The 71,583-nt window shown below is 34.7% G+C and overlaps 2 protein-coding genes across 3 annotated transcripts; both read left to right on the forward strand.

Annotated features, from left to right (window-relative positions):
- Positions 1-21,454: 21,454 nt before the first annotated feature.
- Positions 21,455-55,959, forward strand: LOC111061660. Of its 2 annotated transcripts, XM_039439386.1 has the most exons (5): positions 21,455-21,571; positions 21,953-22,023; positions 29,024-29,169; positions 49,860-49,932; positions 54,756-55,959. In XM_039439386.1, exons 3-5 carry the CDS (start codon positions 29,031-29,033, stop codon positions 54,859-54,861), a joined length of 318 nt encoding a protein of 105 aa, XP_039295320.1. In that variant the 5' UTR covers positions 21,455-21,571; positions 21,953-22,023; positions 29,024-29,030; the 3' UTR covers positions 54,862-55,959. The 2 variants fall into 2 exon arrangements, with proteins under 2 accessions (XP_039295320.1, XP_039295322.1); XM_039439388.1 differs by lacking the exons at positions 21,455-21,571; positions 21,953-22,023 and adding an exon at positions 42,424-42,564 and having other exon boundaries at positions 29,033-29,169.
- A 433-nt stretch (positions 55,960-56,392) lies between these two features.
- Positions 56,393-60,051, forward strand: LOC120353768 (jerky protein-like). The gene is made up of 2 exons (XM_039438570.1): positions 56,393-57,629; positions 60,047-60,051. The coding sequence occupies exons 1-2, from the start codon at positions 56,393-56,395 to the stop codon at positions 60,049-60,051; spliced, it is 1,242 nt and encodes a 413-aa protein (XP_039294504.1).
- Positions 60,052-71,583: the final 11,532 nt, after the last annotated feature.

Consider the following 71,583-nt stretch of genomic DNA (forward strand, 5'->3'; position numbering starts at 1 on the left):
TGTTTTTTCTAAAAATGTCAAACCTTTAAGAGCGGATATCTTGAAAACTAGAGGGAATAGAATAAAAGTTGAGGGGATGAATATTGTAGGAAATTATGAGAGCTTTGATTTGTTATATGACAGTCAAGTCCTTAGGATACACAGTTTTTAAGTTTTATGCGAGAAACCAGATAATGGTACCTTTCAACCACCCCCACCCCCTTAGCACAGGGAGTAGGGGTGGGGACTTTTGATATGTTTACCTCCTTACTACCCTAAACAGATCTGCGGGGTGAGAAATTGTCTTCCAAACATTTCCCTCTATACCCTTTTTTGAGCATTCATTGCCTGGACTGACAGAGTATTTTTCAAGTAGTATAGAAAAATTAATTACATTTTCTTCATTTATAAAAAATAATTAACAATACTTGAACAATATCGATTCATAAATCAAATCAAATCAAAATCAAAATTGTTTATTGTAATTACAAAACAAATTGTATAACAAGGTCAGGTACATTTACAATTCATAACATTCTTCATTCATCAATACATGAATAAGTATGGTAACGTTTTGTAACACTAACAATAATAATAGTAATAACAAATCAACAATATAAAAACAGGACAACAACAATAATATTCTATATCTAATATTAAATAAAGAACATAGGCTATTTGACGTTAAATGTACATCAAATTGCAGTTCAATAGATTCAAGTTTTATCAATAAATATCAGACACTTGAATTATTGTTAAAATTTGTTGAATGAGAATCGATATTGTGGATTTTTTCATAAATGAAAAACACAGTTTTATTCAGTCACATCCACATTTATTAGACATTGATACAGAACTGCAGTTTCATGTTGAAACCAACACATCTTCCTCTACACACTTGAATTATCTTATATACGAGTATTGGCTGTTTAGAATTGAGCATTGACAATAGTGTCATACAAGGTTCAATGAAATAATATTTTAAAATCTTAACCTTGAACAAACTATTCAATTGTTAATAATAATATAAATTTTAACAGTATTCAATTAATATGGGAATTACAACATTTTCGTTTTAGAATAATTAAATACTCAATACTTCGAGGAGGTACAGACTATCTTTAAATATTAAAATCATAGTCAATCTATTTCGGACTTTTAGAATGTTATCTAAATTAGGGAGAGAAATAGTACAAGGAGTATCCTTAGTTTTACTCTCCCAATCAGTACTTCTTTGTGAAAAATATAAATTTATATTATTCAAATAATACTCCCAAGTTTATTCACCTATATAAACCTTACAATTTTCAAAATATGTACCGTATATAGTATATAGGACACAATTAATCTCAAGTAGACAACCCTTCCAATCCCTGGCATTACACTGTTAAAAACAACTAATTTTTCAACAAAAACTTGAAACCATTGAAGCTCTGTTGATTTGAAGAACAATCACACACTCATCAAAGATCACATGGAATTGATAAATTGCCTAATATAATCACTGTCAGAAACAACTCATTTATTCTGTCAATGATTCATTTATTTACTGTCAAAAACAACTCATTTTTCACTCACCCTTGTCAAACAGCATCCTGTTGATCCCAACATTACAGAATGTATCACAATTGATACATCAGTTGTGCATCATGTATCAGAGTGATACATTAGTAATCCCTGTGTTGGAAGGGTTTATGGTTATTGTTTCATTGTGAATGCTTGAGGGGAACGCGGAATCGAGTGAGGCTTCAAATTTGGGAAGGGTTCACCCAAAAAGTGTTATTGGGGGAGGTATTGTGCCCCAAAAAACGCCATTTGGGGGGCGAAGTGGGGGTGTTTTGGGGCTTTGTAGGGTGGCGATGAGTGATGACCACAAGCGTCTATAAAAGTGAGAATTTGTCGTGGAATTTACAGCGGCGCACCCAACGTTATTAATCACTCAGTCGTCCGAATAACGTACGATAACCTACGATAAATTCCGGGTGAGGATATGAATGCTATATGGTGCATTTCACTTTAGATTGTCAGCATTCCCTGTAACCAAACATGCATGCTTCCTACCCATACAATGCTGACATTTGCTGTGTGCTGCAAATGCTGTATGGGATTGTGGGATGGGGAGGTGTAAGCTTCTTGCACACCGAACCGCTCCTCAGGGTACAGAAGCTGATCATGAGGGTCATCAACCAGAAGCCTCCACGCTATTCATCAGACCAGCTATTCAATGAGTTTGACGTGATGGATCCAAGACAGCTTTACTCCAAGGAGATACTATGCAGATTACACAAGAACCCAACAACATTTCAAACCAGAAACCACAACCACAACACCACATACAGGAATCTTCTCATCACCAGTGTTGCAAGGAATGCACTATACCAGAGACATTTCAATCATTTAGCACCAAAATTATATAATCTACTTCCTGCAAACTTCAAACAGATTAATCATCCTAGAAAGTTCAAAACAATAGTACACAATTGGTTGATGAGCAAAGGAAGACAGAACATAGAAAACATTATTTCAAATAACAACTAACCGCCTAATGACTTACCAAACACTAACTAATACGCACACAAAAAACTAGCAAAACCTACTCTAGAACATATGGTACGCCATAGTGGAGTAGGTCAATTTCCACACAGAAAACTGAACAAGTAGAGGACACATTATAAAAATTTTTTTGTAACTAACTATTGTATGTAATATTGTAATTTATCTAATATTTTGTGTAATTGATGTTGTAGTTTTAGTTTTTTTGGGAAATAAACATTTTATTTATTTATTATCTATCTATTTATTATTTAATGAGCGGTAACAGTAATTTGATAATGATCTTGTTTAGTCTTGGAAACACAATGTTAAACACATTAGTTTGGTATCCAACTAAGATGTAAATCATAACTCTTTTTCATATAGTGAGGTCCTTGTTATAATGGCAGTGGAGAAAGATAGGAGAACAACGTTGCTGAACCTCTGTCTTGTCAATGCCTTCTATAGACGTTAGCTGATACAGGTTCATTTATGTGATATTAACTGTTCATTCTCGTTTAAAATAATCAATTATATTTTATTAAGCAAAAATTATATTTTTCAATAATTGAATAATGAATTTTCATAATATAAAGTTGAAATATTTTGTTAATCAATTAATAATTCTACATTGTTAAAAGACGATCTAGCAACAGAGCAAAGCGAGAAAGAGATAGCGCTATCTGCTTTGTTGAATGATAGACAAGGATAGCAATACCATTGCTAATCAAACACTGTAATATTAACAGCTGTTCATTCTCGTTTAAAATAATCAACTATATTTTATTAAGCAAGAAATATTATATATTTCAATAATTGAATAATGAATTTTCATAATATAAAGTTGAAATATTTTGTTAATCAATTAATTCTACATTATTAAAAGACGATCCAGCAACAGAGCAAAGCGAGAAAGAGATAGCGCTAACCGCTTTGTTGAATGATAGACAAGGATAGCAATGCCATTGCTAATCAAACACTGCCATTATAACGTGGACCTCACTATAGAATTTCTAGTACCATTTATTTATTTTTTGTAATAAAGTAACTTGAAACTAGTTGTGTTAAAATAAGAAAAATTGAGAGAGTAGGCCTACTAGTAGCTTTCTATAATAATTTGATTTCTTTCCAAAACATACATGAAGAAGTCAAAAACTAAAAACTAACTTAAATCTAAAGAGAAATAGTGACTGTATAGAATTCATTCATTCATTCATTTCTCAAAACACAACCGGTTTCGGCCAATTATGAAGTTATCAAGTGTTAAAATAAAATCATTATCAGGCTCTCAAGAAGCCCTGTGGTGATGGATGAAAAAATATATCATAACTCATATATTTTAATTCATAGAATCTCATGAATTAACTAGTAGGCCTATCCTCTCCAATATTGTTGAAGACAGTAATAAGTTACATGTTTCAATCAAGTGTTCAGATAAATGAATAGACTTAGAACGTTGTCAAAAATCCACTTTAATTAAATAAAAATTGATATTTTGCAGGAGCATGCTTTCGTGTGTGCTCACACATCATCAGCTGTAAGTTACAGAAGAGTTACAGGAAGTAGAAAGATTCCAACTTAACAAAAACAAATCATAAATTAAAAATAGGAATGATAATTAGTCAGAATGATCAAGTAGCTCTTGCTTTTGTTTTTGTTAAGTTGGAATCTTTCTACTTCCTGTAACTCTACTGTAACTTACAGCTGATGATGTGTGAGCACACACGAAAGCATGCTCCTGCAAAATATTAATTTTTATTTTATTAAAGTGGATTTTTGACAACGTTCTAAGTCCATTCAATTATGGAAAAGTTCCACAACATCAACATGCATAAATATTATTATCAGGCTTTCAAGAAGCTCTGTAGTGATGAATTTGAAAATATATCATAACATACATGTTTGTATTCATAGAATCTCATGAACTAACTACTATATCCTCTCCAAATATTGTTAATGAAAGTAATAAGTAGCATGTTTCAATCAAGTGTTCAAATAAATTATTATCAGGCTTCCATAAGCTCTGTAGTGATGAATGAAAAAATATATCCCAACTCATATAATTTTTTCCATAAAATCTCATGAACTTAACAAGTATCGTCTCCAATATTGTTCATGACAGTAATAAGCTACATGTTTCAACTCATCAAGTCTAAGTGCCGGTTGCACAACAGCCGGTTAAATTTTAACCGTGATTAATTCCACGAGAACCAATCAGAGATGCTGTCTTTTCAAAAACGCATGTCTGATTGGTTCTCGTGAAATTAATCACGGTTAAAATTTAACCGGCTGTTGTGCAACCGGGCCTAAGGCTACTATTTTTGGTAAGATATTATAGTGATTTTTCTATTTATTCGTATAGCATTTATTGACAGAAATAGATCCTTTAGGATCATGTTCGGTCTTGCCGTATAAGCCAATGTTTATGGTGATATTTATCCATAGTAAAACACTGGAATATTGTCTAAAAATAACACAAATTTATTAGAGAGTTACAAGTTTCAACACCTATGGTGTCATGTTCACTGTGAGAATTGAAAATTCAGTGTGTTGAATTGTCACACTAGAGATGATACCATAAATTAATGTTGAAACATTTTTGTAACTTTTTAATGGATTCGTGATATTTTTAGACAATATCCTAGTGTTTATCATTAGGTCATCTTGAAGTATGAATATACCGGTAACTGTTGAATCATTTTATAATTAATAATAATAATCAATACATATATTCTTATTTGGAAGTGGCCCAATGATATAACCATTCTTCAATGTTGTTTTCCATCACGAACTGCTTATTATTAAATCACTTTTTGCTATTAGAAAAAACGACTAGCAGTCAGATATTTTACAATAAATGAATTAATCACTCACTGTGACAACGACATCTTTCGGCAGGTTCGCCATCTTCTTGGTTGTGCCAACCAAGCTTGCCGAAAGATTTCGTTGTCACAGTGAGTGATTAATTCATTTATTGTAAAATATCTGACTGCTAGTCGTTTTTTCTAATAGCAAAAAGTGATATAACCATGTTGTAAGGAAGAGAATGAATGAGGTATGCCAGTAAATATTCATTTAAAAGTGTTGAGTATTTCTGAAAAACATCACTATCAAGTTATGTATAATGTTATATTTTAAAGATAGTCGTGATAATAATATTCTATAGCAGTCCATCAAACAAAAAGTGTAATATTTGACATTACATTGAGATTGACAATAATAACTAATATATATGATGATGAACTTGTTTACTCTTGTTTTATTCTCAGCTTTATGTTTATTTTAAATCTAATTTTTTGAATGAAGAATGTTGTAATGTTTCAAGGAGACATATAAGGGTTTAACCTGTTGTCTCCATGTATGTATTTATGTAAATAAATAAATAAATGAATATACTCCATGTAAATGTTGTATTATAAATAACATGTTTGTAGGTCTTAAGTTATAAACCTGCACATTTTTTTATAAAAATAAATAACATATTAGCCTATATTCAAATTACATAATCAGCTATATTTTGTAGAAGGAAGTGGCAAGGCAGAGAATAGACAACGCACCTCTACTATCTTCCTAATATAGTAGCCTATATTAATATAACAGCAAGAAATAGTTTATTATTTTATTTGTTAATAAATTCAATAATAGCAATAAATGCAACATGGGCGCATATACCAAACATTTCATCAAGACTGCTTCATATCCTGATTCAAATAGATAAAAATCTAGCAAATACTGGTAAGTTAATATTAAAAACATAGTGAAAAAAATTATACAAAGCCAATAGTCATCATACAGATATTATATACAGCATTAGTTTCGATTTTTTGGATCTATAACTTACTCGACTTTATGAATATCTCGAGTTTTGTTGTTGGTTGATTTCTAGTGATGAAAATCCAACAATTAATTAATTAGAGAAGGATATCGTTCAGTACTCAATAGGAATAATGAGCTTTAGGACTAGAAAAGGTTACCATGCCATATACCTAGGCTACTTATATTTTATTTCCACTTTTTGTGTAGTTGAGAATTTGATATTGTGGCACAAGGGAAGATAGGCTTCATAATGTTGATATGAGAAGCGAGCTCGACATAATCTCCATATGGCAGAAGATTGAAGAAAATCGGCAAAACTGGAGGGAGCATGTTGAAAGGATAGAGAGCGACAGGATTCCCAGGGCAGTCATGTTGTATAACCCGGTTGGAGGAGAAGTGTGGGCAGACCCCGTGAAGATGGATGTGATGGTGAGTTTGAAGTCGGAACAGGCAAATTGCCTAATCCTTGTAGGAAGACGACGACGACGATATTGTGGTAATTATTCATATTGGATAAAAAGACTAAGAAATTGTAAAAAAACACAGATTTTATTGAAACTCTATCAGAGTTTGACAATGGTGTAACAACTGAACCGGTCTTTCCAACTTTTGATAAAATCTGTGGGTTTTGACAATTTCTTACTCTTTTTATTTAATATATTTTTCTTTTACAATGAAGCACAGATCGGGGAAGAAAAACTAAGGTCACCTTGTACTATTTCTCTCTGAAATTTGGTAAATCAAATCAAATCAAATTTTATTTTCCATTTTCAAGAAAAAAATACAATTGAATAATAACATACTATTATCTTTATCATACTATTATCTTTATCATACTTTATCATACTAGTATCTTTAAAATATAACATTATACATAATAGTTATGTTTTTCAGAAACCCTTGATACTTTAAATAAGTTTACTGGCATACCTCGTTCATTCTCATCCTTATAACATGGTTATATCATTGGGCCACTTCAAAATAAGAATATATGTATTGATTATATTATTCATTATAATGAGTTATAAATAAGAAATGCAATATTGTATACAAAATAATACAATACAGAAAAAAACCTGCTATGGCATAAGCCTGAGCGCAGGTAAGTTGCAAATAAACTTTTCTAGTGCATCTTAATAATAGGAATATTTTATATTTGTAATTATGATAAAACTCAATGAAGATAATGGAATGGAATGCTCAAAAAAAGAAATAATGAGATAGAATGACCAAAAAAGAGAAAAAATAAAAAGGAATGAAATGAAATAAAAAAAACAAACGTTAACATTAAAAAGTCCAAAAAATAGTTATGTCTTCTAGGATTTTACTTTAACAAAATGTTCAGTCCAAGAATATTCATACAAATCAAACTCATACACAGGAATAGCAGCTCTAAGCTAGGAATTCCACTGAACCTGGGTTTTACTGAGTATGGGAGAACCATAGAAAACGTCGTATAAGGCATGTTATATCGGAGAGTGAGAGAAACAAACCGGAAAAACGGCAGATAGAAAGAGAGAGAAACTGATAAGAATATTTGTGAAAAAGGTGTCTTAATATCATGTCTTATCGTACTCTCAACATACAGCTCTTATCAGGTATAAGAGTCTGAGTTCACGGCTTCCTTTCATTCACTTCTCTCACCCAAGGATCTTTTTCTTCTTCTTCTTCTTCTTCTTCTTCTTCTTCTTCTTCTTCTTCTTCTTCTTCTCCTGCCTCTCAACCACCACTTCATCTTCTTCCTTATAATCTTCTTCTTCTTTTTTTCCTCCTTTCTTCATAATAGACATCATTTTGTCGTTTTCTGATAAGCCCCTTATTTTCCATTCCATCAGAAATTTTGTCCCCATAAAATAACACTATTTTTCTCTCTCTTCTTCTTCCTCTTTTATTTCTACTACTGATGCCTCTTCTCTTTGTTGATTTTCCTTTTTCTAAAAACATAGAGCGAAAAATTGTGATTGTGTTTATACACTATCTCTATATATAAAAATGAATGTCTGTTCGTGTGTTTGTTTGTTCTCTATAGACTCGAAAACACCTTGACAGAACGGCATGAAACTTTGGGAATATGTTGTGTGAATATTGGGGATGGTTTCTGACAAGAAATTTTAATAGGGGATCCAATAATAATTATTTATTAATCCATTTTACAGACCTATGTTTTGAAATTTTCGGCCTAGTGGCTACTTATAATTTAGCATCTAAAGTTACCAGCTGTATAATAAACACGTCACCCTGTGATCAATTGTGTACGGTACTGGTATTAAAACGGTGGTTTGGAGTTGACGTTAGTGTACCGTAGTTGATTGGTACCAGCTGTAGATAATCGTTCCTTAGAAGACCTATACAAATAATATTATTATCACTCCCCTATCATTGAGAAACTGGAAAATGTTGGAAAAAATCTATTCACCTCATAAAAGAGAGTTGTTCATATTGCAATCATTAATTACTGAAGAATGACAGACTGAATTGAATTTTTCTTTGAATTCAGCTTAGCTTATTCATCCTAAAATTGAAGATGGAAAGAATATGGAATTCTGTGTAATTCATCGTACATCGCATATTTCCTGGACCATCTATTGACAATCAACAACTATGAAAACATTAAATTCATCTTTGAAACACTGATCTAACCTACCGGTACCTATTTTTTAATTCAACACTTTACTGATAGATATTACTATAGGTACCAATTGATTGAGAATAAGTTGCAATATCGGAATAATAAATGCTGCATGACTAAGCACATAGGAAGTCCATATTGAGATGTAAATTAAAATATTGATTGTCAGATTCACCAATATTTCATGATTCACCAAATAAAGTCAAGTGTGACATGAGATAAATTGACTTTTTGGCGGTATGAAGTTCGCCGGGTAAGCTAGTTCACAATACAATAGAACTTGGTTACTGTAATTTGGTTTTAAGCTATCTAAATCCAAAATTTCTCGATTTTAAGTATTTAGACTGAAAATTTGATTCAAATTCAAAAGTGAATGAAACATAGCCTACCTTCTAGACTAGTGTATGAATCAAAATTTGGGAAAGGAACAGTTGTGGGCTTGTGGTCCTTCTCCAATCATTGTGTTCTGTGTATTATCATTGAATAAATAATCAAATCGAATCATTTTATTGCAGAAGGCTCTTGAGATCGTCAAGAGTATTACAGTAGTCACAATTTAACAACATTAAATAGTTAAAAAATCACAGACAGTTAATAAATATAAATCAAAATGGACTAGATTAAATTGTCATAGCACTAACATTTTCATAAAATTCTTTTATCTCATAATAAGGATTCAACAACAAAAAGTTTTTTATTGTTTTCAAAAATAAATGTAGGTAGTAATAATTGACCGAGCGAAGTGAGGTCTAAGATTCAAGTCGACGGTTTGGCATTTCTCTTAATGTTTAAATGTTTGAATGTCTATATATGTTGCGCATTTACGGCGAAACGCGGTAATAGATTTCCATGAAATTTGACAGGTATGTTCCTTTTTAAATTGCGCGTCGACATATTTACAAGGTTTTTGGAAATTTTGCATTCCAAGGATAATATAAAAGGAAAAAGGAGCCTCCTTCATACGCCAATATTAGAGTAAAAATCAGACTATAGAATTATTCATCATAAATCAGCTGTCGAGTTGATTATAAATTGCATGCCATGACGCATGCAATTCAATATCTCAATGTAACTTGGTAAAAAATCATTTGCTGTATAGACTATAAATTGCATGCCTAATTGAATGCAATTTTTATGCACTATTAAATGAACTATTGATTGCTTGCAATAACGCATGCAATTAATAACTAAAATAGCATAGTATTATCTCTCAAACTTTCTCTGCTTTGAACTCGGCCTATCCTGTTGCCAGTATGTCTTGAAGGAGAATAGCTTTTGATGTTAGCATTTTTGATAGACCAACCCCAACAGCCATAAGCCGTTTTCACACCGATATCTCGCCGACACGACATAAGGAAAGGATTTACTCTGATGGACAGTATAAGAGGAGGATGCGGTTTATAACTGCGCGAGGTCTACTGTTCACAGAACTACTATAGTGTGGTCCACGTTATAATGACAGTATTTGATAAACTTTGATGTTGCTATCCTTGTCTATAATTCGACAAAGCAGGTAGTACTATTCTTTACTAGCTCCGCAACAATGTCAAATCTGTTATTGACAATTTAGAAATATAATTAATTAAGGCAGATAACAGGCAACGCTGTTCTTCTATCTTTATCCACTGCCATTATAACGTGGACCTCACTATAGTAATATCTCTGGTCGAAAGTACAACACGACCAGAGGAGTTTATTCAAAATATAGACATGATTACAAAAAGCATATAAGCTACAATCATTTACTAAGTATTAATACAATTGGTCGATTATTTGCTGATCTAAGAAAATGTGGCCCCTACCTAATATATATGAATATGTGTCGGGATGCCACTAATTTTGCTATTGTTTAAGATTTTATGCCAAAAGTAAAAAATTCTAATAAAGATACATCTTGCAAGTCATTAGATGTTCATGAAAACCACATTTATCATAGTGTAGTGGCAAATGTCTAATTCTCTTCAGCTACAGCATTGAATAGTTTTATAGAGGTATAATATAATCTAATATATATAAAAGCGAAATGGCACTCACTCACTGACTGACTGACTGACTGACTCACTCACTCACTCACTCACTCGCATAACTAAAAATCTACCGGGCCAAAAACGTTCAAATTTGGTAGGTATGTTCAGTTGGCCCTTTAGAGGCGCACTAAGAAATCTTTTGGCAATATTTTAACTCTAAGGGTTGTTTTTAAGGGTTTGAAGTTCGTCTTTTAGCATGTATATTCTTCTTCTCCCAATCTCTTATTATAATTGAAATTTCCATATCATATGTTACTATAGAACTATAATCTAGATAGAGTACCTCTTCGAAACAGTTGTTTACTGGCAACTAAATTAATAATTTTGTCAGGTTGGCATTAAGTTGAGTTGACTTTGTTAGGTTGGCACCAAGTTGAAGATTTAAATGCATTTATCGCGGAAAAATTGATTGGGCACTGCTACTTCAATCCTGGAAATATTATATTACTAGCCGTCAGGCTCGCTTCGCTCGCCATATCCGTTTAGCCAGACGTTTAGTCTGGACCCCCGACTGGATTGTCCTAACATGATAAAAATGCAGGCGAGCGAAGCGAGCCTGCTAATCTCATTCTTGGACGATCCAGTCGGGGGTCCAGGGGGCGGAGCCCCCTGGCTAGACAGATATGGCGAGCGAAGCGAGCCTGACGGCTAGTATAATATAATATAATATAATGTTTTTTTTGTGAATTTGCAAAGCTACAGAACCTTACCACTAAATAATTTCTCCTCTGGTATTGTAATTGTGATTCATACCCTGTTGCATATATCTACTGTAATTTTCCTTGACATTATGCCAAACTTTGATATACATAAATTGAGGGTAGTGTCATGATAAGTTTTGATTTGAACCTCTCCTTACAATGACCTCTTTAAAAGAAGGCCACATATTAATCGCACAGCTTTCTTTTGTAACATAAATAATTTGATTGCATAGCTCTGAGAGCCCAATTCAAATTCCCATTATAGATGACTATATGAATATGAGCATAATATCATAGAGAAACGATAGTATAAATAGATATCCCATGATATAGGGCGTTTATGTCGCAACTTCTACTGTTATCTTCTACTTCTACTGTCCCGCAACTTCTACGACTGTAAGTCGCAACTGTTACCGGTACTGTTCCCAGGCCGATAGTTCACGTAGTTCTTTCCTATGCAGCCGTGTGACCCTGGTAGTCTCTCAAATTGTGCCGTTCATACACTCTCACCCCAACAAAATTGTAAAGTTCGACAATAATAAACAGTAATCGGCTTGAGATAACAGTAAAAGTTGCGACATAAATTCCCTATACCATGGGATATCTACTTACGCTATTGTTTCTCTATGATAATATACTGTAAGTAGAACCTCTAAACTAACTACTTTTCTCAACTTTCTTAACATGAAAATATACCCTTACTTGAATTATTTGTCATATCATCATTATGACTATTCCACCAGCTCAATTTCATGTCCATATTAAACCAATAAAATTAACAATGTTAATAGATGTTAAATTAAAATGTTAAGGATTTACATATCAGCAGTATTTCATTTATTAGGTCAAAAACACTACAGTATTGAAAAGAAAAAATGAGCGCTAAAGTCTTCAATACTAGTTTAAAGATATATTTATTAGTTTTTCAATAAAATATGAACTAGTACCCTTCTTGCAGTTCTCTCTAGGACATACACAGCCTCAAATAAAAGTTTCTCTATTCATATATTAGGTAAAAAATGTTACAGTATTTGAAAAAAAACTTTAATCTCATCTTGACCTGTCTTATGACAGTTCCTTATGACTTGCAGTTCTCTCTAGGACATACACAGCCTCAAATAAAAGTGTCTCTATTCATATATTAGGTGAAAAATGTTACAGTATTTAAAAAAAATCTTTAATTTCTTCTTGACCTGTTTTATGACAGTTCCTTATGACTTGCAGTTCTCTCTAGGACATACACAGCCTCAAATAAAAGTGTCTCTATTCATATATTAGGTAAAAAATGTTACAGTATTTGAAAAAACAGGCACTAGACTTTAATATATATAGATACTTAAATCTCATCTTGCCCTGTCGTATGACATTTTTTTTTTATGTTCTTGACTTGTTCACTTGTGGCCATACCTATGACCACGCCATGAACAGAATCCATTATTATTATTAATTCAAATTCAAATTGAAATGTTATTTATTCAAACTCACAATATTTACAATCAGAATCAGTAAGAAAAACAAAAACACACAGCTCAGTAAGATAAAAAATAATAAAAGATTAATAAATACTGGTACCGTATGTTTTATTAGAAAGGAATTCGTGAATTGGAATAAAAAATACTACTTGCCGGAAGTATACAATACTTCACGTTTGCAAGTAGGAATGAATATCACTCTAATTAATTTTAAATTCATGAATAAATGAAAAAAGAAGAGAGAAAGAAAAGACTAGCAACCATTCACTCTCACATTCACTCACCTTGCACACTTTCCAATAACAGCTCATCTTACTAATGCTTATTGCAAGTCACCGAAATTACATTTAAACTACGAAATAACATTGAATAAGGATTCTGAATAGTCAGACATAAGACCTCTGAGCCATCTAAGAATTATTTTTTTGAAAACAAGTTGATTGTGAATCCTCTTGATTTCAATTGGGATGTTATGAAAAAACTTGGGGCCAAGAAATACAAACGATTCCTGGAAACAAGTGGTATATGATTTGGGAAGTTTCAGTAGATCAGCTGTCATTCTCCTAGTTTGATAGCTGGGGGCATCTCTGTATTATATATAGACATATATAGACATGCATGGTCGTATGGATGTTATCTATTTAGATTACAAAAAAGCCTTTGATTCGGTGGATTTTGGGATTCTGTTGAAAAAATTGAAATGGTTTTGCCTGTCTGATAGTTTGATTGCATTTTTGAGAGTTATCTAACCGATAGGATGTCTTATGTGGTTTTTAATAATCACAGATCTCTTTACTTTACCAATTCTTCTGGGGTTCCACAGGGGTCAAACCTTGGTCCCTTGTTGTTCGTCCTACTCATGAATGATCTGCCTGACCATATTAAAGAATCTAGTATTTTGCTTTTTGCAGACGATGTAAAACTTTTCAGACCTATTTCTAGTCTGGAGGATTGCTGTCTCTTGCAGCGGGATCTGAATGCGATTCATGACTGGTGTTTGAGAAATAGATTGGAAATAATATATCAAAAACAAAATACATGATATTCACACGTCAGAAAAATCCTTTTCATTACAATTACAATATTAATAATGCAATCCTCGATTATGTTATCCGTATAAAGGACCTGGCGTCATAATGGACCCTACTCTTGAATTTAAGGAACACCTAACACATGTTATGAATGGTGCTAATAGGTCGCTAGGGTTTTTTATTTCGAAATTGTAGGCCTTTTACAGCATGTGACGTTGTTTTGAAATTGTACTATGCTACAGTGAGGAGTAAACTTGAATATGCTGCTTTAGTTTGGGCTCCATTTCACAGCAGCGCTATTCTTGATTTAGAAAAAATTCAGAATAAATTTTTAAGGTATCTTTATTTTAAAAAGTTCAACGCATTCTGTCCGATAGCTTTTTCAACAGACAATCTAAGGTTGATATTTAATGTTCAAAGATTGGAAGAAAGGAGATCTGTCAGTTCCCTCTTGCTATTATATAATATCCTAAACAATCAAGTATTCATGCCAGAATTTATAAGTATGTTGCAACTTCATGTCCCGTTTAATAGACCAAAACCAAATATTCTGTTCCACATGCCATTTATCAGAACGACTCATCATTGCAATTCTTATATATACAGAACTTTACGTTTGTACAATAGAATAAGCCACTGCATTGATCCGTTTGCTGACCGTTTCAAAGGCTTTAAGAAATCCTGTGAACTAGCATATCGCTCTATAGCTAACTCATAATTGATAAATAATTATACTAAACTCCCTCATTTTTTTTCTCTCTTCTAAAGCCCTATTTTTCCTCTATTCTCTATTTTATTTGTTATTTTATTTTTCTTATCATTTTTATCATTCTTCTTCATTTTCTATTATCATTGGTTTATTTTATTTTTTCATTTCGCCTCTTCTTATCTTATTAGTATTCAAAAATTGTGTTTACAATTTTATTTTATTTTTCATTCTTATTTTGCATCAAATATTATATATAAACTAGTTGATGTCAATAGGCTCTTCATGGATTTATTCTGTGAGCTTTTGTATGTAAATAAATAAATAATAAAGTATTACGGTATTATTTTTGTTTGTTATATTTTCTGTGATAAACTCCCTTCTTCTGGGGGTACTATGACGAAGGAAAATGGTAAAGGGGAAAGGATTTTTTTTTCTACTCAAGATTAACAACTATTTTTCTTTTGATATGATTTGAATTGAAAATTGTTATTTTGGGATCACTGATTAATTATATCAATGTAGGTACTATTTCTATGTTTTTTTTTCAATATAATGTAAAACTTGACTCCTCCAGTCAAACCTTCTTTAGAAGGTTTTGGAGAATTTATATTTCGTCTGGTTTATAATATTTGAAATTTTCCACTGAAAAGGAATTTTCTTATCGTTTGTCATTCTTGTTTTTTTATCATTCTTCATTTGTTTTGTTTGTATAAGATTTCTTTTTATAAGTGTATTTTTCATTTTTGTTTGTTATATTTTCTATAATAAACTCCCTTCTTCTGGGGGTACCAGGACGAAGGAAACAGGAAAAGGACAGGATTATTATTATTATTACTAGCAGGGACAAGTAACTCTAATAAGGGACAAATGAATAAGGGACATTTACTCTATGATACTAACTAGTTCATTTTTGATATCTGAGCTTACATGAGCTTGATGCCTATATTGTTTTCTTGAGCAATACTCAAATACTATATTACTAGTGGTTCTGTAAACAGTAGACCTCACGCAGTATTCTCATCCACAAGTACCTGATTGAAACTATAGACCTTATGGAAATAGAGCAATAGACTGGCTTCTCCACACATCTGTGTAATCACTTGTCAGCTGATTTATGATGAATAATTCTATAGTCTGATTTTTACTCTAATATTGGCGTATGAAGGAGGCTCCTTTTTCCTTTTATATTATCCTTGAAATGCCAAATTTCAAAAAACCTTGTATATACGTCGACGCGCAATTAAAAAAGGAACATACCTGTCAAATTTCATGAAAATCTATTACCGCGTTTCGCCGTAAATGCGCAACATATAAACATTTAAACATTCAAACATTTAAACATTAAGAGATAAATGCCAAACCGTCGACTTGAATCTTAGACCTCACTTCGCTCGGTCAATAAGGTATTATAGTACCTTGAATAAATCTCTAGTTTACTATAGTAAGGTCCACATTATAATGGCAATATTATTTAATCAACATTAGTGTTGATATTATTGTCTATCATTCGACAAAGCAGATTGAGCTAAATATTTCTAGCTCCCCAACATTTCCAAATAGTTTTTTTTACAATGCAGAATATAGCATGAATTTATATAACAATGTAGAATATGACACGTACATTCTTTTATATCAGCAATATCATTTGCAGGCTGTATGGAGCTTGAAATGACAGGATACATCCATTGGAGGATGCCGGTGATTTTAGAGGAGGTAAGTTATAAATCTTTAAGCTAAGATCACTAAATACAATACTTATATTATGAAAAAGTCAGCACCTGATTGACATTCCTGTTGCTATCCTTGTCTGTGATTTGACAAAGCAGATAGCTCTATCATTTTCTATCTTCGCACCGTTGCCAAATCGTTTTTCTTTCTATGAAAAAATTAATATATTTATTTATTCATTTATTACATTACATTCTACAATCACAATATCAAATTAATGATTGGGAGAGAATCAACAGGATATTGAAGTAAGTTAAGTTACAAAAATATTCAATTGTTAGGAGCTCTAGATTTCTAAGATTAGGTTAAGAATGTTTCTGTATCCTCATTTCTCAGTACAGCTGATGATGCGTTGGTAAATGTGAAACCATGGTACTGTTTTAAAGTTTTCAATACATTTTTAGTGAAGTTCGACAATATCCTTGTTTTCTCATTATGGAGAGATTTCACAACATCACCATCAATTCTACTAGTTTTATATCTCAATTGTTATTATCAAAATTCATATTGATGCCTGAATCTTAAGGAGATTATACCGTATACCTATAGGCTATTGCTTTCTTGTCAAATACTCAAATACTATACTAAGGTCCACGTTATAATGACAGCATTATTCAACTAACATTGGTTCTGTTATTTTTGTCTATCATTCGACAAAGCAGATTGAGCTATCCTTTTCTTCATCCCCAACACTTCCAGATCGGTTTTAAACAATGAGGAAATATAACCAATTTAAGAAATATTTAATCTCAATTATGAAAATATATTATTAAATCATTGAAAAATATTATAATTTCTTAATGAATAAAGATAGATAGATGGATACATTATGTAAGGAATTCTTAAACAAATTTATTTTTCTACTATAAGTGAGTTTCTAGGGTCTGCAGCAACTCCTCCATGCGTACAGGGAAGCTTCCCTTGCATGAGAGTATTTATTGTCAAGAGAATTAAATGTACCGTATATAATATTCATTATTGTATTATTTATTATTATTAGTTTATGCTCTAGATAGATAGATAGATTTAATTCTTTTGCTATCGGACCATACAGTCATCAGCAACGTCAATAAAATATTCATAACATTTAACACTTAATTTATTATAAAGGATGTGTGAAAAACTCCTCCAAAGAATAGAAGGGGTTTGCACGCAGAAGATCAAATAGTGATTTGCTGAACAAAGAGACTGGATAATTTTCTATTGACTCTGGCAACCTATTGTAGACCTTTGTTCCCAAGACGTGAAGGGACTTCTGAACCGTACTTTGGTTAATCTTGTACGTTGGGTATCAAGTTGTTGTCTTTGGCGGGTGTTGTATGAATGAACCATACCTCTTGTGTTCATTTGACTCTTATTTTCATGTATATAGTATATAGTATAAATTGGAAATGGGACTGTTTTAGGCATGAGCCTGTTGTGGGCAACAACATAAATATATTGGTTGTAAACCGTTAATATTCCAAGAGAAACAAATAACAGTTTTACAGTTTTCTGTAGTGTGAAGTTTTTAGCTCAAAAATTTCTAGTTTCAAAATTTAGACTTTTTGAATAATTATTAAGTTACTGTTCTAGATTTTCTAATTTTAGACTCTTAGGGCCGTTTGCACAGTGACAGTTTAAACTAAATTTCATTTTAAACTGGATTAAATCCGTATCAAGTCTAATTTGTTATAATATGTTTCATTTTGAGTTTAAGCTACCAGCTGATTAAATCGAGTTTAAGCTTCGACTGTGCAAACGGCCCTGTTTGATTCAAAGTTTACTCGTTTATCTGAGTATTGAAGAGCGTAAATTGTATTTTGAAAAGTGGAACCAACATTTTGATTTGGACAGTATAGTATAAATTGGAAATGGGACAGTTTTGGGCATGAGCCTGTTGTGCCTTTCCTCATGTTAAATATTTGTAAACAAGGTGATAAATAAATAAATAATGTTCATACAATGTTCCCTGAAAGTGGCCCCCATTATTATCCTCACAGCTTTTTCCTGGAGGAGAAGAACAACAGAAACATGACTACTTCCACCCCAGTGTAGGATACCATATGACAGAAGACTGTGGAACAAACTGAAATATGCCATACCCAAATAATCACTCAACAGTTGGCTCTTGAGACGTGAGGTAAATAGACTTTGAGAGCTAGCCACAAAGATTTCTACAATATGAGGCTCCCTTGTTAACTTTTGGTCTTTGTAGACGCCTATAGTGTGGTCCACGTTATAATGGCAGTGGATAAAGATAGAAGAATAGCAATGCCAATTCTCTGCATTAATTAATTATATTTCTACACCGTCAAAAACATAATTGTCATTGTTGTAGACCTAGAAAAGGATAGTACCACCAGCTTTGTCGAATGATAGACAATGGATAGCAAAACCAAAGTTGATCAAAAACTGTCATTATAACGTGGACCTCACTATAGGAGCTTGCTTGATATTTTTCCAATGGACTAATGAGAGTCAGCACTATGCTTCAAGCCACAGAAAAGAGTTTGGGTCTTATTAACATTCATGGAGATTCCGTTGGCCTCCAACCACTCACAGGTCTCTCTCCTGTGGCCCTCCATTCTTACTCTCAACTTATTTAAGTCCCCACCACAAGACATCAAAGAAGTATCATACGCATATAGGATGGTGTCGGTTGAAATAACACAGGGGAGGTCATTTATCATTAATTGACCGAACGAAGTGAGGTCTAAGATTCAATTCGACGGTTTGGCATTTCACTTAATGTTTAAATGTTAATATGTTTATATATTTATATGTTGCGTATTTACGGCGAAACGCGGTAATAGATTTTCATGAAATTTGACAGGTATTTTCATTTTTAATTTCGCGTCGACGTATATACAAGGTTTTTGGAAATTTTGCATTTCAAGGATAATAATAAAAGGAAAAAGATGCCTCCTTCATACGCCAATATTAGAGTAAAAATCAGACTATAGAATTATTCATCATAAATCAGCTGACAAGTGATTACACAGATGTGTGGAGAAGCCAGTCTATTACTGTATTATTTGTATAAGGTCTATAGTTTTAAAGAGGTATGCATCTTTAAGCTGGGTTTACACCAAAGTTATTAACAGAATGGTTATAACTTAATCCTTATAGATTCTATTAGATTGAACGGAAGTTGACAAACACATATGTTCATCAAGTGTATGATAAGTTATGTTTAATCTAATATAATCTAAAAGGATTGAGTTATTAACATATTTTTAATAAATTTGGTCTAATCGCAGCTCTCAGCTTTAAGGTCTTTGGTTTCAATATTTTGTTTTGCAGTCAAGGTATTATTATTATGCGTGCCCATCAGTATCAATATTCTCACATTCAAAAAAACTAATTAAAATAGTACATAAAATAAACAATGAACTAAATAATGCTGGAGAAATTATAATATTTTTGATTCTGAAAAATAAATTTTCATCAGGTAGAAAGATCATCACGGAACTGGATGAATTATATCATATGAAATACAAATTCAAACGTGAACTGTGTTTGTTAACATTTAAAACAGTTGATATCTGGTACTTGTGGATGAGAATACTGCGTGAGGTCTACTGTTCACAGAACTACTAGTAGGAAAAGCAAAGGAGCCAGGATCGATCCCTGAGGGACACCAAACTCCACCACTGCTTCCAAATGTATCCAATTCATCATTTTTAACAAGTATAAAATGGACAGTTAATATTACCTACATCAGATACACTGTACAGATCAGACATCCTCCATAAAAGACAAATTTTTTTCACCGAAATTATAAAGTGAACATAGATAAAAATTATAGTTCTATTGTTATAGCAATATCAAATCAATAGTATAATATGAGAAACATTATAAGATTTATTATAATGATAATACCTAGAACCATGGTAATTCAAACCATAGTTTTTATGTAAATACCTCTAAATGATATACTGTTAAACAAGCCTATGATTTTTAGTGCTAAAACTAATATAAATCACTTTTTGTGTAGTTGAGAAGTTGATATTTTGGTAATTATTCATATTGAATGAAAAAGACTAAGAAATTGTCAAAAAACCACTGATTTATTGATAATTAGAAAGACCGGTTTCGTTTATTACACCATTGTCAATCTCTGATAAACTGAGTGAACTGAGTTTATCAGAGATTGACAATGGTGTAATAACCGAAACCGGTCTTTCTAATTATCAATAAATCAGTGTTTTTTTGACAATTTCTTAGTCTTTTCCATTCAATAATATAAATCATCTAACAGATTATAAATTTACTTTTAATTGATAGTTATATCAAATCAATATAGTGAGGTCCACGTTATAATGGCAGTGGATAAGGATAGAAGAATAGCGATGCCGATTCTCTGCATTAATTAATTATATTTCTACACTGCCAAAAACATAATTGGCATCGTTGTGGACCTAGAAAAGAATAGTACCGCCGGCTTTGTCGAATGATAGACAAGGATAGCAAAACCAAAGTTGATCAAATACTGTCTTTTTAACGTGGACCTCACTATAGTATAATATGCTTTCTGCTTCAAAGACATTAACAACGCTCAAATGTCACAACCTACAATTATTGATCAATCAAGTTTGTTTCGTCCAGACAGGGTACGATAAGAGAGATACTCAATTAAAGATTTTGTTTTTAATTTCTATTTTAGAAATTGGTAATCAATCACATCCTATGTTACCTATCAAAACCCGATTATTCATTTATTCGATTTTGATTCAAAAGTTAGAACTGAGGATAAATCTTTCATTTTAAGCTTTCTTTTTTGACCATTGAGCAGCGATAGCACAGATTCAGTCAGCAGTGGGTGCTCAGCTGTTTTTCTGTGAATCTGTGATGGCTGTCGGCTGTCTGCTTGCTTCCTTCTTTCTTGCGTTGGGCTTCACGCCTTACACCATCGTAAAACAAAATTAGAAGAATATTTTTCCGGTTTAATTTCAAAATTAGTTGGTGAGTTATCACAATACTATGTATTTAGATGTTTATGTTGAAAAAAATCCATTATTTATACGAAATACTTATGAATGCCTCTTGTGTTTTCTCACTGTTGTTCATGCATAGAAACTTATTTTTGTTTCAACTCGAGTTCGAGTATTTTGTTTCATGTTTTCAACAACTATTGGGCTTAGACAAAATTTAAAAACAACAATGTTTCTAGGATCTAATGATTCAGATTCAAGCGTGAATAATATAGTTATTTATTATAGCCTTTAGAAGGAGTGTTAAATCTTTGCTGAATGTTAAATCTTTTTAAACGTTTCTGATTATAGTTTATTCTGTCACATATTGTTTCAATATTATAGCCATATTATAAGATGTGTTAATTTACAGGTTGAGGATAATTTATTGGTTGCTCTATCACAAATATCTCGTCAGAGTTGCTGAAGACTTGAAAGCAAAATGTAAGTACTCAGATAACTTATTTGTTCAATTAATTAGTAAATTACTATGATAAAACAATCTGAGCTTCTATAGCGTACTATACAATAAAATGTTGGCAGCTAAATTATCATGATTTTGGAAACCTAAGATCACATAGCATAGGCTATTCATCATCTTTATTTAGATTACTATGGCATGATTGATGAATGTTTTAATATTAATCTGATAATTAATATCACTCTTTTATTTGCTTATAATCTGTCAAGTATTTTTCCAGGCCTCGCTTGTATCAATTGTTATTTTTCTTGTCATGACCTTAGCTTATTTCACCTTAACTTTGTTCTATTTCGATTTATTTAGAATGCCTTAACCCTTTTCGTATGATCTAACAATATTAGATAATATTTATTTCATACAAAATAAGTACCGCAATCCATAATTCAAATTCAGTGTATTTAAAAATTGAAACAATATTTTCAAGTTTTTTGATTTTATTTTCTGGCCATATTGGAATTAACAAATTTGTTGCTGTACGATATTATATCCTTTGTTCATGGGAACGATCTCCTCTACTCGGGAGAAACGAGGTCTGTGATTGGCTGTTCTCTTGTTCATTTCGAGTCGAGCTTTGTGATTGGTTGCTAGTTTTGTGTCGAGCGCTGTGATTGGTCGATGCCCATGTTTGCACTGTAGATGGCGTACCTTGTTCTGCCTTGCAAGGCTACCTGTTCAGTCTTGGCAGTGAGCAGTTCAGACATAAGAAAGGTTGCTTTCACTTCGTGTCCCATTAATTTCATCAATATTACTAGTGTAAAATCTGAGTTCATTATCGTGTTTGTGCGCAATATAAAGCTATTCAAATGTATTTATCAATGGTGTAATTAATTTACCGGTTGTGCGGTTTATTTGTGTCGAAATTTGAAGTGAAAGTGTGCAAGTGATGAAGTTCCCCTTTGGAAACAGGTAGGCCATTCGTCATAACACATTTCACACGTAGGCTGCTACATTCATTCGTTATTAGCTGTGATTGTACTTTATTATCAATGATTTATATTTTATTAGGTACTGTACTTCACTCGTATTTCATCTTTTATCATTAAGAAATTTGGCATATGGTCGTGAGATTTCAGAATCTTTTGAGTTGTATAGAGAAAGGCGTATTGGCCTAGTGATTTGCAGCTCATCTATTAAAGTTCAACTACCTAACTATAAAAATTCAATTACCGTATCAAAATTTTATTTTATTGGGATGAGCTAGCTGCAAATTACTAGACAATTCAGGACAAATCTCTTCAAAAATCTGAAATCCCACTCCATATTGCATAGTTCTAGTAATGATATAATATAGATTATGAAGTTGTAAGAGTCAATTCATTGATATTACCATAATAAATATCTTAATTTCTTAGTTGATGAATTTTCGATTCTTGTAGGAAGGAAAAGGTTATGAGTTTATTAACTTTAAGATGTAGTATGATAATTTTTAGATTGAAGTCAAGTCTTTTGGCCATGATACGGATTATACCTGTCGAAAAATATTTGGTTGCTAATGATGTAGCCCTAGGCCCGGTTCCACAAAAGCCGGTTAAATTTTAATCGTCATTAATTTCACGAGAACCAATTAGAGAATCCCTCTTTTCAAAACACCTTCTCGGATTGTTCCTTGTGAAATTAATCAAGATTAAATTTTAACCGGCTTTTGTGCAACCGGTTCTTAACTGGTGGTCGATTATCGGTCATCCGATATATTGAAAGCAATATATCGATGGCAAAAATTCGTCAAGTAATCAATATATAAATATCGAACCTGAAATGTCGATCAATCATCCAATCGAGTTGGATGAGTAATGACATCTTGTCTTTTCTTTGTCAACCGGCTTTCACATTTTCGTGTTAAAATATTAATCCCTATAGTTTTTGTGCTGTTAATTAATAATATTTTCCTTGTGAATAATAACTCCGAAACAATTTCATGTTTGTGGTTCGAATTCTATAGTTGATGCTTTTACGGCATTCTTCGTACTGAGAAACTAGAAGGTAGGCTCTGGCTAATTCATTTACATTTTAGTATGCAATGATATCTTTACAAAATTGTTTATAAAATTGAATAATCAACACATTGTCGATGGCTAATTATGTTCCATTCAGTATTTTATCCATGAGATAAGTTACGGTGAACGGTGTAGTCGCTAGGCCTAGGTACATAGATCAACAGGTTTGATGGTAATATCAACAGGTTCTAACTACTTGTTAATTAAAGTTTAATTACAAATCACCTAATTAGATAGCTTTTAAAATTGATTATACTAAATTATTTTATTAAAATGTGAGGTGCCTAAGGTAGGCTACGCATATCACTGGTTTGGCTCACATAACCTATAAAATTGATTCCAATTTCCAATTACTGTGTTGCTGAGCTTAATAATTTAGTTTGAGTTCTAATTTTTTGGTTATCTCATTAAAAGTTTCAGTTAGCGTGATAATTTCTTCACTTTCACATACTGTTTGTTACAGTTGGAGACAAGTTAGTCAAATTTAAGATTAGGCTATTGTCAAATATTTATTCATAATAAATTAATGTCTTTGTCTTTGAACGTTTACTGCAGTTAGGTCTATAGCCTAAAGTGTCGTTTAATACAGTTTAGTGTTTAGTTTATGTTAAATTTTCTTCTACGGATCTCTTCTAATATTTTCAACTAGCAGGTAACCCGTGCTCCGCAAGGGTCTATTTTAAAACTTGAAAAACAGAAAACTTGACCGAGTGGAATCTTGAAGAGTTTGATATAGGCCTAGAACCATCCTTAGTTAATTAAGAATCTATATAATTTATGCAAAATTTCCACTTAATTTCAGTCCAGTAGTTTAGACGTGATGATGCGTCAAGAATACTTTTCTTATCCCGTACGTGTATAAGCCAGTTTTTTTCCTTTATTATAGTATAGATTATTTGATTGATGTTTTCTACATTCATTCTAAGTATAGCTCTTTTTAATCTACACTAGAGTCTCGATTAACCGAGTCTCGGTCAACCGAGGTTCCGTGTTAACCGAGCCTCGGATCGGCCAAGGTCAAGGTCAGTTTGGCAGCTAAGAAGCGTAGCAGTTCGATTACACAAAGAACTGTCAAAGATTTTTTCAAACCTTTGTAACTTTTTAATACTTTAAAGTATGTACTACTATTATCTTAGTTGTGTGGTTTTGAATATAGTTCATATTGGTGTACATCACATGGTACGTATTTTTATTTGATTTCCTTAACCCCCCTTATTTAGATTAGGCCCTCCGTGTTAACCGAGTATTTGACTATCCGAGGTTGTAGCGGTCCCGATTAACTCGGTTAATCGGGACTCTAGTGTATGTAACGGCAGTTCAATTAAACACTTGAAAGCTTCCGTTGAAGTGAGATATTCTCCCTTTTCTCCAGATTGGTATTTAGTTAGGCATTTTTATTCCAACATTATAGTGGGTAAATCTTTGGTAGGCTATACCAAATATCTTCAATAATATGCTTTTAAGTATTTGCTCCTTTGGAAGCGGGTTTTCTCGCTATCCTTATAGTAAGAAATTACGTGTCATCACTACACAATTTACTTCACAACACTACGCAATTCGAAGGGTTTGATCTTTTATCTTCGGATTTTTTTTCAATATGCGTAACATACGGGTGTTGTCAAGTAGCTGAGCGACTTCTTCATTTTCATTTTTGTTGGATCCTAATAATTTAATTAGTTCAATAAAATAATCCTTTAAATATTATTAATAATTGTTAATATCAATCAACTTTATGTTTTATTTTTATATTCTTTATTACCTATGTGTGTTTTATCAAACTAGCAATTATAGGCCTACGTTTTTTCATGTTCATCTTAGGCCACTAACGGTAGGACACATGTATTACGGTATAGTAAACATGCATGTTTATCATACATATGCACATGTTCATCATGCATATGTTTTGTCATCAGTGAGACGCTTCTAACATAAAATAAACAATCAACAACTATGAATAAACCTTGAATAATACAATAATAATTTAACCTTAAGTAGATTTGTGTTGAAAAATCAAAGATACAAAAACACAGCCTCAAAAAAACTTGTTTGAAGCCTTTAGCTATTGTGACTAAAATGTATGACGATATTATTGTGTACACAAATGTTCATCTTTCATGTCCTGTCGTTAGTGGCCAGCTTTATTCGTATCTTAATTAAATAAAATGACTTTCAAAGTTGGGTATTCAATAGGCCATCTATCATTTCTTAGAATAAGATTAACGTTTTTCAATAATTATTGACGTTTTCATGACTTGGACATTTTTGCATGATACAGATTAAAGCTGTGTTTACACCAAAGGTGTCGATAATAATGTTGTCCACAATTAGTTCTCTATACAAAATTTGTCAGTCTTTTGTAGAAAATAAGTTACTGTTCTCAATGCTAAAATTTAAAGCAAAAAAATGTCTTTTTTGTAGAAAAAAATTTGCTGTTCTCAAATGTAGAGCAACTAAAATTGTCAATTTTGTAGAAAACAAGTTGTTGTTCTTAAATGTAGAGCAACAAAAGTTGTCCAGTTTTTTTTAGCCAGAGAGATGCATTGTTGGCGAGGTGTTTAGGCTTATTGAGGTGAGTGTGCACTAGGTCGGTGGACCGGCGCGGAGCGCAGGAAAGCAAAAAATGGAAGGTCCGTGCACTGCGAGCGCGACGCGGCGCCGTTTTGGATTATTATTATTGTTATTATTATTGTCATTTGTTACGTGAAGCCACAAAGCTGAGCAGAGCTCGAGTGGCATGTAACATGTCATGAACATTTTTCCATGCAGAGTGTATGCATCTGTATAAACTCAAAGTATGAAGGCACCACAACATTCCTCCATTGTATAGGGACACGCTTCCACAAGTACATTAGTAATTGAAGACAAGAAAAGCCTATGACTACCACGTAACCGTATTCTTTCAGGTAGACAATTGAAAAGCTTCAGTCCCGAATAATATGGTCCTTTTTCCAAAAGTGTCAGTCTGTGAGCGGGGTACTGATATACTTTTTGTGTAGTTGAGAAGTTGATATTGTGGTAATTATTCATATTGAATGAAAAAGACTAAGAAATTGTCAAAAAAACCACTGATTTATTGATAATTAGAAAGACCGGTTTCGGTTATTACACCATTGTCAATCTCTGATAAACTCACTATCAGTTGTTTATCTTTAACATTGTTTATCAGAGATTGACAATGGTGTAATAACCGAAACCGGTATTTCTAATTATCAATAAATCAGTGGTTTTTTGACAATTTCTTAGTCTTTTTCATTCAATCGTACTGATATACAGCTGAACTCTTTGCTCTTGTGCTATAGCCATGACAAACTAAATTTCCTTCAAATCTCTCTGAATTTCTGAAGACAAAATTTACAGTCTCAAGGAAGTGCAATGCTGGGACCGTGAGAAACCTGTATTTTCTAAAAATGGGCCTACATGAATTGGATGGCCGCAAGCCCTCCAAACACGAACAGCTTTCTTTTGCATCTTAAATATTTTATATAAATTATTTTTACTATTCCCCCAAAAGAAGATGCTGTAGCGTATTAGGGCTAAAAAATATCCATGATACACCTTCTGAGCTGTCTTTATAGTGGATGCAGTCCTCACAGTTATCAGTGCAAAAAGTGCATGATAGAGCTGTTTTATAAGTTTTTCCAAGTGTTTATCCCATTTCATATTTTTTTGCAATTCCACTCCAAGAAAACTAGTCACTTCAACAGACAAGAACTCCCTCCCATTTGAAGCATTCAGGTTTGAAGGTTCAGCATGATGTCCCGTCACGGCAAACCTGATATAGTTGGATTTAGTCATATTCAACTTCAATGCATTATGACCAAACCAATTGTTGAGTTGATGCATAGCCGTTTCAGCCCTAATCATAACTTCTCTATCATCCTTACCAGTAACCAGAACCGTTGTATCGTCAGCATATAAAATGAGCTTGCCATCTACATTATTTGGCAGGTCGTTTATAAATAAATTGAAAAGAGTCGGTCCAAGCACAGAGCCCTGTTTAGTATTAGTTATTCATGACATAGACTTGTCAAATGCGATCTGAGGTTAGAGTTCAGATTGAGGTCAGTTCTAATTTGTGACAAAGTGGCAAGACGTGAGTAATGGATGACTCAGATGAAGAAATGTTATTTTTGGAAGTTGTGGTTGAAGAAGAGGAAGAGGGAACCATCAAGGAAAAAGGAGAAAATGTGGGTACATTCCATTAACTTAGCATAATCGTAGGTAATTGATCAGAATGTGAACTGGGAGACTACAGAACAGCAGGATGTTTACTGAAGCACAGCTCGGAAGGAGCCGAGCCCTCACGAAGTTATCCGAGCGCGGAAAAAATCCGACCAACCCTCCGTGCAGTAGGTCGGTAGAGCGGCGCGGCGCGGTTCCGACCCCGAAAAGTCCAGGGACTTTTCCAGATCCGCGTTGCGCCGCGCCGCGCTCCCGACCCAATGCACGGAGGTACACCTCATCACATGTATTTAATTCCAGGTCGAAATTTCTCCGCGCCTCGCCGCTCCATCGACCTAGTGCACGCTCTTTAAACTGATAATCATATTTGAATACAACTGTAATACTTGAGCGCTCTATACTCCTGTTGGATGGGTGATCGCTTTTTGACCAGCATCAACATTCAACTTTTGGTAGACATTTTCCAGTGGTTTGGAATTCACCCAGATCTGTGAGTTCATCAATCTCTAATCTGAATCTATTACCTCACAGGATTTCCCTTGCAGGTGTTTTGATTTCTTACATTTTTGCTGAACGTTTTGTTTTTTGTTTTGAAGAACCAATAAAGAATTTTTGATTCGATTTTGAATATCTTCAATTACCAAGTCTTGTTGAATAAAAATAAATTGTTTCTTTTACAGTAAGTTATTTGACTTTATTCAAGCTCCCCCTGTTTTACTTCACTATTGGTTTCATAAAAATCTGATGTAGAATTTTCGGAAATTTCAATGCCACATATTTGTTGTAGGTAGGCTATGATGCTGATTGCTGGAGGTGTGGAAACCATGACTCAATATCTGTGTGCATTCGTTCATCGTAGCTTGGCACCCTGCTATGATCTCTACAGCTGTTCTCCTGTCATGGACCAGAAGCATCAAGTATGGCACTTGACAGGTTAGTCTGTGTTTTGTTTCAGTGATTTTCTTTGATTTATTACAATTTTCTGTAGGCCTTGTTATTTTAGCTGTAGCGAGATTCAAGTTATAAAGTCAGCGTCTGATTAACTACAGTTTGCTATCCTTGTGGTCTCTCAATAAATAAAGGAGGTAGTTCTATTATTTTTCAATTCCGCACCTTTGCCAAACCGAAACCAAACCAAACAGATTTGGCATTGATGAAGAGTTGGAAAGCGGTAGAGCCATCAGCTTTCTTTAATGACAGATAAGTCTAGTTAAGCCAGTTATACACACATCGATTTGGACTTTCGTTTTTTTTCGTCCTCATGAATTCTATTAGATTAAACGGAACTTCACAAGCATGGATAGTACTGGTCGCACAAAAGCCGGTTAAATTGTAATCGAGATTAATTCCAAGAGAACGATCAGAGAAGCCGTTTATCAAAAAGGCCTTTTCTGATTGGTTCAAAATCAAATCAAATAGCTTTTTATTCATAAAACATAATACACATTTATAAAATTCATTTACACATTTAACAGTGAATACTCTCCACAAAGACTTGAGTCTGTGAGTGGAGAGTGAGTTCTTTCAAGTTCATTGACATTATGTTCTCATGTTCTGTACATATTATAATTAAAACGATTGTAATTGAATCTACTAACATTCATCAGCAAATGAAGAATATAAATCGCACACAATGAAATTCTATATTGGTTATTAGTATATACAGACAAATATATATATAGTAGCTTAAAGGCTATACTACTCATTATAAATGGCAAATTCACTATGAGATCAAGTTCTGAATAAGAAGGCGGATTGAATCAGTTGCTCTGCAGCATCCCTGCCAATTTCCAATAACCATCTACTCAAATCTGGGCATCATGGTTGATTGTAACCTTAAGTGGGAGCCTCATATAGAATATATCTGTAAACGCTTAAAATTTATTTCCTTTATCTTTTATAAAGTCCTTAAAATATTAGACATTAAATTACTTAGGGTCCTTTACTTTGCCTATGTTCAATCGGTGCTGCAATATGGGTTAGTGGTATGGGGAGGAGCGTATGATGTTTTCATGAATAAAATTTTTACATCTCAAAAAATGATAATAAAAGCAATTCTTAATAAGCCAAAAGCTTTTTCTAGTAGTGAAACATTTGCCGAATTTAAAGTGATGACAGGACGTCAAATTTATATAAAGAAACTTCTCTATTATGCATGGATGAGGAAGGATGAATTTACAGTGAATAATAACGTTTCTATGTATAACCTGAGAGTTACATCTCATAACATTTATAATATAAACTATTCAGATTTGACAATAGTGCGAAGACAATTGGGGTATCTTAGCTCAAAAATAATAATATCATGCCAATGCATTGTCAGAATATCTTTCTAATAGGGGCAGACAGAGGATGGAACAGATAAATAAGTGGGTGATACAAAAATTTTTCTTCGACATCAGTCAAATATTATAATTACTAGTAATTTATTGTTAACTTCGATTTTTGTAGCTTTGATTATTAGTAAATAAATTTTTATATTGTCTAAACAGCTGATACTCTCACTCAGCGGTCAGGGTTTTGCCCTTGCTGGGTGGTGCCATGTAATTTTAATTTATTTGTAAAATAGCATAATATTATAATCTAGAATATTTCTTTTGTAAGTTTTTTTATTTTGTATTTTGTTTTTATGGGCAATAAAAATGTTAAAAAGAAAAAATCTTGCTTGTAGGTGTTAATACTGTAATTTTCAGACTGTTTTAAATGATTGGGAACGTTTCTATACAATATATGACAGATGTATTTACTATTATTTTTAAATCAGTTATGTAGGAGTCGGGGATGAGCAATACCAAAGTTAATTAGATTTCCTGTATTATGAGTATGAACTAAATTATTGAAAATGAAGTGTTTGTTGTAGTATATGTAATTCATTGAAACTCGTATGTAAAGCTGTCCAATATTAAAAACTTGAAACTCTTGGTAAACAAGATTAGATGGGTAGCGATTATAATGGGTTCTCATAAAATTAAGCACGGTTAAAATTTAACCGGCTTTTGTGTGTAACTAGCCTAACACATGCATCGATTTTTGGACGTACGATTTTTTGCTGTTCTTTCAAATTCTATTAGATTGAACACTACTTGACAAAAATAATATGTGATTCCATTCAATCTGCTGGAATTTATAAGGACGGCAAAAACTCGTACGTCCAAAAATCGATGTGTATGTTAATGGCTTGAGGATAAAAAGCCAATGCCAATCATTTGCTGACTTTATAACGTGAATTTCATCACTATAGGATCACCAGATTCTGGCGGCCGACCACCAGAATTGATGACCCGGCTGGTGACTCACTCAGGTCACCACCAATCCTGGTGTCTCACTCAGGTCACCACCAATCCTGGTGTCTCACTCTGGCCACCACCAATCCTGGTGTCTCACTGGTGTCCTAGCGTGCTTTAAAGCTTGTTCACATGACAGCGATTTACGCTCAGATGTCGCTTGATTGCCAAATCGCTCGGTTTGCCAGCCTCGTACACGTGACAGCGATTCAGGAGCGGTTTGCGTTCGGTTAAGGGTTCAGTGAACCTTGCTAGTCGGGCAGTACAGTAACAATAAAGCAGTACTCAGTACAGCAATGAAGTTGGGAGATGCAACTCCAATTACAAAATGTTGAAGAGTTGCAATTCAGTGTCAAAGGATTCTGGGCATACTTCCATATTTCTACTGTAAACTACTTGAAACTTAACTGAACTAGATACTACTAAGAACTATGATCCTCTACCAATCAACTTAAACTGAATTAGTTACTACTATGAACTATGATCCTCTACTAATTAACTTAAACTGAATTAGATACTACTATGAACTATGATCCTTTAGAAACTAACTTAAACTGAACTGAAAATTGTAATAGAATAAATTTTAATTGAACTGAAATTGTAATAGAATGTGCACTATGTGAACTGCTCTGCTCGAAACTGCTCGGTTGACTGAAAACATGTGTTTGCTCTCACGCCTGCTCTAGTATATCGAACCGCCCGGCAACAGAGCGACAACCGAGCGGTTGGACTGGAGACTACAACCGCTGCGATTCGCCGGCGACTGCTCAAACCGAACGTTGCATGTGTACGGCACCATGTCTTTCCCTATACCTGGTAACTTTAGTTGGTCAACCGCGCGACAACCGAGCGTAAATCGCTGTCATGTGAACATGCTCTTACACTCGGCCGCCAATGGTTGCTATGTGGCTACCCACTGGTTACCGAGATTGGTGGCTTCATGTGATACGAGCCTAAAACGTGAAGCTCATTATAGTTACTATTCAGAATTCAAATTCATTCATTTGCCATAAAAGTAAAACAAAGATTACAAATTAATCAAATAAATATTATCAATCACAGTGATCCGTGGTCTAGTGGATAGAGTGCTTGCGTAGCAGCACAGAGATCCCGGGTTCAAACCCTCTCAATACCAAAAGTTTTTTAACCAGATCACTCCCGTGTTATCGGATGGGCACGTTAAACTGTCGGTCCCGGCTGAAGTATGACAGTCGTAAGGCCCATTGACGGCTTAAATTATATATTCAGGCGGTGGGACCTTCCCGCAAGGGACTCCCCACCAAGAAAAGCCATACGAATTTACTTTTTTATCAATCACAAGAGCTGGACAACGATATTATGATGAAGACGACGATGACAATTACAAGGGCAGATATACTGTTGTGTGTTATCTCAACTTGAGGCCATTTTACACCGTCGTGGGGTAGCTTGTGTGACGTCTTCGGGCGACGTATCACGTATCCCAGCCTATTGTCATATGTCCGTCTATTAATACGCAAGCCACGGACTGTTCTCACCGAAAGCTACAGTCTGGGTGCTGTAGTTCTGCCTATCGACGGAGGGCCACTAGACCACAATACTACCCGTTCAAAATCATGGAACATTTTTGAAAATGTTTCTTTCCATATGCAACAGATGCTCTTTTGTATCTTCTCAAAAGCAACGTGTTGCATCCGAAATGATTCACAAGGAGCTTTAATGTATCTTTCCATAAGCAATAGATGCTCTTTTCTATCTTCTCGAAAGCAACGTACAGGGTCTGTATAATAAGTAACCGGACTGATCTCAGGAAATTTTTTATTGGCAAAATATGTACAATTTTTCATTAGATATCTTCAAAGTAGTCCCTATTGGAGGTGATAACACGCTGATACCGGATTTTCAAATCCCTGAACGCTCCCTCTAAGTCGGCAACCCTCGTCGTAGCAAGTTGAACGTTTTCCAGAGTCCCGAACCGCTTTCCCTTGGGGAACAAAAAGAAGTCCGGTGGTGCCATATCCGGGCTGTAAGGAGGATGTGGCAATGCTTCTTCTTCTTCATGTGCCGTCTCCATTGCGGAGGTTGGCTATCATGATGGCAATTTTCACCCTGCTTACAGCTGACTTGAAAAGTTCATTTGAGGTGCACTTGAACCAATCCCTTAAATTGCGCAACCAAGATATCCTTCTTCGCCCACTGACCTCCTACCTGTTATTTTGCCTTGCATAATGAGGTGCAATATTCCATACTTGTGACCTCTCATTATATGACCCAGGTACCTTTATTTGCGCTCCTTGATTTCACCAATGAGTTGCAGTTTCTTACCCATTCTCCTCAGAACCTCTTCATTTGTAATATGATTGGTGTATGAGATTCTCAGCATTCTGCGATAGGTCCACATCTCAAAGGCTTGTATTTTCTTCTCACCCCATCTATTCAATGTCCATGCTTCCACACCATATAATAGTACAGGAAACACGAAACATTCAAGGAGACGCATTCGTAATTCAAGCTTGATGTCTTTTGATGTCAGTAAATTCTTGATCCTGATAAATGTGGAACGTGCTTTCTCTATTCTTATTCTGAGTTCTGAGCAGTTACCAGCATTGGAAGTTACCCGTGTCCCAAGGTACGTGTAGGAATCCACCCGCTCCAAACGGATTCCTTCAGCGAATAGATCCCCGATAGGAGGTTGGTCTTTGGTGATTACCATGTACTTTGTCTTTTTAGAATTTAGACTCAAACCACCTTCTTTGCTTGCAGTAATGACACTGTTCAGCATCCTCTGGAGATCTTCCATATTTTGTGCCAGCAGTACAGTGTCATCCGCATACCTTAGGTTGTTGATAGGTGTGCAATTAACTCTTATACCTCCAGTCTCATCTTCTAGGGCCTTGCTGATGATTCTTTCGGAATAAATGTTGAAAATGAGTGGTGAAAGCACACAGCCCTGACGAACCCCTAGTTTGATTTCCAGCTCTTCACTCAACTCAGATTGCACCCGTACTGTGGCCTTTTGGTTATAATACAGGTTCCTTATCAGGCGGGAGTCACGAGCATCCAATTGCATTTCTTTGAGGATATCTAGTAGCTTGTTATGTTGCACCTTATCAAACGCCTTGTTATAATCAAACATGCAAATACTGGCTGATTTACATCCAGGCATCGCTGCAAAATTACGTTAAAAGCAAAAAGAGCCTCTCGTGTCCCCAGACCATTCCTGAAGCCGAATTGTGTATCAGGTGGCAATGCTACCCTCGACTATTTGGCCAACTGCTCGGTGACGAGCAGGCAGGTGTGCGACGGAGCACTGTCGTGATGGAGGATCCACGAATCGGCAATCCCCGGACGGCCACCCGGCCAAACTGTAAGCGGTTCGGGACTCTGGAAAACGTTCAACGTGCTACGACGAGGGCTCTAGACAGCATAGAGGTTGCCGACTTACAGGGAACATTCAGGGATTTGAAAATCCGGTATCAGCGTGTTATCGACTCCAATAGGGACTACTTTGAAGATATCTAATGAAAAATTGTACATTTTTTGCCAATAAAAAATGTCCTGAGGTCAGTCTGGTTACTTATACAGACCCTTTATTTATCCGAAAATATACACATCAAGGAGCTTTGATGTATCTTTCCATAAGCAACAGATGCTCTCTTTTTTATCTTCTCAAAAGCAACGTGTTGCATCCGAAAAGATACACAAGGAGCTTTAATGTATCTTTCCATAAGCAACAGATGCTCTTTTGTAACTTCTCAAAAGCAACGTGTTGCATCCGAAAAGATACCCAAGTAGCTTTAATAATGCATCTTTCCATAAGCAACATATACTCTTTTGTATCTTCTCAGAAGCAACGTGTTGCATCCGAAAAGATACACAAAGAGCTTGAATAGAATATATATCCATAAGCAACAGATGCTGTTCTGTATCTTCTCAAAAGCAATTTGTTGCATCCGAAAAGATACACAATGAAAATTTGAAGTCCTTTTATCACAACACAGCAGCCTATCAGTTTACATTTGTTCAACATGCTCTTTCCATTGTTGGTGATACGTTGCAACTCTCTCATTCATGAAGAATCTCTGTGTGTAGGGAGCCTTTTTCAAGGAAACTCTGTAGGTCTCTGAAGCTTGATGATTTTTCAAAGCCGTGAATATTACCCCACGAACCATACCTTGTCTATATGCCATTTCAAAGTCACCGAGACAAAGCTACGGGACGAGTGCTGTATGTGTTCATCCGTTTGGCATTTTATGACAGCTTGAGCTGTTGAATGAAAATATTGAATGAAAAAGACTAAGTGCCAGTTGCACAACAGCCGGTTAAATTTTAACCGAGATTAATTCCATGAGAACCAATCAGAGAAGCCGTCTTTTCAAAAACGCCTTCTCTGATTGGTTCTCGTGATATTAATCACGGTTAAAATTTAACCGGCTGTTGTGCAACCGGGCCTAAGAAATTGTCAAACAACCACTGATTTATTGATAATTAGAAAGACCGGTTTCAGTGGTTTAAATAAATCAGTGGTTTTTTTGACAATTTCTTAGTCTTTTCCATTCAATATGAATAATTACCACAATATCAACTTCTCAACTACACAAAAAGCTTGAGCTGTGGTCTCGAGTGTCATTGTTCATCTATGTAATCCATATTATGTGACATGGCACACTGTACTATTTCAAGTATTTATTGGCTAATAAATATTTCTATCTCTATTTATCGGAGCGTATGCGGTGCCCCAGATACCTGTGACGGCTATGTTGGAAAACGTAGAATTGACGACGAGTATTATGTAGCTTCTGTGACGAGAAGGCTTGCAATAAACATATTGATTAGCATTTTGCATAGTCCACATGTTGGCCTATAGTGAGGTCCACGTTATAATGGCAGTGAAGAAAGATAGCAGAACAACGTTGCCGATCCTCTGTCTTGTCAGTGCCTTCTATAGACGGTAGCTGATACAGGTTTATTGATGTAATATTAACTGTTTATTCTCGTTTAAAATAATCAATTATTTTTTATGAAGGAAGAATTTGCATTTTTGACCGAGCGAAGTGAGGTCTAAGATTCAAGTCGACGGTTTGGCATTTCTCTTAATGTTTAAATGTTTGAATGTTTATATGTTTTTATGTTGCGCATTTACGGCGAAACGCGATAATAGATTCTCATGAAATTTGACAGGTAAAATTAGATATTTTTCATAATTAAGATGAAATATTTTGTTTAATTAATTAATAATTCTACATAGTTAAAAGACGATCTGGTAACAGAGCAAAGCGAGAAAGAGATAGCACTATCCGCTTTGTTGAATGACAGACAAGGATGGCAATACCATTGCTAATTTAACACACTCATTTTTAAATTGCGCTTCGACGTATATACAAGGTTTTTTGAAATTTTGCATTTCAAGGATAATATAAAAGGAAAAAGGAGCCTCCTTCATACGCCAATATTACCGTAAAAATCCGACTATAGAATTATTAATCATAATCAGCTGTCTAGTGGACTATAATACTACCCGTTCAAAAACATCGAATATCTTGAAAATGTATTTTTCCATTAACGTTAGTAGACAGTTGACTATAATACTACCCGTTCAAAAACATCGAACATCTTGAAAATTGTATCATTCCATCAACGTTGTAGACAGTTGCAGCCAGACCTTATAACAGCGCTCACACTCACATTCGGGACGACACGTCACGGTACGATATAGGACAGAAAGCTCTATGTTTATTTAGGATTTTTTCCAGACATTTTTAATTGATAAATTATTTATTAATTTTTGAGAAAACATAACAGGTCAATGTAACTCACTGAGGGCGAGGTCTACTGTTCACAGAACTACTAGTTTAATAATTACATAATGAATTTTCATAATTAAGATGAAATATTTTGTTTAATTAATAATTCTACATAGTTAAAAGACGATCTGGCAACAGAGGAAAGAGAGAAAGAGATAGCGCTATCCGCTTTGTTGAATGACAGACAAGGATAGCAATACCATTGCTAATTAAACACTGCCATTATAACGTGGACCTGAATATATTTGTTGGCCCAGCCTGCAATGTGACCAGTGCCCAATGAAGGCCAGCGGTAGCCAGCGTTGGCAAACCACCCATCCACACACTGGCGCTGGTCGTCATTGGGCCAACATGTGGATGCGGCATTAGAAGATATGTCGGCGACGTCTTTCAGGCTGCGCTATGGCGATGTGAATTGGTCTCTGATTGTGAACTTGATTTCTATCGAATGTATTTTCTCGGGGCTGGCCACTAACGGTAGGACATGCTCATGATAAACATGTTTATCATATACACACACACACACACACACACACACACACACACACACACACACACACACACACACACACACACACACACACACACACACATGTTTTGTCATCATCGAGAGGCTTCTAATGTAAAGTAAACAACCAATAACAATAAATAAACAACTGGAAAATTGAAAATTTTAATTATGAAATCCTCAGAGTAGTGGAGAAAAGATAAACATAAAAAATTGAAGTTACAGAAACCAAACCTTGAAGACTTATGTTCGAAGCCTTTCACTATGATGACACAACAATGTATGACGACATGTGTGTACACACATGTTCAACACACTTGTCCTGTCGTTTGTGGCCACCCTATGGGTGTGACACTATGATTACCTGCTGGCAATTGAACCATTCAGAGGTGTTGAACTTCAATTATTCATGTTGTTTCTCAACTTAATGTTGTATTCTGAATAATTATTGTTAGATTTTTCTTAACTCCAATTATTCATGTTGTTTCTCAACTTAATATTGTATTCTGAATAATTATTAGATTTTTTTCAAGTTTGTCCTGACTACAGCTACCTTCAGGCCCAGCAGCAGTTTAATTTTAATCCTAGTTTGAACCATCAGCTGACACAATTGGAGCATACCATACCATACCCTATGGCGCTACAGCCCTCTGTGGGCCTTGGCATCCGCCACGATCGATTCTCCTCCATCTCGGTCGATCCTGACACAACTCTCTCCAGTTTCTCACTCCCATCACTCTAAGGTCCTCCTCCACACCATCTATCCATCTCTTTCTTGGACGACCTCTCCTTCTAGGTCCATCTATTTTTCCATTCAGTGTCGCTCTTGGAAGCCTCTCATTATCCATTCTCCACACATGGCCAAGCCATCTTATTCTCTGGGCCTTGACAAATCTAACAATATTCTCACCCTGCAGTGCTTCCTCCTCCTCTGCATTGCTCCTTCTCCTCCATGTATCCGCTGCTACCCTTACCGCACCAAAAATTTTCCTCACAATTCCTCACTCAAATACCCTCAATGCCTCTTTGTCCTTCTTAGTCATTGTCCATGACTCAGAACCATAGCATACAATAGGTCTGATCAGAGTTTTGTAAAGCCTCATTTTACTATTTTTACCCAATACTTTTGATGTCATTAGTCTCTTATTTATATAGTATGCTCTGTTCCCACTCATAATACGTTTCTGAATTTCATCTGTCATATTGTTTCCAGTATTGAGGATAGTGCCAAGGTACTTAAACTCATTCACCCCTTCAAATACTTTCTCTCCCACCTCCAAGTCAATTGTTCTTCTTCTAGCGTTCACTGCGGACATTCTCATATATTTTGTTTTTCCATAATTTACCTGCAACCCCATTTTTTGTGCCTCACTTTCTAAGCTGGAAAAGCATTCCCTTATGCAGTTAGCATTTCGCGCCATTCAAACCACGTCATCTGCATATGCTCCTACCTGACTCATTCTAAAATAGATATTTCCAGCCAGGTTCAGGTTCTGTATAGCATGATGCAAGGCAAGGTTGAATAATACCGCCGCTAGCGCATTGCCTTGCTTTACTCCATTTGTGATGCGTATCTCTCTGCTCTTCCTTCCTCCAATTGCTATCCTTGCTGTAGACCCTTCCAGACTCATCTTCACCAATCGCACAAGCTTTTTAGGAATGCCAAATGATTCAAGCGCATTGACAATGATTCCAACATTCCAATCACCTGGCATCACTTCCTCTTTCCAGACTTGGCAAATCAGTTGATGCAGCTCCCTGCTCAGCCCTTCTCCACCATGTCTTATCAGCTCATCTATCATCTGGTCATTTCCTGGAGCTCTATTGCTATTGAGTCGTCCAATAGCACGCTCTACTTCATCATGAGTAGGCTCTTCCACATTGATTTCCGGTCCAAGAAAGGTTCTATTTTCTTCATCCTCATTTCTCTGTTGTTCATTCAGTGCAATCTCAAAATATTCCGCCCATCTATCCAACACCTTATCTTCCTCTGTCAAAGCATTTCCATCCCTGTCATTGCAAATATTCAATCTTGGCTGGTAACTTTTGGTCATGCTTCTCACTTCCTTGTAGAAGGCTCTGCCATCTCTCTTCTCTTGCAAGACTTCTATGTTTCCCAGCTGTCTTTTTAATGATTCTCTTTTCTTTCGTCTACATGTTTTGCTGGCTTTTCGTCGGCTGTCCCTATAATTTTCATAGTTCTGTCTTGTCCTTCTCTGTAGCATTCTTTGCCTGTCTTCATTTCTTCTCTCAATCCTCCTTCGGCACTCCTCATCATACCACTCTTCATTTGTAGACCACTTCTCCAATTGTTTCTTTAGCAGCTTCCACTATCACCCTTTCCATGTCCCTCCAGTGATCTTCCACAGAATGTCTCCAAGTACCCTGATCAAGCTTTTCCTCCAGCCTCTGTCTGTACCTCTCGCTTTCCTGAGTAACCTTCAATTTTGCAGAATTCCATCGGATTCTTCTTTCGTTCTGACATCTTTGTTGGTTAGACAGTCTTTCTCTCACCTTAACTCTAACTAGGAAGTGGTCTGTCTCACAATTTGGTCCTCTTAGTGTTCTAACGTCAATCACCGATGATCCATGTCTTTTATCAACTAGTACATGGTCAATCTGATTTACCTGATCACTTCCCGGTACAGACCAAGTTCCAAGGTGGATTCTTTTGTGTTTAAAGCAAGTACTTTCAATAATCATATTACAGGAGGCTGCAAACTGTCCCAACATTCTGCCATTATCACTTGTTTCCTCATGTAATGAAAATTTTCCGGCCACATCCGCCATGAAATTTTCTTGGCCGACCTTAGCATTGAAGTCTCCTAATATCAGTTTCATTATCATATTTTGGATACTCTTCTACAGTTTTCTTCAGGATGTCATAGAACTCTTCCTTATCATCATTAATTTTTTCTTCAGTGGGTGCATGTCTATATATTATTGCGATGTTTCTGATGCGACATTTAATTCTCAATTTACAAATTCTATCAGATACAGGGTCGAATGCTAAAATGTGCTTTTTTAGTTTTTTGTTTATTATGAAGCCTGCTCCGAACAGTCCTGTTCTAGTTTCCGGTCCACTATAGTACATTGTAAAGTTCTGTTTGTCAATTCTGCCTTGGTCCTGCCATCTAATCTCTTGCAGAGCCACGATATCCAAGTCAAATTTAGTCATTTCCTCTGCGATTTCCATCATTTTACCTGGTCTAAGCATAGTCTGAACATTCCAGGTTGCCAGCTTCAAATCTTTTTTTGCTGCCTTCTTTGCCCTCCCTGCGCATCTTACAATGCCATCTCCCAATACTGTCCCCTCCTGGAGATCCGAATAGGGGACTGTTTTACCTCCAGGAATATTAATTTGTTGCATCAGGACCTGTCATTCCAAGGATCGCCGTTTGGCTTCTTTAAAATTTGTTTTTTACAGTGTAGAGTCTTGAGTTCTACGACCATTCCCCAATAATTTGGAGGACCAGAAAAGGAAAAGAAGAAGAATATGGCCAAGGGAGGCCGACAGAAAGAATAAAGTAAAAATGGCACAAAGCTAAGTCAATGGAAATAGTGCCATTCTAGAAATTTGAAAGTTCCAAAGCATATAGAAGAGAAGAAGGGAGAGGGAAGAAGAGCTTTGGAAAACAGTCCCGTTAGTCGCCTCTTACGACAAGCCGGGATTACTGTGGGCCTATTCTGGTGTGACAAATTGCTGAGTCAGGTGGTCAACTCAGGGCTCCCCTAACCCACAGGGGGAACAATTGGAGCATACATCATAATAAATGCGACCATAGACTGCGTTAACCTTGATTAATATTCAAAAATGGTTTAAACTGCTATTGAGCATTAGTGGGGTTTCACACCAAAGCTGGGCCGGGCCGGGCCGAGCCGACCGGAATCTACTTGCGGGCTAACTATGCAGGATTTAGTCGGGGGCATTCAAATCAACGCCGGGCCGAGCAGAGCGGATTTGTGCAGTCGGCTTGACGGCCGACTCGAGCGTTTTCGGCCAAGCGGATTCTGCCTTCATTCAGTTTAGTTTGATTTTTCCACGTAGTGAGTTGCACAGTATTTTGTATTTTTAACTAGAAAAAGTCTTGAAAAGAGAATCGACAATCGGCTTCAGAGCGAACGCAGGCAGATTCCGCTCGGCTCGGCATCACATTGCTCCGCCCGGCTCGGCTCGGCCCGGCCCGATCCAGCTTTGGTGGGAAATCCGCCTTAAGGAACGTTTTCCTTTATGCGTAAATTTCCGCAGTCGACGACGGCAAGCATTGTTGACATTTATAGTGTCCAAATTTCAAGTGTGCTAAAACAGCTGATCAAATAGCTTTTCATTATTTGTCTTTATTATTAAAAAATTAAACATTTCTAATAATATCAACATTTTATTGCCATTTAAAAGTATAAAAAAGCATAAGCTCCAACCTGCCCCATTAAAACATAATTGAACATAATATTTTAGGTTATGTAGACAAATTGAAATCTACCCAATCTGAGATTCTCTCCCTGTCGTGGACGACGACGGCATTTACGCACAAACGAAAACTCAGCTTTTGGGCCTTAGTATTTCAGAGATGATTGCAAATATTCAAAATGATTCTATTGTCTTATTTTATAGGAATGGACAGAATGAAGCCTCCAATGAAGACACGTGAACGTTTGAATCGATATCTGCCAGCAATATGATGTCGAATTATGAGCATGGAGCTTGGCATCCTGATTTTTATATGGACTATGTTCTTCTAGATGCTCTTAACAGGTGAGTCTTCCAACTTACGAAGTAAGTGCCGGTTGCACAACAGCCGGTTAAATATTAACCTTGATTAATTCCACGAGAACCAATCAAAGAATAGTCCAGTCACTATATACATTGAGGCATGCAATTTATATTGTAGTTCTGAAGAAATTGGTTCTGGACTTCTCTTATGTACCCAAATAATATATAAAAAATCAGAACTACAATATGAATTGCAAGCACCCCCCCTTTTTTATGTCTATATTGATTGGACTAGAAGCCGTCTTTTCAAAAACGCCTTCTCTGATTGGTTCTCGTGGAATTAATCTAGGTTAAAATTTAACCGGCTGTTGTGCAACCGGGCCTGAGTCTGTAGAAATGTTTCTTAGTTTTTCAATAACACCCTACACACATGGTCAATAGTGACGTCCAATAGATGCCCCTATTAGTGGCAATACGCCATCACACGGGGACATAGCAGAGTCTGAACCACTTCTCACAGGGTCACTAAACGACATTTTTGTAGCCGGGACTAGTGGCCAGGTCTATAGTGAGGTCCACGTTATAATGGCGGTGGAGAGAAAAAAAGGAAGACAGCGTTGCCGATTCAATTAAATTAGATTAATGTCAAGCAATAATTGATTAGTTTTAGGTAAGGTAAACTGAAACTTGTGACTAGCTGAATGCAAGAGGAATATAATAATAGAGAAAGAAAGAGTGAGCCTATAGTGAGGTATACGTTATAATTGCAGTGGAGAGAGATAGGATGACAGCGTTGCCGATTATCTGCTTTGCCACTGCCTTCTATAGAGGTCAGCTGATACCGGTATATTTGATTTAATATTAACAGTTCTTTCTTGTTTAAGATGATCAATTATATTTCATTAGTCAAGAAAATATACTTTGAATAAATAAATAATGTTCTTGACTGTGATCAAATATTTTGTTGATATATTATTTTCCTACATTGTTAAAACACGACCTGGCAACATTGCTGACAGAATCCAAAGGCAGGGCAGTGGACTGTGAATGATAGTTGGTATTAATACCTACAAATAAATCTTTGAATTCTGTGCATAAAAATACTGATAGCTTGAAGTGTGGTAAGTACGCCAATAAAAGACCAAATGAGTCAACAAGATGAGATTTAATAATAATAAAATAATAATAGGCAGATGGCCACATACAAAAACAATTGTAAGTAGGTTGAGTCGAAAAATCTTGGGATAATTACAACATGTGATAAAAAACGTTAGAGAAATACAAAATTTAAATGAAATTAGGTCAATGACATTAATGACCATTGAAGCCTGACAATAATCGAAATGATATTATAAATGATACCTGAATTGCGAATATAAATTGAGTGCTATAATGAAAAAGTTATTGCTGCAAAATTCAATCTTAATGATTTACAAAAGGAATAGTAATAAATGACAATGAGCTGTAGATAGTGCTCAACAAATAGAATACAGTAATATAGGCGGCATAGGCCTTCAGTAAATTAAATGTCAAGTTAGACATCAATAGAACACTTAATAGGCGTCAGTGGCCTTAAAATGATACTTAAGAGCTAAGGGTAGCTATTAAATACAATGTAAAGATTGTCCAACTTAAATACAGGCGACATGGGCCTTCAATGAATTGAATGTCAAGATAGACATCAATAGAACGATTAATAGGCGTCAGTGGCCTTAAAATGACACTTAAGAGCTAAGGGTAGCTATTAAATACAATGTAAAGATTGTCCAACTTAAATACAGGCGACATGGGCCTTCAATGAATTGAATGTCAAGATAGACATCAATAGAACGATTAATAGGTGTCAGTGGCCTTAAATTGACACTTAAGAGCTAAGGGTAGCTATTAAATACAATGTAAAGATTGTCCAAGTTAAATACAGGCGACATAGGCCTTCAATGAATTGAATGTCAAGATAGACATCAATAGATCAATTAATAGGCGTCGGTGGCCTCAGTGAATTGAATGTCGAGATAGAGATCAATAGAACAATTAATAGGCGTCGGTGGCCTCAGTGAATTGAATGTCAAGATAGACATCAATAGAACAATTAATAGGCGTCGGTGGCCTCAGTGAGTTGAATGTCAAGATAGACATCAATAGAACAATTAATAGGCGTCAGTGGCCTTAAAATGACACTTAAGAGCTAAGGGCAGCTATTAACAAAATTAAATATCTTGGTCGATATTAATACGCTTGTAAAGCCAAGGGTAGCTATCAAAATTGAATGAAGTACATATTATAACCTTGACATTATGTAGGACAGTGCTCTCAATGAGACATGCACTGTAATATATTGAATTCATGAAAATAGGCTCGATTACCAAATGTATGGACAATTAAATGTTTTTAATTGCTGAAAAAGTTGAATGATCGCTACAAAAATTGTATAAATGCACATAAAACTGTTTGACTTAGAAATAGAGAGCGTGGACCATTATCGAAACGCTGTAGCATTTTATGAACAATTATGTAATACATGCGTAAATGAAAATTGAATAGAACGATTTACGTAACCTGAATAAAATTTTGAAGAAGAGATGCAGCCAGGCAGACAGGCAAGGAATCCGCAGTACCCAAAAGAACAGGACATCAGCAAGTGACGATGTGATCTGGCCATGCGATGACAAGAATGGAAGCGTCCACCACAGCAGGCAAATCCCCCAGTGGAAGTGTGAGCAGGAGCATGTAGAATTCCAAACGAATAATCCGACTTTCAAGTTGTGGAATTTTTAGATTGATTTCCAAACGGTAGAGATGATGAACTTGAAAGTTTGAGTTTCAAGAGGTGAAGCCAATTGTTAGAAGAATGGCAATTGACGCCCACACGAGGTTGTGAACTTGACAAAGTTTATCAGCGTAAATATGTGAAGAAATCGATGAATAATTGAAGAATAGAATAAACGAATTAATTTGAAGGAGTAATTCACTTTTGAAAACGTTCTGTAAACTAGATGAATTTGGATGAAAAAGTTTAGACCGGGAGCGTAAGTGCCCTCACCGACTAGGAACCATTGAAAGACAAGAAGACAGACCGACGCTCTAGCAACAAAAGGAAAGCGGAAATGTCAGCCACGTACATAACATGGGGAGCATCTCTATTTTGAAACTTACATTGTAATAGGTTAGAAGGTCTAAGCTCAGATGAGAAAGCATAATAGAGGTGTCTGTCATTGAGTCAACTGAATTCAATACCACAACCAGAAATTTGATTAACTCATGAAATATATGCTTGTATGATAATTATTATATTCTTAATATTAGTTGACAATAAAAATTTATACAATTTTTAAAATATTTTATTCTATTCAAAATACCAGCCAACAAATATTTTTGATCTGCAATTCAAATCTGAACCGCGTGATCTGGAGTCAGCCATTTTTGGTAGCTGCTCAGCTGATATAATTGTTACAACTTTTGCCGATAGATAGCGCAATCGGCAGTGCCAATCAGACGACCGGTTTTTAGGTTTTAGATTTAGGTTATGTTGTTAGGAATCATTGTCACCAATACGTAAGTTATTAGAATGATTTTATTTGCAGTTTCTATAAAAAAATGTAGATGGAGGAAAAATGTTGTGTACAACACGAGCGAAAAATACTTTTTCTCCCTCAGGAAAATTGCTGCCCTCGGCTTCGCCTCGGGCTTCAAACTTTTTCCCACAGGGAGAAAAAGTCGTACTTTTCACTCTAGATATACAAATAACTATTCCAAAACGGGGCGTAGTCGCAGTTTTTATTTTCTCATTTCTATAATTGGAAACGTTTTTCCTTGACGAAATTAAACATTTCAAAAAAAATCAAAATAGCTGAAACTTTACACTATTTTCTCTTTATTTTATTTTGTGTTTAATTTTCTAGTTTTTTTGAAATTTTAATTCAAACGTGACTTTGACAATGACCACGACTACGCCCCGTTTTGGAAAGCCAATTTTCTTACTCCAGCCATTCAAAGTCTAGAACTTAGCTAAATCCCGAGCTCGGAAACCGGCCCTTGACCTCTCCTAAGCCAGGATATATTTTATAATATATGAATAAAGAAGTCTAATCTAATGTATGCTAGGCCTAGGCTACACTTGGTAAACTAAGCTGTAGGCAAGCTTGTTACCGTGCTAGATTATAAATATAATAGTGCTCGTATATTGTCATCATACAGCAAAACGTGGCCCAGTTAAGAAATTGGCAATGTTTGTTTGATTCCATGTACTATAGTGGGGTCCATGTTGTAATTATTCAGTATTTGATTATTATTGGTGTTGCTATCCTTGTCCATCATTTTATTTTATCATTTGACAAAGCAGATAGCGCTTTCTTTTTATAGCCCTGCACTATAACATTTACCACTCACACAACTCCCTACAAAATTCGAGCAAATAACACAAATAGATTTAACATACACTTCACAAAACTCACTATATGCAGACATCAACTTCCGTACTATTGTAATTACTTAATCAACAAAATACCAATAGGCTTTGTTTACAGAAATATAACCAAATCATTACTCTCAGATATACAGAGTTGGGTTGATAGGAACATTTTCTTTAGGCTGACTTAGACCTGAAAACTACGTTTTATTTCAGTTGGACGACCGTTACCATGGCTCTGATTTCGCTTTTTTGTCATATTCATAATGATCGAATAGCTTGGATCTTCATCATCTCCTTTTTTGCCTTTCTCAGTACCAAGAAATCTTTTGTCACCATTTATTTCCATCTAACAATCTCACATCTGCATCTATTGCTGATTTTCTTCCTTTTTATTTTTTCTTCTTTCGTTCGCCTTTTCTTTTAATCTATTAAGCGTTAGCCTACATGAAAGTTATAGTTTTCTTTCTCTTCAATATCTTTCTTCTCTGACCTTGCTTACTGATAGGATTTTTCTTTTGTATTATTATTATTATTATCATTCATATATATAAATAGATATATTATACTTATTATTATTCCATTTTAGGCTACTTCTTGTACTGTTACTCATTCCCCACACACAGATCCGTCTATGTGGGGAAAATATTCACAAATCTGTTTTTAGATAATGTTGTCTATGTATCTTGTGCTTTGTATTGTGAATTGAATTGAATAAATTGAATTGAAGAATTATAATTAATAAAATATTCAATTTCAATTATGAAAATTTATTATTAAATCATCGAACATATATTTTCTTGATGAATAAATTATTGATTATTTTTTAACAAGATTGAATAGTTGATATGATATTGCATCATATATAGCCTACCTCTATCTATTATTTTTAACTAGATTGAACAGTTGATATTACATCAGATATACCTGTATCAGCTATCCTCCATAGAAGGCAGAGAATCAGCAACGTTGTTCTTCTATCTTTCTCCACTGCAATTATAACGTGGACCTCACTATAGTTTATACCTCTATAGTCTCAACTATAGTCTATAACTCAACTTTTGTTGACTCAAATAGCAGGCAACAACTCAACTGGCTCACGACTGTTATGTTATGTATTAACTAATTAATAGCGTATCGATGCTGTGGAAAGAGTAAATCGGTCCTGGGATCAACCTGTGAGACCGCGATGTACTGACTCATCAGCTTGTAAGCTTATTTCAGAATACTGCAGACTATGATGGAAAAAGGCAAGGTGCTGTCCAATTTATTCATTTTCCAATAAATATTGAGCGCCGGTTTCCGAGCTCGGGATTCAGCCAAGCTCTAGACTTAGAACAGCTGGAGTAAAAATTGGCTTTCCGAAACGGGGCGTTGTAGTTTTTACTTTCCTTGCCATAGGTAAGGAAAGTATTGCTTTCCGAAAAAAAAATTAAGGTACCCCAATTTCTAAATTTCCATACGTTTCAAGGTCCCCTGAGTCCAAAAAAGTGGTTTTTGGGTATTGGTCTGTATGTGTGTGAGTGTGTGTGTATGAGTGTATGTGCGTCTGTGTACATGATATCTCATCTCCCAATTAACGGAATGACTTGAAATTTGGAACTTAGGGTCCTTTCACTATAAGGATCCGACACGAACAATTTCGATCAAATGCAATTCAAGATGGCGGCTGAAATGGCAAAAATGTTGTCAAAAACATGTTTTTCGCAATTTTCTCGGAAACGGCTCCAACGATTTTGATCAAATTCATACCTAAAATAGTCATCGATAAGCTCTATCAACTGCCACAAGTCTCATATCTGTAAAAATTTCAGGAGCTCCGCCCCAGCAATGCAGATAGATTCCCAATTATCAGGCTTCAGATACAATTGAAACAAAAAAAAATCAAGTGGAGTAGATTGAGCATGAAAATCTCTACAATTAATGTTCAGTAACATTTTCACCTAAAATTGAAAATAAGCTTTAAATTCGAGAAAATGTGATTATTCAATTGCAAATTATTGTTGATTCTATTAAATCACTCACTATGAAGAGATAGCAGACCTCATGTGTGTCTCCAGCGTTATTGTCCTGTCACCAGCTGGCTCAAATCTTTGAATAGTAAACTTGTGATGCGCGGGAACACTAGCGTCAGGTGATCAATTTTCATAACGGCAAGGAAAGTTGTGTGAGTGCGCCACACCAGATTTTTTAATCTTTATTTTCTCATTTCTATAATTGGAACCGTTTTTCCTTGATGAAATGAAACATCTCTAGATAATTCAAAATAGCTGAAACTTTACACTATTGTCTCTTTATTTTATTTTGTGTTCAATTTTCTAGTTTTTCTAAATTTAATTTGAACGTGGATTACGACCACGCCCCGTTTCGGAAAGCCAATTTTCTGACTCCAGCTGTTTAAAGTGTGGAACTTAGCTTATTCCCGACCCTTGGAAACCGGGCCTCAATCTCAATCATAGGAATTTATTATTAAATCATTGAAAAATATTATTCTCCTGATTAAAATATATTTGATTATTTTTAACAAGAAGAACAGTTGATATTACTTCGAATATACCGGTATCAGCCATCTTCTATAGACGACAGTGGCAAGGCGGAGACTCTGCAACGCTGTTCTTCTATCTTTCTCGACTGCCGTTATAACGTGGACTTCACTATAGACTATGAACTTTCAGAATCGCATAACTCAAGAGTTTGTGGAGCTAACCAACAATCTGAAGACCCGTATCTTTTTCAAAAAATATTTTTTTGCTATCAGGCCCATTCTTTTTTATTTGGGTTTCTTCAAAATGTTTGTCTGTTTTTTATTGTAAACAGACCTACGTTTTTTATGTGGCTTATAAATTTTCGGTTTTTTTCTGCTTGTTGCTAATCTATTTCAATAGTCTGTTGATTGAGTTTATTGATTTTTAAGTTTAATGTTGTGTTGTAGATGGTGATGAGATGACGTCGTGCAAGTTGATGGAAGTGAACCGGGCAGTGATAGAAGAAAATTTGCAAAGCAGGTTAGTGTCGTTGTTATTATTTATTCATCTTGAACTTGTAACTTATAATTCCACTACAGTATTTCATGATCATTAGGGAAATTCATGAGTAACAAAGAAAACACAATCGATTTTGCAGAAGTAATTAATTCGTTGTTTTACGAGTAGTTTTTGAGTGTTATTGTGATAACACTTTATCAAACACTTTGTTATTGTGGCCTTTATCAAAGTGTTATTTTGATAGTTATCCATAGGCTGCTGAATAAGAAGACTATATGTATTTTTCAATGTTTTCGTTACTGGCTTGGCTTATAATTTCTACTCAGCCTACTCATAATTGAAGAGTGTATTATAGAAGGTAATTTCGGTTCATTGGATTGGTTGGAAACTTGCAACAAGCTGCTAGGCTTTCATCCTATCCTTTACGGGTTGCTGAGTCATTGAGAAAATAGCTAGTAAAGTGGGCTCTACATTAGTCAAGTTTCCTTGGATACAAAAGTCAAGAAAACTTGACTAATGTAAACCCCACTTGATCCAGTAAGTAAGTCAGTAATGGGAACATCGAATGTGTACCTACTTTAAATTTTACTGAAGAATTTTTCAAAAACAATGATAGTCCCTGATGCCGTAAAATTGGATCAATTTACATGCGGCTTGCGTTAATATTCAATCAAACAACTACTTTCTTGAATTACAAGCGTTAAGCTTTATTTCATTTGAGTAATGAAATGAAATGAAATTTATTGATTCCTTTCACAAAAAACATAACAAATTACAATTTAAAAAAGTAGGAACTGAGTTGACCACTCTAACCAGTATTCGTGGTCAAGTTACAAAAAAAATATACAACCAGTACAATTTATCTTGAATATTCAAAAAATATAGTCTATCATTATTATTTTATATGAATGTATTAAAAAACCATTACTACTCCACGATATATTTCTCACGAATCTAATTATCGAAAAGAGAAAAAATGTATATAATGTTTAATCTGTATATTATTAGAACCTGATTTTTTATAAACATATTCATACTTATGTCAGTGTTGCATCAAGAAAAACTAATTCTTGGAAAAACATTAGCCAAGCTCTTAAAAGTTTTAAAAAAGACTTAATATTTTCAGATGATTTGATTTCGTATGGTAATTGATTGAAATATTTTGGAGCTACATATTGGAACGATTGCTTGAAAATTGATTTATTGACTTTTGGTAAACGAAACATTCTTTGTGTGATTCTTCTTGTATTGTAATGTATGTGATTATGTTTTATTTGTATGCGACTTGTGTCAGTATTATAGAAATTAAAATGCATGACATTAATAAAATGATTTGGATACGTTAATAATTGCATAGTAATTGAAATAAATTTCCATTATTATTATTGTATCACCAATTGGCAATATTTTCCAGTGATTTTGTATTTTGGCGAAATAAATAATGGATAGTGAGTGCATCACTTGACAGCACTATTATACAGGATGTTTCTGAAATAGACCGACAAACTTCGTGAGGTGTTCCCTCATATTAAAATGAAGGAAAACGTTCCAGTAAACATGGGTCCTGAAAAGCTTTGATACTGAGATGATTTTGATGACGGGGGTTTCACATTTCTCTCCAAATTTTCAATTCTATTTTTTTTTTTGTGGCAGTCTTACGAAGTTACTTTTAGTAATTAATTCATTTGTTAATTCGTGGTCTAGTGTAGAGATTGCTTGCATAGCAGCCTAGAGATTCAGGCGAGGTGGAACTTCCGTCAGGAACTCACCACCAATAAAAGCCATACGAATAATATTACTAGTAGTTCTGTGAACAGTAGACCTCGCGCTCAGTAAGTTACATTGACCTGTTGTTATGTTTCTCAAAAATTAATAAATAATTTATCAATTTAAAATGTCTAGAAAAAATCCTAAATAAACATAGAGCTTTCTGTCCTATCGTACCGTGATGTGTCGTCCCGGAATGTGAGTGTGAGCGCTGTTATCAGGTCTGGCTGCAACTGTCTAGCAACGTTGATTGGAAGATACATTTTCAAGATGTTCGATGTTTTTGAACGGGTAGTTGACCGAGCGAAGTGAGGTCTAAGATTCGAGTCGACAGTTTGGCATTTCTCTTAATGTTTAAATGTTTGAATGTTTATATGTTGTGCATTTACGGCGAAACGCGGTATAGTATATTTCGCACCTAGAGCAGAAAATGAGATTTTTCCAGCTCGAAATCGGTTTTCAAGTCCGAGGCCGTAGGCCGAGGACTAGAAAAGATTGAGAGCTGGAAAAACATTTTTGCCCGTGGTGCGAACGATATTTTTCGCCACACTACAGGTATTGCTGACAAAATAAATAAAGAATACAAAATAAAGAATACTCGTTAAGCTATCGTACCTATCTCTTGATTTTAGTGGTAGAAGATTTACAGTCAGGATTTCAGATTCTTTTAAAATTTCACTTGGAATACCACAGTCATCTTCAAGCATTTTTGAAAATTCGGAATGCACTAATCAACAATTAATAATTGAATAAAACTGGTTGCGAAGCGAATTAGTTTGATTCGAAACTGGAACTGAAATCATGGCGACTTCAGTTGATGATGAAAGTGGACACTCGCCCGATCTAGCGGATGACTTATTAACTACTTCCATGAGCGGCTGGAAAGAGACAACTTTCTGGCCTAGACCGGAAAAGAAACCCTTTTCTGACGTCGTCTGCAAACAAGGTCTTTCAGATCTACGTAGGGACTGGAAAACAGCTGCTTTCTGTGCAGTGTGGCGAAAATAGATTTTCATGAAATTTGACACGTATGTTCCTTTTTTAATTGCGCGTCGACGTATATACAAGGTTTCTGGAAATTTTGCATTTCAAGGATAATATAAAAGGAAAAAGGAGCCTCTTTCATACGCCAATATTAAAAATCAGACTATAGAATTACTCATCATAAATCAGCTGACTTAGATTACACAGAAGTGATTACACAGATGTGTGGAGAAGCCAGTCTATTACTGTATTTGTATAAGGTGTATAGTTTTGATCAAAGACCTTAAAGAGGTGTGCATCTTTAAGCTGGGTTTAGACCAAAGTTATTAACAAAATGTTTATAACTTGATCCTTGAAGATTCTATTAGATTGAACGGAAGTTGACAAACACACATCTCATCATGTGTATGATAAGTTATGTTCAATCTAATAATCTATAAGGATTGAGTTATTAACATTTTGTTAACATTTTGTTAATAACTTTGGTCTAATCGCAGCTTTAAGGTATTTGAATTCAATATTTTGTTTTGCAGTCATGGTATTATTATGCGTACCCATTAGTATTAATATTGTCACATTCGAAAAAACTAAATCAGGTCTACTGTTCACAGAACTACAAGTATTATATAGGCCTAGTCCACTAGACAGCTGATTTATGATGATTAATTCTATAGTCTGATTTTTACTCCAATATTGGCGTATGAAGGAGGCTCCTTTTTCCTTTCATATTATCCTTGAAATGCAAAATTTCCAAAAACCTTGTTTATACGTCGACGCGTAATTTAAAAAGGAACATGTGACAGGTATGTTCCTTTTTAAATTTAAACAATGTAGAAATATAATTAATTCACAAAATATTCCATCTTAACTATGTAAATTCATTATGACATTTTATTCAAAAATATAATTTCTTGCTTCACATACTAGTAGTTCTGTGAATAGTAGACCTCACGCAGTATTCTCATCCACAAGTGCCTGATTGAAACGATAGACCTTATGGAAATACAGCAATAGACTGGCTCCTCCACACATCTGTGTAATCACTTGTCAGCTGATTTATGATGAATAATTCTATAGTCTGATTTTTACTCCAATATTGGCGTATGAAGGAGGTTCCTTTATCCTTTCATATTATCCTTGAAATGCAAAATTTCCAAAAACCTTGTATATACGTCGACGCGTAATTTAAAAAGGAACATACCTGTCACATTTCATGAAAATCTACCGCGTTTCGCCGTAAATGCGCAACATATAAACATTTAAACATTAAGAGAAATGTCAAACCTTCGACTTGAATCTTAGACCTCACTTCGCTCGGTCAATTAATACTTATGTTAAATTAGCTGAGGAATCAGAGCTATTTAGGACCCATATTTACTGGAACTTTTTTCATTTTGATGTAAGGAAATCAATCACGAAGTTTGTCGATCTATTTCAGGAACACTCTGTATTTCTAAACAACTTAAAATATGTAATTCTTGAACTGAAGTGCTAGATGAAGTAATAGATAGGAAAACAGCACTTCAAAATTAATTCTAGGACCGGAGTAGTAAATGAAGCAGCTGCACTTTGCACACTATTGGGTGAACTACTTGACCTAATGAAATACTTGACCTAATGAAATCTTGAAGATTTTAAAATAGGCCTATTACTATCCTCGGTAAAGGAAGAATCAATATGCGAAATGTCAAGTTAAGCTAGTTCATCTATGACATTAGTTTTATACTACTCGGACTTGTGAATGGTTCCAAGTTGCGGCAAGCGCTCGGGATTCTCTTGGAAGGGTGACCGTTTGTAATGAGAGCTACACTACCATGGCATTGTTTGATCCCATGAAATAACTGAATTCACTCGAAATAATATTATTGTAACTAGCAGGTAACCCGTGCTTAGCAAGGGTCTGATCGAAAGCTTGACAAACTGAAGATTTGACCTACTGAAATCTTGGAGTTCTTAAAATAGGCCTTTCCTCGGTAAATTAAAAGTCAATATGCAAAATGTCAGGTTAATCTATCCCGTACGTGTAAAGCTAATTCTTTCCTTTGTTTTTTGATAGATGTAATAAAAAATGGTGAATTTTTGTTGTTTTGCAGTTGGGAAGTGGACACAAAATGGACATCGCAGCCACAAAACAACATTAGTAACTTCTATTCTGCTGCTACTCCGTCATCTTCTGCTGCTACTGCTGCTTCTTATTAGCTGAGAAATCATCACTTTTGGACCTTCGTAGCCGATTGCTGATCATTAGAGAAATAAGGTGTTACATTATGTGAGTTGATTTAGATCATAATCTTTTTCTTCTTCTCTTCTTCTTCTTCTTACTAACAAATCTAGTCTTCTAAAATTGATGTAGGGTGATTTTAGATTATTGATATCGTCAACATTAGTTTCATTAGTAGCTAATTTCAATATGAAACCTTTTACACTGCATTTTAAATATTGGAGGATTCAGGGCAGGATTTTTTTCTCATGTGATTCACGGAATGAAGATTCAATATTCAAACATAGAAATAGTAATAGATATCTGGTTGAATTACGCAGAGCTTGAGGTACGTTTAGACTTGTTTACAATCTTCAGAAATTTGTATGAGATTCAAAGATGATCAAACAAAAATTGGAAGCGCTTACTTTTCAAATGAATTTCACTTCTAATTGAGTAATTTTAGTTGGGCTACTTGAATGTTTAATCATAGAAAATCACTAGTACCCTTTCAGTGTACACGGAGTGATCTGTGGTCTAGTGAATAGAGTGCTTGCGTGGCAGCATAGGGATCCCGGGTTCAAACCCTCTAATTACCAAAAGTTTTTTAACCAGATCACTCTCGTGTTATCGGACGGACACGTTAAACTGTCGGTCCCAGCTGAAGTATGACAGTCGTAAGGCCCATTGACGGCTTAAATTATATATTCTGGCTGTGGGACCTTCCCGCAAGAGACTCCCCATCAACAAAAGCCATACGAATTTATACTTTCTTTTACTACGGTAGTACCCTTATACTTTTATAAAACACTGAACATTCATTGATTGTGTTTTATTTGAAAATATAAGGGTAGTAGTGATTTTCTATAATAAAACATTACATATCATACAAAATAATTGAATGAGGAGGTTGATCATACTTGTGATTCTGACAAGTATCTCATGCAAATATATTCTATAGAGGAGAGTTGCCAAAATCGTACCACTTCCTAAATCGTACCACCTTGATTTCTATGTGAATTAGAGTGATTGCAGCGCCCACGCGGCTGTATGTGTTACTACTCCATTATTGAAACAGTGGGATAAATTTCAGAGCACGTGCGATTTGTCTTGAAGTTTTTTAAATTGTTTAACTGTTTTGGAGCTAGCTGGTGGTGTTTTGGGACTTTTTTGATAAGACCTTCATGACCCTCTAGGTGAGTACTCATACAAGTTTGATTTAGTTTGATAAAATAGCAATAATGTAGAGTATTTTGATTGAGTAGCTCGTGTCTTCATGTGTTTTTAAGGTTAGAAATAACGTTATGATTGCCGCGATACCCAGTCGCCTAAATCGTACCTACAACGGTCTCTCAAATCGTACCAGTACGATTTGGGAGTCCATTGCATTCTATGCTCCATACTTGCCACTTTTGTTATGTAGGCACAAACAGTAGACTATTCCTTATCCAAATCTAATAGAAATTACTTTGTTTTCCATTCAAATAAATGTAAAAAAAAAACAAACACAATTAACTATTGTGTTTCAGAATGGCAAAAAGGAAGTATGGAGCTTGGAAGGAAGAGGACATGGAAAGAGCATTGGCTGCATATAGAAATGGAGACATCGGCTTCAACGAATGCTGCAGACAATATGGAATTCCTAAACCGACTCTGAAGCGTCATTTAGATGGAAAAAATATTACTGCTAATGAAGGGAAAAAATCAATGGGACGTCACACCACATTACCACCTGAAGTGGAACAACAGCTTGTTGAACACATAAAGAAACTGGAGGCATGTTTTTTTGGGCTTACCATAACTGACGTTCGTAGACTAGCATTTCAAATTGCTGAGAGGAATTGTATCCCCCATGTATTCAATGAAGAGAGCAGAATCGCTGGGAAAAAATGGTACTACAATTTTATGAAACGCCACAAGGACATTTCACTTCGTGAGCCTCAGGCAACATCTTTGGCTAGAGCTCAAGGATTTTCCAAAGAAAATGTAAATGAATTTTTTGTACTTTTGAGAAAGACTGTAGAGGAGAATAAAATTGATGCCACCTCTATTTTTAACATTGATGAGACAGGCGTGAGTACTGTACAAAACAAATGTCAGAAGGTGATAGCTGAGAAGGGTAAGCGAGCTGTTGGGTCCATATCTAGTGGAGAAAGAGGTGTTAATACCACTGTTGTTTGTTGTTCAAGTGCAGCAGGGATGTATGTTCCACCCTTAATCATATTTAAGAGAATGAGGATGTGTGATGATTTGAAGGTTGGAGCACCACCTGGAAGTCTAGTGGATATTTCGGAAAATGGATGGATAAATTCTGAGTTGTTTGTTAAGTGGCTTCGACACTTTATTGAAACAGTGAAGCCAACCAAAGAGAGAAAAGTTCTTCTCCTTCTTGATGGCCACACAACTCATTCCAAGAACTTGGAAGCATTGGAAATTGCTCGCGAGGCTGGCGTGATAATGTTGCAACTACCAGGACATACAACTCATCGTCTGCAACCATTGGACAGGTCCTTTTTCAAACCTTTCAAAGGCTACTTCACTCAAGCTGTGGATAAATGGCTTCGAACAAACCCTGGTCTGAGAATCACCCAATATCAGATTTCACAGTTAGTGAATGAAGCATATTGCAAAGCTGCCACAATCGAAAACTCCTGCAATGGCTTCAAATGTAGTGGTGTTTGGCCTGTTGATGCTTCGATCTTTTCCGAGATGGACTTTCTGCCAGCCGAGTGCCTCAACAAATCTTCAGAAGAAAATCTAGAGAAAGGTGATAATTTAGACAAAGAAACTTCAAACTTTAACAGAAATGAAAATCTAAACTCTCTCAACAGTTCGAACGATTCAATTTCGAAACTCAATGTTTCAATTGAAACTATTTCCCCACTTCCAATACCAAACAGAGGGAGGAGTAGCTCTACTCCAAAGATACAGAAAGCTGTAATCCTAACAAGCAGCCCATACAAGAATCAAATTGAACTAGCGCATGAGCTGAAACTTGCTAGGGAAAAGTAAAGGAGCTTCAGATGAAAATCAAACCATTGCCTAAGACAATGAAATTGAACAAAACTAATCAGAAGGCTCCAGGAAGGTTCACAGGAAGAAAGAAGACAACCAGGACATCCACAAAAACCAGTGAACCACAGGAAAGTGATTTGTCGAATGGAGAAAATAATCGAGCACTCCTAAACCAAGCTGGATCTTCCACCCAGAATGATGTAATAATTGAAGTGGATGCTGGAGAGTGGTTTTGTTCAATATGTGAAGAAAAAACTGTTGAGGATATGGTACAATGCTTAATTTGTGAAAATTGGGTCCACGAAAAATGTGCTGGTACAAAAAATAGAATCAAGAAATATGTTTGTTACAAATGTTGTTCTTAGAAAACAAATAGACAATTCATTTTTTTTCCTGAAAAAGCATTTCCAATAAAAAACTTGTTTTATCTATCATAAATTGTCATTGTATAATATTAATAATAAATATTTTGTGAATTTGTTTCTGTTTTCTGTTTTTCAATTGATTTCATCTCAATGTATAATCAGGGTGGTACAATTTAGGAAACAGGGGGTACGATTTAAGCAACTAGTTTCCCAAATCGTACTGACTGCATGACTTCACTAAAAGTGTCACAGTATAGCAAAATATCTCCATTTGGGTTGAAAGAAGTGACATTTACTTCCCTCAACAACCAATTCTTTGAATAACAGTCAAACTTTGAAAAAATTGATCATTTTAAAGTGAGTAAAAAATAAATTTTAAAAAGTGGTACGATTTAGGCAACCTTCCTCTACTTGTATACAAGTCTTGACATACCTTGAAGTTTATCATTGGAAATGTTGAGATGCGGATGGATACTAAGGTAGGTGCCTACACATGACTGAGCAGTGCTTCGAACCACCGGTGTGTCTACAAATCAACCAGATATCTATAGACAATGCACCAAGATTTATACAGAAGTATAAATTTATAGTTGAGGCCTGTACTCTACAAGTTTATAGAGGCCTATACATGTAAAATTCTGAAAAGTTTTGGTAACACTTCAAAAAAACAATATGACCAGAAATTGTTGTGGTCTGAGAAATGCGATTGATCCATTCAAGAAATTTAGCCAATGTATCCAAGTTTTCGCAAGTTTTAAACGACGAATTTCTTCTTTTAATTTTATTTTGATAAGCTACACATAAACTACTCTATTTAATGACAAAATTGATATTTGATTACATAGTTTTAGAAGCAAAATCTACTTTGTGATGAAGTGAAATCTCTTGATGGTCGCAAAAAATATATTTCAGAAAAAATTGTTGTGATATGAGTTTGATTGCTGTAATGTCAATTGATTAGGTTTGGAACTTGTCAATTACCTGGATACAATAATTGAGTTTGGGTCTAGTTGTCTATAGTGAGGTCCACGTTATAATGGCAGTATTTGATTAGCATTGGTGTTGCTAGCCTTGTCTGTTATTCGACAAAGCAGATAGCGTTATACTTTTCTAGCTCCACAATATTGCCAGATCGTTTTTTAACAATACAGAAATGTAATTAACGAAATATTTAATCTCAATTTAAAAATGTATAATTGACAAAATGTTGTCTTAACGTAAATAATTGTAATTGATTACTTTTAAACAAAAATAAACAGTTAATATTACATCAGATTAATCGGTATCAGCTATCCTCTATACAAGACAGTAGCAAGGCAGAGGGCAATGTTGTTCTCTCATGTTTCTCCACTGCCATTATAAAGTGGACCTCACCATACCATTGGAGTGGTTTAAATTCAATAATATTTGTAATTTGTTACATTTATAGATTGGTTCATTCAGGTTTGGCTGTGTTAATGAAAGCAGCCTCTCAGGCCACAGTAATGTGTTTCAAATTCATTCTAATACAGTAAAAGTGTAACAATTTTTATTCTCAGAATCCTAGAGTGAATATTGTAGCATTTTTACTGTAAACTCCTTTATCCCTGAATATGTTGGTGGGAGAGAAGAAAATAAACGAATGATTTTTGGTTCTGGTTGTTTTGCAATCATTTTTCCTTTATCATGAATTTGTTTGAAACACATTACTGTTTATTCGAAAATGATAAAAAATGGAGTGTTCTTATTTATGGTTTTTATTTAATTTAACTACTCTACTGGTATTTTGTCAACTAAATTGTAATTTGTTGAATGGTTTATTCAGGTTAGACCCTGCAAATGAAAGCAGGCAACAGAAATGCGTTTCAAATTGATTCTAATACAGTAAAAGTGTTACACTTTCTAGTCTCAAGAATACTATAAAGTGAATATTGTAGCATTTTTACTGTAAATTCCTTTATCCTTGAAGCTGTTTGTTGGAGAGAAAATAAATAAATGATTTTTGGTTCTGGTTGTTTTGCAATCATTTTCCCTCCATTATGAATCTGTTTGAAACGCATTACTGTTAATTTCAAAATGATCAACAATGGATTTTCTTATTTTGTCAGCTTTTTGAAATATATTGAGAGATGTTCAGGATATTTAGAATTTCAAAATGATCAACAATGGAGTTTTCTTATTTTATTTGCCTTTTAAAATATTGAGAGATGTTCATGATATTTAGTCAACGTTCTAAATAATGGAGAGATTCTACTGTGATTTTTTATTTCCAGAATTAGAAATGCGGTTTAGAGTGTTACATTTTTGTTTTGAAATATTAAGAGATGTTCAGGATATCTAGAATTTCAAAATGATCAACAATGGAGTTTTCTCATGTTGTCTGCTTTTTGAAATATTGAGAGATGTTCAGGATATTTAGAATTTCAAAATGATCAACAATGGAGTTTTCTTATTTTGTTTGCTTTTTAAAATATCGAGAGATGTTCATGATATTTAGTCAACGTTCTAAATAATGGAGAGATTCTACTGTGATTTTTTACACTCGCTATTTCCAGAATTAGAAATGCGGTTTAGAGTGTTACATTTTTGAATTGAAAAATAGTGAATGTGATAATTAGGGTTATAATTCTGGTTAAGCAAATTCTCTCACAAGTAATTGAACAATTTCTACGTAATGAGCTATTGTTTTATATAGCTTCAAATATTGAATTTACAATAATTGCTCAACAGACGCAGTCTACTGTTTGAGTGAGTTTTGAAGTACAGTATTATTAATATAATATCAATGTTTATGTTATAAGTTGAGTGTAATCATTGATAATAAATTGTTGAACAGCATTGTTGGGTTGTGATCCTACATGGAGCTGGGTACAAACCAACATGTCTCCTTTGAATCCTCCAATATTTCAGGTGTAATAAATAAGTGATGCTAAGATTGATTACATAGCTATGTCATAGCAATAGAAGTCACTCTGTATCAAGATTATAAGACTGTAAAAGTGTTACACTTTCTAGTCTCAAGAATACTATAAAGTGAATATTGTAGCATTTTTACTGTAAATTCCTTTATCCTTGAAGCTGTTGTTGGAGAGAAAATAAATAAATGATTTTTGGTTCTGGTTGTTTTGCAATCATTTTCCCTCCATTATGAATCTGTTTGAAACGCATTACTGTTAATTTCAAAATGATCAACAATGGATTTTCTTATTTTGTCAGCTTTTTGAAATATATTGAGAGATGTTCAGGATATTTAGAATTTCAAAATGATCAACAATGGAGTTTTCTTATTTTATTTGCCTTTTAAAATATTGAGAGATGTTCATGATATTTAGTCAACGTTCTAAATAATGGAGAGATTCTACTGTGATTTTTTATTTCCAGAATTAGAAATGCGGTTTAGAGTGTTACATTTTTGTTTTGAAATATTAAGAGATGTTCAGGATATTTAGAATTTCAAAATGATCAACAATGGAGTTTTCTCATGTTGTCTGCTTTTTGAAATATTGAGAGATGTTCAGGATATTTAGAATTTCAAAATGATCAACAATGGAGTTTTCTTATTTTGTTTGCTTTTTAAAATATCGAGAGATGTTCATGATATTTAGTCAACGTTCTAAATAATGGAGAGATTCTACTGTGATTTTTTACACTCGCTATTTCCAGAATTAGAAATGCGGTTTAGAGTGTTACATTTTTGAATTGAAAAATAGTGAATGTGATAATTAGGTTATAATTCTGGTTAAGCAAATTCTCTCACAAGTAATTGAACAATTTCTACGTAATGAGCTATTGTTTTATATAGCTTCAAATATTGAATTTACAATAATTGCTCAACAGACGCAGTCTACTGTTTGAGTGAGTTTTGAAGTACAGTATTATTAATATAATATCAATGTTTATGTTATAAGTTGAGTGTAATCATTGATAATAAATTGTTGAACAGCATTGTTGGGTTGTGATCCTACATGGAGCTGGGTACAAACCAACATGTCTCCTTTGAATCCTCCAATATTTCAGGTGTAATAAATAAGTGATGCTAAGATTGATTACATAGCTATGTCATAGCAATAGAAGTCACTCTGTATCAAGATTATAAGACTGTTATATTAAGATATTTATTGTTAGCAGTGTAACCTTTCTTTGTAGTCTACACCACTTCTAGTGCTATTATTTTATCTTCACTATCTTCATCATTCTTTCTTACTCTCTCTAGAATTCTTCCTTCTCAAAATTATTTTCTAGTATTCTCTCCCTGCCTTTCATTTTCAACTCGAACATCCTCTCTCTAACTTTCCTTAGTTTCTTACCTCGAGTTTTCTCTCTCATTCTTCCATACTATAACTTCTCTTTCTCTAGTATTCTTCTTTCTCTAGTATAGTATTCTTCTTTCTCTTTCATTCTTCTATCTCTTTCTCTAGTATTCATCATTCTCTTTTATTCTTCTTTCTCTAGTCTAGTATCCTTCTTTCTCTTTTTCTAGTATCCTTCTTTCTCTTTCTCTCTAGTCTTCTCTAGTAATCTTCTTTCTCTTTCTCTCTAGTATTCTTCTTTCTCTATAGTTCTCCTTTCTCTTTCTCTCTAGTATTCTTCTTTCTCTATAGTTCTCCTTTCTCTTTCACTCTAGTATTCTTCTTTCTCTATAGTTCTCCTTCTCTTTCTCTCTAGTATTCTTCTTTCTCTATAGTTCTCCTTTCTCTTTCTCTAGTCTTTTCTAGTATTCTTCTTTCTCTTTCTCTAGTCTAGTATTCTTCTTTCTCTTTCTCTTCTCTAGTCTAGTATTCTTCTTTCTCTTTCTCTATCTAGTATTCTTCTTTCTCTTTCTCTTTCTCTAGTCTAGTATTCTTCTTTCTCTTTCTCTAGTCTAGTATTCTTCCTTTCTCTTTCTCTAGTCTAGTATTCTTCTTTCTCTTTCTCTAGTATTCTACTGTTCTTCTTTCTCTTTCTCTAGTCTAGTATTCTTCTTTCTCTTTCTCTTTCTCTAGTCTAGTATTCTTCTTTCTCTTTCTCTAGTCTAGTATTCTTCTTTCTCTTTCTCTAGTCTAGTATTCTTCTTTCTCTTTCTCTAGTCTAGTATTCTTCTTTCTCTTTCTCTAGTCTAGTATTCTTCTCTTCTTTCTCTTTCTCTAGTCTAGTATTCTTCTCTTCTTTCTCTTCTTTCTCTTTCTCTAGTCTAGTATTCTTCTCTTCTTTCTCTTTCTCTAGTCTAGTATTCTTCTCCTTCTTTCTCTTCTTTCTCTCTAGTCTAGTATTCTTCTCTTCTTTCTCTTTCTCTAGTCTAGTATTCTTCTCTTCTTTCTCTTTCTCTAGTCTAGTATTCTTCTCTTCTTTCTCTTTCTCTAGTCTAGTATTCTTCTCTTCTTTCTCTTTCTCTAGTCTAGTATTCTTCTCTTCTTTCTCTTTCTCTAGTCTAGTATTCTTCTCTTCTTTCTCTTTCTCTAGTCTAGTATTCTTCTCTTCTTTCTCTTTCTCTAGTCTAGTATTCTTCTTTCTCTTTCTCTAGTCTAGTATTCTTCTTCTCTTTCTCTAGTCTAGTATTCTTCTTTCTCTTTCTCTAGTCTAGTATTCTTCTTTCTCTTTCTCTAGTCTAGTATTCTTCTTTCTCTTTCTCTAGTCTAGTATTCTTCTTTATATAATATTAGGATTAATTATAGGATACTATAATTATAGTTTAATATACTATAATTATAGGATTTATATAGAATAAGCAATAATATAAGCAACATATAGGTATTTATGTATTTTATTGAACATTGTATGTACATAGACCAATAAATAATGATTACACACATATGGAGTTCTCATTTACATATACCATTCACATATATACACATACCAAGCAAAATGAAAAATTTTCCCATTTTTTTTTTTTTTTTTATTTTCCCTTCTTGTTCTAGATTCAGGTTTACAGTGAAACGTTCACTGTTGGATAGGCCCACAAAAAAAACCGGGCACTAACCTCAACGTCCAATACTGGCATCTGGCTCCATGTGGTCCTGGCCCCCCCCAATGTAGTGAGTGGTCCCACCCACGCCAAAGGGCGCATTGAGCCTTCACTGGACCACTCAGAGCCAGGTGACAGTTTTTCCTCCCCAGAAGGGAGAGGGACAAATCCCCCACAGGGGGCTTTCCCGCCACCCCGAAAGGGAGAGGGAGAGTTCCCCTGAGGGGGCAAAAAAGAGTGGTTCCCCTTCTCAAGGGACAACACTCACTTCTATATGGATAGAAGAGGGTGGTGCCCCTCCAGAAGAGGAATGGTATTGGAAATCAATGGTATTGGTAAGTGCATGTCTAGACCATAAGAGAGGGGGGGGGACAATATAATATAAGCTAAGAGTGCTACCACACTAGTGCTGTTGCATCTGTCACAATATTGCAGAACATTAAATTGTAGAACATTAAGCCCCTTCAAGTTCTTAATAAAAAGCATATGAAAGTAGATAGTGTACAAAAAGTAAGATATTGAGAGAAGAAAAAGTTAACTACAACTGAAAATAAATCCATTTAGATGAAAAGGAGGGGAAGAATAATTTTATGTAGATGGCGGGAGGGGAGGCAAATGAAGTGACTAAGGTCAGTAAGTCTGGGCATATACCAATTAGTCAAGGCAAGACTAGTCACGTTTAGTCACAATACTTCACATAGTTGCCGATGACGCAACTCACAATTAGACATGACTCCATAAGCAACTATGTGAAGTATTGTGACTAAACGTGACTAGTCTTGTCTTGACTAATCGGTGTGTGACCAGCCGAAGGATTAATTGGCAAGGTGGGGGGAGACAAGTGAAATTAGTAAGGAATGGTGGTGAGACAAACAATAATAGAATGAGAGACAGAATGATGGATAATGTGAGATGAGGAGTCAACAAAGCAGTAACTAGAGGTATAAACTTGAGAATATTGGTGAATGTGAAATAAGGTAAAGAAATTAATGATTGATTTCAAGTGATTACTACAATGGGATTAAAATTAATGACAATGTGGTAGTTGAGAGGAATGTATAGGTGCGTACAGATATACGCGCCACGAACATGAGCAATTCACTTTTAATCAGCTGATGCCAAGCTTTTTATATCTGTATCTTACCGTTTCTGTAAAAATACAGATATAGTCAGCTGATTAAAAGTGAATTGCTCATGTTCGCGGCGCGTATATCTGTACGCACCTTGAATTGGCATTTAAAAATGGATTGAAATTTAGATTTAGAATGATTTTAAGATAGATTTCTAAGATAGAATATGAATCCCACATAAGTGACTGGCTTGTGTGTGGGTAAAATAAGAGGAATGATGATGGGAGGTAAGTGGACCTAATGCTTCAAAGTGGGATATTAATGATAGTCATTATTATCAAGTGGGATTAAAATTATTCTTAACAGAGACGACTTTTCAAATAGCCAAAGATCCAGGTTACACTGAAGATTGGGAACTTAATTTTGATATTATTTTAGATTTAGGGATTTACAATTTAAGAGTAATGAATTTATAAATTGAGGAGAAGATTAGTTTAAACGAAAGGTGGTCAGAAATAGTAAAACAATTGAGGAATTGATAATGACAGTTTTTGAAAGAAATTAATTTGAAAATGGATAATGCCCACATGAGCTCTAGGCTTGTGCGTGGGTAATAGAATGGATAATGATGAGAGATGAGTGGACCTACAGGTCAAGGTTACAGGTGGGTTAGCCAAAAGGTAAGTTTGAAATGAAATTGAGAAAAAAAATGAGGAAATGAAGTGAATTGAAGTAAGAAATATGAATGGATGGTGCAATGAGAAGGAAGGGAGTACAAACAAATTACACTTTACAATGTATAAACTTATTACAATAGAAATAATTAAAAATAGTTCATCAACAATATTTTGAGAGATGCAACAACAAAGACAAACACAATAAACAAATAAATGATGCCGACGATTTCCTCCTGAAAAAAAGCAAACAGTGTGGCAGCACCCCAGAAATTTACAATTTAATTGAAATTTATTTATTAAAATAATATATAAGGAATCTAAGTAGATAAGGATAGTTACCAAGAAATGAAAATGAACAACTGAAGAAAAATCCCAAACTAAAATAGATCTCTTATCGACATATACTTCAATATTTGAATTTTAACTGAAGGTTCGCCTCCAAAGCAACAAAACATGAATAACTGAAAAAAATGAAGAGCAGGGGTAAGTACTTGAAAATAAAAAGAAACAACTGAAAAAACAAAAACACCCTTATCGAAAGATAATCTGATATTGAATTCGAACTGAAGGTTCTCCTTCAAAGAAACTGAATATTCAAAGCATAACCTGAAAAAAACAAAGGGGGTGATGGTCCAGACATACAATACCAATTCCACACAAGTCGCCCACGACCAAACTGAACAGTTCAACAAGACACAAATATTACAAAAAAACTGCTGAAGATTAAAATTTAGAATCATATTTGAATTTTAAAAGATTGAAAAAAGTAATATAAAGCCAACAAACATTAATGTTTGTTAGATTCATTCACAAGTTACAAAAGTTGAAGTTCACAAGTGTAAGAATTGATTATTGAATTTTAATTTCAAGATATTAATAATTCACAGAACTAGGAAGAAACTATTCAGATTTATAAACAAAATGAATTCAAAATTAAACGATTAGATAAGAAAAAACTTGATTGAACTGTTACAATCGGTCGAGAGCTGACTTTTACCTTGATTGAAGTTCTGCATGGTCCGTCCGTCCAGCTGCCTCCGCGATGCCTGAAAATACCCCACTAGGACACCCACCCCATAGGCATCTATTATTTACAGCAAAACATACACAATATCAACAACATAACAAACAAAATATAAATTAAATCAAATCAAGTCCTTTGTGAATGAAAATAAATTCTAGTCCACTGATCACACATCACTTATCACTGAATTGTTCTTTTCAACCTGAAAATACCTGAAACAGGACAACCCACCCCATAAGCATTTATTATTTACAGCAAAACATGCACAATTACAACATCACAAACAAAACTTCAATAAATTCAATGTCCTTCGAGAATGAACTTTTCACTGTTTTGAACTTTTGAATATTAATGTCACTGTTTGTGCTTTTCACTTCCAATTACACTAGAGTCCCATAATTTAGTTATAAATCATCTTAAAATTTTCTTCTTTGCTGCTTCTTTCTTCTTCCCGCTGTTCCGTTTGAGCAGGCCATCTTTCTCCTAAGGTGTTGTCAGTCACACTCTCTCTGTCTCTCCTCCATGTCCTATAAAAAACAATATTTATTCACCATTAAAATCATAACAAAATAATCAGCCTTAGTCAGATTAGATAAGTGACAAACAATACAGGAGACGTCTAGCAACCAGCCTGAGCAGCCTTTGCTCTGTTGCCAGATCGTCTTTTAACAATGTAGAATTGATAATTAAATAACAAAATATTTCATCTTAATTATGAAAATTCATTATGAAATTATTGAAAAATATAATTTCTTGCAAATTATTAATAAAATATAATTGATTATTTTAAACAAGAATGAACAGTTAATATTACATCCATAAACATGTATCAGCTGTATAGAAGGCATTGACAAGACAGAGGACCGGCAACGTTTTTCTCCTTTCTTTCTCCACTGTCATTATAACGTGGTGGAGCTCACTATATTTAGCGTATGGCAGATACACAACAAATATATTAATAGTTCATGAGTCTCAAATGCCTATAGTGAGGTCCAGGCTGATGACAGTGTGGGGAGATAGGAGAAAAACGTTGCTGGTCCTCTGTCTTGTCAATATCTTCTATAGACGGTAGCTGATACAGGCTTATTGATGTTATATTAACTGTTCATACTAGTTTAAAATAATCAATTATATTTTATTAAGCATGAAATTATATTTTTCAATAATTTCATAATGAACTTTTCATAATTGAGATGAAAAATTTTGTTAATAAATTATTAATTTTACATTGATAAAAGACGATCTGGCAACAAAGCAGAGCGAGAAAGAGATAGCGCTATCTGCTTTGTTGAATGATAGATAAGGACAGCAATACCATTGCCAATCAAACACTGCCATTATAACGTGGTCTTCACTATAGCAACCAGCAGGAGAGCCTGAGAATACAATGATTCAATAATAAATTTTCATAATGGAGACATGATGGTAGTTCATTATATTTTTACATAGTTTGAAAACAGTTTGACAACGGTGCTGAGCTAGGAAGGGACAGAGCTATCTGCTTGTCTAATGATAGACAAGGATAGCGAACCAATGTTAAGTGCTGACTTAATGGCAGTAATATTAACTGTTCATTCTCGCTAACACAGTATTATATTTTATAAAGCAAGAAATTATATTTGTAAATAATTTCCTAATGAAATATTTTGTTAATTAATTATCAATTCTACATTGTTGAAAGACGATCTGGCAAAGAAAGAAAGAGATAGCACTATCCGCTTTGTTAAATGATAGACAAGGACAGCAATACCATTGCTAATCAAACACTGTCATTATAAGGTGGACTTCACTATACTATGCCACCGCTCGTCTCTACTCACCACCTCCCTAAACAAAGCCGTAGTGCATTCGTGTGATGTCAGCAGAGGTAGGGCTCCTACACCAATAAAAACACTATCTGATATAGATCAGCTGAAATCAACGAATTTTTATTGGGGTAGGAGCCCTACCTGTGCTGACGTCACACGAATGCACTACGGCTTTGTTTTCAGAGGTAGTGCCCCACTCCGTCCATATAGATGTATACAGCGAGCCGCTTGGCAAGCGACGTGGCGAGAGTGTGGGGCCGGCATATAAGGTATTGTCAACTTCAATGAAGATTTGCCAGATCTATCAAAACACAGGTCTATCACCACAATATTACTCTCCAACTGTGATTGAAAATATGAAACGAAATTAGCATTTGAGTGGAGTGGTGCTAATAAATTATTATGTTCTCAACATTCATTTAATGAATCTACCATAATATCACTTCAAATCAAATCAATTTTCTATTATTCCAATATAATTAAATTATTATCATTTCAAACGTTGACCCCCATATCATTAGTACGAGTGAACGTGACAAACACAGTGAAAATATAATTGCTATGATTTGTGATGGGACTATTGCCACCCAACTCAGCGGAGCCAGTATGAATAGTCCCATATAAACGCATGAGAACTATATTTCCACTGTACCGAAACCGTTCACTGATATGTATGAACCCAGCTTTATACTCACTTGTTTCAAGTCACTTGCCAAGTGGCTGCCTGTATAACGGCCAAGCCAAACGAAGCGTCTTTTCAGGCGTTTGCAAACGAGTCGGCAGGGCAGGAAGATATCAGATTTGGTTGACGTTCGGAAATCAGAAATGATAACCAGCCAATCATAGAGTTTCCTGCCTGAAAAATGCTTCTTGTGGCTTGGCCCTGAAGGCGGAGTGAAGCCGAGCGATGGCATAGTAGCCATCCACACTCTTGCGCTCGTCGTCATTTGTACGCACTTCGCAAGAGTGTGGAAGCGACGACATCACTCAAGTAACAGTCAGAGTTCAGTAATCATCAACATAGAGAAAAGGTGGCATAATGATATATCCCATGGTAATAGGTCGTTAATGTTTTAAATTTCAATCCGTTTACTGTCGACTACTGTCTATAATTACTGTTTTGTTGGGGTGAGAGTGTAAGAGCGGCGGCACACTTTGAGAGACTACCAGCGTCACATAGCTTCACGAAAAAGAATCACTAGAATTATTGGCTTGAGTTAACAGTGAAATTTGGAACAAAACCGCCCATTAAAGTATCACCATAAATAATACAGTATCACCACAATATGATACAGTATCATCTGAACTTGATACACAACACCATGGGATATCTTCTTGTGGTATCATCATACATGATACAGTATCATTACGCATAATACAGTACACGGTCCTGTATTATCTCAACTTGATACACAACCCAATGGTATATCTTCTTATGCTATATTTTCCCTATGGTATCTCCATGCATGGTATAGTATCATTACATAATGATACAGTACAGTACAACACAGTATGATACAGTATCATCTCAACTTGATACACAACAACATGAGATAACTTCTTATACGATATTTTCTCAATTAGCATTTCAAAGCAGCATTAGTACAGGAATAGTGAGGTCCACGTTATAATAGCAGTGTTTGATTAGCAATGGTATTGCTATCCTTGTCTATCATTCAACAAAGCAGATAGCGCTATCTCTTCCTCGCTTTGCTCTGTTGCCAGATTTTGAACAATGTAGAACTAAAAATGAATCAACAAAATATTCAATCTTAATAATTATGAAATTATATAAAAATATAATTTCTTGCTTAATAAAATATAATTGATTATTTTAGACGAGAATGAACAGTTAATATTAGATCAATAAACCTGTATCAGCTACCGTCTATAGAAGGCATTGACAAGACTGAGGTTCGGCAACGTTGTTCACCTATCTTTCTCCACTGCCATTACAACGTGTACCTCACTATAGCAAGTAGTATTAATAGCGAATCTCAGATCCTTATTACATTGGGACACCAGTGATACACCAGGTGTCCGGGTTTAAAGCAAGCTGTGACACCAGCCGGAATCTACAACCTGGGTCCAGTTTCATAAAACTTACAAGTCACGTAATACAGGAGAATCACCATTCCAATTACATGCTCAATGGGCCATATGAATAAAGATGAGCATTTGCTTATACTTCTAAAATATGGAGCATTTGCTTCATTTTCTATGAATAAACGTGAGCAAAACCTTTCGCTCAAAAGAATAGTTTGAGCATTTGCTCAAAAGTAAAAGCTTTTGCTCAAAATTGTATGAATGAACTAGAGCATTTGCTCAACTTTTGAAGCAAATGCTTCAAAAAAAGTGAGTCTAGTCTAGAGCAGCTTATCACCTTTTGCTCATAGTAAAATGGCTCAACTAATTCGTATGAGGAAGAGGAAACTATACCAGATACGATCACAACCAATAGTTGAGAACTATAAAACTCTTTTTAGATTCAACCATGATACATATCACCATTATCCCTACAAAAGAATAAATACAAAAGATAGCCATCACAAAATAGGAAATAGGTATTTAAGAAGATTAAAGTGTAGACGATTATAAGAAGGCTATTGATATTATAAGAATATGCTGAAAGATTATTATAGAGATGACATTTTTTCACGCTAGGATTTCAAAATTCTAAACTCAACTAACCTAAAACTCTATTCATAAATAGAAAACAGAGCAGACGACGCAAACACAAGCGGTGCACCCTATTTGCATATTTAGCGCTTCCGTGAGCTATAAAAACAAAGTAAGGCTACAAAAGCGAATCAACTGATGAAAATCTCTAAAATACGTGAGC

Source organism: Nilaparvata lugens, chromosome 12, assembly GCF_014356525.2.
Source record: "Nilaparvata lugens isolate BPH chromosome 12, ASM1435652v1, whole genome shotgun sequence".
Lineage (NCBI taxonomy): Eukaryota > Metazoa > Arthropoda > Insecta > Hemiptera > Delphacidae > Nilaparvata > Nilaparvata lugens.

Bases quoted from the DNA above. Each gene is read 5' to 3' on its own strand.
- LOC120353768 (XM_039438570.1), top strand. From the start codon at position 56,393: ATGGCAAAAAGGAAGTATGGAGCTTGGAAGGAAGAGGACATGGAAAGA.
- LOC111061660 (XM_039439386.1), top strand. From the start codon at position 29,031: ATGATGCTGATTGCTGGAGGTGTGGAAACCATGACTCAATATCTGTGT. The intron at 29,170-49,859 runs GTTAGTCTGTGT...GTTGTGTTGTAG, and splicing joins TCAAGTATGGCACTTGACAG to ATGGTGATGAGATGACGTCG. The intron at 49,933-54,755 runs GTTAGTGTCGTT...GTTGTTTTGCAG, and splicing joins GAAGAAAATTTGCAAAGCAG to TTGGGAAGTGGACACAAAAT.